General features: G+C 47.7%; 1 protein-coding gene across 1 annotated transcript; it reads right to left on the bottom strand.

Moving 5' to 3' along the window:
• Positions 1-22,096: 22,096 nt before the first annotated feature.
• LOC147122382 (uncharacterized) lies at positions 22,097-60,912 on the bottom strand. The gene is made up of 4 exons (XM_085978298.1): positions 60,832-60,912; positions 59,410-59,572; positions 58,570-59,250; positions 22,097-22,182 (listed from the first exon to the last, which is right to left on the bottom strand). Exons 1-4 carry the CDS (start codon positions 60,910-60,912, stop codon positions 22,097-22,099), a joined length of 1,011 nt encoding a protein of 336 aa, XP_085834424.1.
• Between the last annotated feature and the right edge of the window lie 11,177 nt (positions 60,913-72,089).

The following is a 72,089-nucleotide window of genomic DNA, read 5'->3' as shown; positions in this document are numbered from 1 at the left end:
AGGGATTCTCTCCGTGGTCAGTTCCATCTACGACCCTCTTGGATTCCTGGCACCACTCATTCTGCCGGTGAAGCTGATGCTACGAGAGCTGTGTAGAGACAAGAGAGGATGGGATGAAGATATCCCAGAAGGTCAAGCTCAGAGATGGCACAGATGGTTGACAGATTTGCAACAACTTTCTAGCTTCAACGTCAGTAGATGCATCAAGCCCGCGAGTTTTGGAGTTACAAAGACGGCTCAACTACATCATTTCTCGGACGCCAGTGAGGACGGCTATGGCACGGCTACTTACCTCTTGCTGACAAATCAACAGGGCCAGAAACATTGTGCCTTCCTCATGGGGAAATCCAGGGTGGCTCCGCTGAAGCAGGTCACCATCCCGAGACTGGAATTGACGGCAGCGGTTGTTGCAGTTAAAGTGGACCAGGTGATGCGGAAAGAGTTACAGCTCCCATTAGAAGAATCTGTCTTCTGGACGGATAGCACGACGGTGCTGAAGTATATAGAGAATGAGAAGATACGCTTCAAGACCTTCGTAGCAAACAGAATCTCATCCATTAGAGAAGCTACACAACCATCTCAATGGAGGTACGTAAATATCTCATTAAACCCAGCAGATCAAGCCTCACGAGGATTGAAGGCTGAAAACCTCATGAGGAGTGAAACTTGGATACAAGGCCCAAGTTATCTGCTGGAAACAGAGAGATCATGGCCAGAAAGACCAGATATGCCAAGTCAGGTTGCTGAAGACGACGTCGAAGTCAAGAGATCAGTCACAGTAAATCTCATAAATACGAAAGAGAACTTTGACACAGTGAACAAGCTTGTTAACCATTTCTCAGGATGGCACCAGTTGAGGAAAGCAGTTGCATGGTTTCTAAGGTTGAAAGAGTTGCTGCTACACCTGAGCGGTAAGAGAAAAGAGTACCGAGCCACTATCAGTCAGTCTGAAAGTAACCCTGATAAGCAGAGAATGCTTCTACAGCAGTATACGCATCATCACAAGACCACATTGGGCAAGAATTCATTGACCGTGGAGGATTTGGCCAAGGCTGAGAAGGAGATAGTTCACTTCAGTCAAAGACAAAGATACCCAGAAGAAATCGAAGCTCTACAGCGAAATACTCCAATCAAGAAAGGTAGTCATATCTACAAGCTGGACCCTACACTGCAAGATGGAGTACTGAGGGTGGGAGGGAGACTAAACAAATCTGCTATGCCAGAGGAGGCCAAGCATCCTGCTATCCTTTCTAAGGACCTCCGGGTTGCTACCCTCATTCTTCAGCATATACACCAGAGTATTGGACACAGTGGGAGGAATCATGTGCTTGCGAAGCTAAGACAAAGATACTGGATTCCAGGAGCTAATTCCGTAATAAGAAAAATACTCTCTGAATGCATTGTTTGCAGACGGTTACACGCTAGAGCTGGGGAGCAGAAAATGGCAGACCTGCCTGAAGACCGTTTGTTACCAGACAAGCCCCCATTTACAAACGTAGGGGTGGACTATTTCGGGCCTTTCGAGGTAAAGCGAGGACGGAGCCTTGTCAAGAGATATGGTGTGCTTTTCACTTGTTTGACCATCAGAGCTGTTCATATTGAGGTGGCACACACGCTTGACACTGATTCCTGTATTAACGCCTTGCGGCGCTTTGTCTGTAGAAGAGGACAGGTGTCCATTATGCGTTCTGATAATGGCACTAATTTCGTCGGAGCGGAGAGAGAACTACGGGAAGCTATTGAAGGTTGGAATCAGCTTAAAATACAGGAAGCCATGATGCAAACAGGAATTAAGTGGATCTTCAATCCTCCGGCTGCATCCCACCACGGAGGTGTCTGGGAAAGACAGATACGCACCGTAAGAAAACTACTCAGTTCTGTACTGAAGCAGCAGGCGCTTGACGACGAGGGACTCCAAACCGTTCTGTGCGAGGTCGAAGCCATCATTAATGACCGACCGATAACTAAGACATCAGATGATCCCAATGACCTCGAAGCCCTGACTCCGAACCACCTGTTGTTGTTGAAAACACAGCCAGCCATGCCCCCGGGAGTCTTCAAAAAGGAAGATCTGTATGCCCGTCGGAAGTGGAGGCAAGTTCAGTATATGTCAGACCTTTTCTGGACCAGATGGACAAGAGAATACTTACCTCTGCTACAGGAGCGTCAAAAATGGTCCAAAATAAAGAGGAACTTCATTGTCGGAGACATTGTCTTAATTGTGGATGATTCAGCCCCTAGAAATTCTTGGTTGATGGGAAAAATAATTAAGACCATGCCAGACTCCAGAGGCGTCATTCGTCGCGTTTGTTTGCAAACCAAGACCAGTACCCTGGAAAGACCGATCACAAAGCTCTGCCTGCTACAAGAAGCAGCGTGAAAGGTTCCCGAACGAAAAAAGTGGACACTTATATTGTAAATATGTTGAACTCATTAGTTTATGACTCTTAATGTTTGAGTAATTGATATGCTTCATGTGCCTAGTCAATTAGGGGCCGGAATGTAAGAGCCATAAAAGCTTAAGAAAATACTTTAAAATAGTGGTTAAATGGCATAATACAGTTAATTTACCTGACCGACTCATTGTATTAAGAAACCCCCTATGTTCTTGCTCCAGTAGTATAGTCCGAGACACCCCCTTCATTCTTGCCACAATGGAACAGTCCCTAAGCCACACATGGGTGCAGCCATTTTACAGTTTAAACTGCACGTGGTTGAAGGAGGCAGAAGCTGTGAGGTTTGGAGCAGTACAGCTTTTGACCGTGTTCGTTTATACGTGTTTGCTTTGTAATTCCGTTTGTTAAGTGTTATAGTAAACAGTTTAAAAGACAAAGCTACGTTTGGGAACGTTTTATTTCGACACGCGTCTACTCGTTGTTAAAAACCCCACAGCTCAGTAGCTGCCTGTTTGGAAACTAAGAAGCGCCACTACACACAGGGTGCACTGCAGCAACTCACCAAGTCTTCTTCGACAGCACCTCCCAAACCCGTGACCTCCACCACCTGGAAGGACATGGGCATAGGAATACCCAATTGCTCTCCAAGTCACACACCATCCTGACCAGCATATATCGCCTTTCCTTCATGGTCGCTAGGTCAAAACTCCCTACCGATCAGCACTGTGGGAGCACCATCATCACACGGACTGCAGCGGTTCAAGAAGGCGGCTCACCGCCACCTTCTCAAGGGCAACTAGAGATGGGCAATAAATGATGACCTCACCAGCAATGCCCACATGCTGAGAATGAATAAGAAAAAATAATTGAATACAATATTCTAAATGTGGCGTAATCAATGATTTGCATGGGAAATAACATTACCTGGCTCCTCGTTTTTATTTGTCTGCATCTTAATATTATACCCCCCATACCCAAGTCTAGATCATTTATATATATTGAGAAGAGCAATAGTCCTAACACTGACTGCTGGGGAACACTATTAATCATATTCCTGAAATCGAGAAAACATCCATTAGCTCTGTTTTATCTTCTTAAGCCTTCTGAAATCAGGGGGGTGATTTTGCCAATGGGGAGCTTTTGGAGGCGGGACTCCCACTTGTCGGGTTTCAGTCCCGCCTCCATCAACTTCTGGCCAACCCACGCTATTTTCGCTTGATTGACCTTGGCAAGGTGGCATGGAGGCGGGTTGGGCACCCGCCCCCAAATTGATGCCATTTTCCCGGCAGTCCTGCCTCCAAACCCGCCTCTCTAGGACTGGCAAAATCCAGCCCCAGGAAACCACTTCTTCACACAAAGGTTATATATCTGGAACTCTCTCCCCCAAAAAGCTGCAGATGCTGGAATAATTGGAGCTTTCAAAACAGAGATCGATAGATCTTTTGTTGGATAAAGTTATCAAGGGATATGGAGCAAAGGTGGGTAAATAGGGTTGAGATACAGATCAGCCGTGATCTAATTAAATGGCAGAACAGCCTGGAGGGGCTGTATGGCCCACTCCTATTGCTATGTCCCTATAAACCAACTGCCTATTCATGCTGCCACACTCTCTTTAATATCACACGCTTGAATTTTATCAACACGTCTCCTATGTGGAACCTTATTATAACGCCTATTGGAAATCCGGTTAGAGTGGAGAATAATAAAAGATAATTCTCGTGTGGGGACGATTGTTTTTCTCAATGTATGTAACAGGACTGGACTCAGGTATGGGGCAAAATTTACAGAGGATACAAAACAAGAGTGCGTCATAATAGGTGAATCGGACTGGATAGCAACGTCGCGAGGATATAGACAGGTTAGCAGATTTGGCAGACAGATGTTGAATTAAATTTAATACGGAGATATATGAGGTGATTTTGGGAGGAAGAACAAGGACGGCAAACGTACACTAAATGGCACAACTTTAAAAAGGTGTGAAAGAACAGAGAGAATCTTGAAAAGTGAGAGGACAAGTTGATTAAAAAAAAGACATTTGAATCCTAGGTTGTATAACCAGGCATAGAGTGCAAAAGCAATGAGGTAATGTTAAACTTAAAACTAATCATTGGTTAGGCTGCGGGTACAACATTGGGGCTGACAATGATGGTGACTGCCCAGTGCACTGGATCACATTGGGAATAATCAGGCACACTCCCGGGGAACCCCTGTAAATATTGACACGCTTCTGGGGATCCCCTACCAATATTGGCACACTCCCAGTGAACCCCTGTAAATATTGGCACACTCCCGGTGAATCCCTGTAAATATTGGCACACTCCCAGTGAACCCCTGTAAATATTGGCACACTCCCGGTGAATCCCTGTAAATATTGGCACACTCCCGGTGAATCCCTGTAAATATTGGCACACTCCCAGTGAACCCCTGTAAATATTGGCACACTCCCGGTGAATCCCTGTAAATATTGGCACACTCCCAGTGAACCCCTGTAAATATTGGCACACTCCCGGTGAATCCCTGTAAATATTGGCACACTCCCGGTGAACCTCTGTAAATATTGGCAAGCTCCTGGGGAACCCATACAAAGATTGACACGCTCCTGGGGATCCCCTACCTGGGGGTTAAGGTACAGAGATCATTAAAATCTCCTGAACAGGTACAGAAAATAATCAAAAAGTCTAATGGGATGCTGGCCTTTATATCTAGAGGACTAGAGTACAGGGGGGTAGAAGTTATGCTACAGCTATACAAAACCCTGGTTAGACTAAACCTGGAGCACTGGGAGCGGTTCTGGGCACCACACCTTAGGAAGGATATATTGGCCTTGGAGGGAGTGCAGCGTAGATTTACCAGAATGATACCCAGACATCAAGAGTTAAGATACAAGGAGAGATTACACAAACTAGGGATGCATTCCCTTGAATTTAGAAAGTTAAGGGGTGATCTGATCGAAGTTTTCAAGATATTAAGGGGAACAGATAGGGTAGACAGAGAGAAACTATTTCCACTGGTTGTGGATTCTAGGACTAGGGAGCAGTCTAAAAATTAGAGCCAGATCTTCCAGGAATGAAATTAGGAAACACTTCTACACACAAAGGGTGGTAGAAGTTTGGAACTCTCTTCCGCAAACGCCAGCTGATGCTGGGTCAATTGTTAATTTTAAATCAGAGATTGATAGCTTTTTGCTCACCAAAGCTATGAAGGCATATGGGTCAAAGGCAGGTATAGAGGTGGCCTACAACAAGAGAAGCTGGGCTGGTTCTCCTTAGAGTACAGAAGGTTGATAGAGTGGAGATTTGATAGAGGTGTTCAAAATCATGAGGCGTCTACACAGAGTAGATAGAGAGAAACTGCTCCCATTGGCGGAAGGGTTGAGAACCAGAGGACACAGATTAAAGGTGATTGGCAGAAGAACCAAAGGTGACATGAGGGAAAACTGTTTTCACACAGCGAGTGGTTAGGATCTGGAATGCACTGCCTGGGAGGCAGACTCAGTCGTGGCTTTCAAAAGGGAATTAGATAAGTACATGAAGGAAAGAATTTGCAGGGCTACGGGTATGGACGGGGGAGTGGGACTAGCTGAAGTGCTCTTGCAGAGAGCCGGCACGGGCTTGATGGGCCGAATGGCCTCCTCATGTGCTATAACCAACCTATGATTCTACAATACACCAGAGGCATTCGGTTCATCCCACGGCAGGTGGTCAGCCATGTTCTAGGCTTGTTAGGCCCCTGACATTCTTTTATATTATCCCCAGCAGCGTCCCACCCGCACAGCACTCAGTTCGAGCGGGCACTAAAGGGAATTAAATTCAAAACAACATTCAAGGATCTCGGCCCTTGCCCATCCCCCTCATTCCCTCAGTACACCTGGCATTGGTGCCATGTAGGGCTGCCAACCCTAATTGGACGTAAACCTGGGGGTTTCATCACGCGACCTCCCGGCCACCAACAGCTCCGCCAAGTAAAACAACTTTCTTTCCCTCCAACCTCACCAACTCCACTATTTTTATAACTAATCAACAGAAGTGTGCAATGAAAACGTACACGTAATTCTTCCTCTCCAATTGCTCAGCGAAGATTCACCAGGCTGATACAGGAATGATGTATGAGGAGAGATTGGGTCAATTGGGCTTGTACTCGCTGGAGTTTGGAAGAATGAGAGGGGATCTCATTGAAACTTATAAAATTCTGACAGGACTGGACAGACTGGATGCAGGAAGGATGTTCCCGATGGTCGGGGAGTCCAGAACCAGGGGTCACAGTCTCAGGATAAGGGGTAAGCCATTTAGGACAGAGATGAGGAGGAATTTCTTCACCCAGAAAGTGGTGAACCTGTGGAATTCTCTGCCACAGAAGGCAGTAGAGGCCAATTCATTAAATAATTTAAGAAGGAGTTGGATATATTTCTTAAGACTAAAGGGATTAAGGGATACGGAGAGAAGGCAGGGACAGGGTACTGAGTTTGGATGATCAGCCATGATCTCATTGAATGGCGGAGCAGGCTCGAGGGGCCGAATGGCCTACTCCTGCTCCTATCTTCTATGTTTCTATATGTTACTTGAAAGGTGCACCTGGGCAACGGGTAGTTATGCAAATGAGCTGACCTTGTGTTGAGGAGCAAGTTCATCTCGTTCTCACGCGCAGAGGCGAAGCAGATTATTCAGCAATGCTCAGCCGCTTCCTAAACTCCGACACAACAAACAATCAGCAACAACTTAAAAACAGATCAGGCAATTTTTTGCAAAACAACAGGCAGAATTACGCTTCTGTCTGCAATGATCCGGAGAGATTCACCGAGCCTGTATTAACGTTTTACTCACAGGCCCAATCTCAGCCGCACTCGCAGTTAGAACTGGTCTCGGCGCCCTTCAGTGGCTGCGGTGGTTATCGAGCTTATCATTGAGGGATGCTGTTGAAAATATTGGCACACTCCCGGGGAACCCCTGTAAATATTGGCACACTCTCGGGGAACCCCTGTAAATATTGGCACACTCCCGGGGAACCCCTGTAAATATTGGCAGACTCCCGGGGAACCCCTGTAAATATTGGCACACTCCCGGGGAACCCCTGTAAATATTGGCACACTCCCGGGGAACCCCTGTAAATATTGGCACACTCCCGGGGAACCCCTGGAAATATTGGCACATTCCCGGGGAACCCCTGGAAATATTGGCACATTCCCGGGGAACCCCTGTAAATATTGGCACACTCCCGGGGAACCCCTGGAAATATTGGCCCGCTCCTGGGGAACCCCTGTAAATATTGGCACACTCCCGGGCAACCCCTGTAAATATTGGCACACTCCCGGGGAACCCCTGTAAATATTGGCACACTCCCGGGGAACCCCTGTAAATATTACCACACTCCCGGGGAACCCCTGGAAATATTGGCACACTCCCGGGGAACCCCTGGAAATATTGGCACACTCCCGGGGAACCCCTGTAAATATTGTCACACTCCCGGGGAACCCCTGTAAATATTAGCAGACTCCCGGGGAACCCTTGTAAATATTGGCACACTCCCGGGGAACCCCTGTAAATATTGGCACACTCCTGGGGATCCCTGCAAAGATTGACATGCTCCTGGGGATCCTCCATCTGGGGGTTCAGGTACAGAGATCATTAAAATGTCCTGAACAGGTACAGAAAATAATCAAAAAGTCTAATGCAATGCTAACCTTTATATCTAGAGGACTAGAATACAAGGGGGTAGAAGTTATGCTGCAGCTATACAAAACCCTGGTTAGACCACACCTGGAGCACTGTGAGCAGTTCTGGGCACCACACCTTCAGACGGGTATGTCTTGGAGGGAGTGCAGAGTAGGTTTACCAGAATGATACCCGGACTTCAAGAGTCAAGTTACGAGGAGAGATTACACAAACTAGGGTTGTATTCCCTTGAATTTAGAAGGTTAAGGGGTGATCTGATCAAAGTTTTCAAGATATTAAGGGGAACAGATAGGGTAGATAGAGAGAAACTATTTCTGCTGGTTGGGGAGTCTAGGACTAGGGGGCCTAGTCTAAAAATTAGAGCCAGGCTATTCAGGAGTGAAATTAGGAAATACTTCTACACACAAAGGGTGGTAGAAGTTTGGAACTCTCTTCCGCAAACGGCAATTGATGCTGGATCAATTGTTAATTTTAAATCGGAGACTGATAGCTTTTTGTTCACCAAAGGTATTAAGGCATATGGGGCAAAGGCAGGTATATGGAATTAAGTCACAGAACGACCATAATCTCATTGAATGGCAGAACAGGCTCGAGGGGCTAAATGGGCTACTCCTGTTCGTATGTTTCTATGTTCCTTAATATTGAGGAACACTCCTGGGGAACCCCTACAAATATTGGCCCAGAAATTCGGGTCGGGGGCTTCCCGCAGGTGTAAGCCCCCGACCTGCACTTACTAGCGCGCCGGCCGCTGAGCTGTGGGCCCCCGTGGGATTCTGATCCTGGGCCTCCTCCAACTGCCGGCGCACAGTGCTTGCGTATCCCAGGGGCGCAGTTAATTCGATGCGTCCCCTGGGATCACGTGGGCCATGGGGAGCCAATCGGACCAGGGAATGCCCATTCATAAGTTTGACAGGAAGGGCTGTCAAACGTATAAATACTACAAGCCCCAAAACATCACTAAATCTTCAAATAAATTTTAAAAAATCACATTTTAAAAATAAACTATAAATTACATGAAATAACTATTTTAAACAATAATTTAAATTTTTGAGAAAAACAATTTTATTTTCTAACGGGGCTAAAAATAAACTTACCTTGCTTTAAAGTATTTAAAAATAATAAACCTGTGGAAAAAATGTTTTAATTTTAATTAATTCACCACTTACCTTGTAAAAAGCGGGCCTTGTGGCTGCTTTTTACATGTCTAACTTCTGGAGACTTACCCTCCCGGGAAAACCTGAAAAAAAAACCTAAGTTCGATGCGCACGCGCTGCCTCTCCCGCGCACACGTTCGAACTCTGAACCCCTTCTTTCAGGGGAACGGAAGTGCCGGTTTCCCGCGCATGCGCAGTGCATGCAGGAAACCGGCACTTCCATTGGGCTTACAAGTGAGTACCCCGTGCGTACTCACCCGTGGAGACCCGAAGTTCTGGGCCTCTGACACAATCCTGAGCAATGTTCCCTTTAATTTTTTTTTGGGTGCGCGGCCCCTTTAACGGTTTGCGTGGCCCATTCAAATGTCCACGCATGCGCAGTTTTTCCTATTGTTAAACTGGCAAGTGGCCTGTGTGGGACCTCCAAACAGCTGCATAGCCGCACACCCATATAGTTTAACGGGAACATTACTCCTGGGGCTCCCCTGCAAATATTGGCACACACCCAGGGAACCCCTACAAATATTGGCTCGTTCCCGGCAAACCCCTGCAAATAGTGAGACACACTCCCAGGGAAGCCCTGCAAGTATTGACACACTCTCGGGACCCCCTGTAAGTATTGAGATATACTCCCGGGAACCCCTGCAAATATGGGACACACTCCCGGGACCCCCTGTAAGTATTGAGATATACTCCCGGGAACCCCTGCAAATATGGGACACACTCCTGGGACTCCCTGTAAATATTGGCACACTCCCGGGAACCCCTGTAAATATTGACACACTCCCAGGAACTCCTGCAAATATTGACACACTCCTGGAACCCCCTGTAAATATTGGCACATTCCCGGGAACCCCTGCAAATATTGACACACTCCCAGGGACCCCTGCAAATATTGACAGACTCCCGGGACCCCCTGTAAATATTTACACACTCCTGGGGATCCCCTGTAAATATTGACACACTCCTGGGGACCCCCTGTAAATATTTACACACTCCTGGGGACCCCCTGTAAATATTGACACACTCCTGGGGACCCCCTGTAAATATTGACACACTCCCAGGACCTCTTGTAAATATTGGCACACTCCCTGGAAATTCCTGCAAATATTGAGGCACGCTCCTGGGAAACCCCTTCAAATATTGACACACAATTCCGGAGACCCCCCTGTAAACATTGGCGTAGCCCTGAAGACTCCTGAAAATATTGTTGTACTCCCAGGGATCCCCTTAAAAATAATGTCACACTACCAGGGAGCCCCTCAAATATTAACACTTTCCCCGAAGACTCACTGCAAATACTAACATAGTCCAGGGGACCTCCTCCCAATACGGACACACTCCTGGTGACCCCTTGTGCTAACTTCTGAAAAACAGTGCCACTGGAAATCAACTACAGTAGTAATACATTAAAAGTCTTGCATATAGTGTGCACTTCCAGTAACAGTTTACTTACAGAATCCTCTGTTGTAATAAACCAGCATGGCCCGTATTTTGTGGTCCCTATGGGTGCGTACGTGGTGCGTACGTGCCCATAGGGACCGCGCAAGTTCCGGGTATTCGCGTGCAAAGCACATGCGTGAAAACCCGGAACTTGCGATCTGTCATTGACAGATTATCCGCATCCCCGGGAAAAGGGTCTCCGCGGGCGGAGAGTTGGGCTATTTGCCCAACTGCTGCCCAGCGAGTGCCCATGAAACTCTTACGCCTGGTAACAGAAGGCGTGAGGCCTGCTTTTATCAGCGTAAGAGTTTAAATGAATACAAAAATAAAAAAATTTCAATTATTTAAACATTAAAACACCTGTAAAATAAGATAAGGTTATTTTTAGCCCCTTTAAAACATTTAAATTTATTTTTCAAAAGATTTAATTTTTGTTTTAAATGTTTAATTGTATTTTAATTAATTTTAAACATGTAATTTTTTTAAATGTATTATGTAAATATGTTTTTAATATGGTCCCCATTCATGCTTATGGGGGCTCTTTCATTGGTTGGGCTGGCCCATGTGATCCCAGGGGCGCTCGTGAACTGCCTGCGCTCCCGGGGTACGTGGGCCTCTACGCATGTCTATGCAGAGAGGCCCAGGAGCCCGAGTCTCCGTGGATCCAGGACCGTCAGGCAGGTGCGTAGATTTTTTGCAGTTTGCCCGTCGGAAGCACCTGACCGCAAATTCAGGCCCATTATCGTCTAACTTACTGTGAGCCACGCCACATGGGAGGCACTGTTTGATAACAATAAGGGTTTTTTTTATCAAGGCCAAATTACTTGAACTTGTCACCTCTTAAATCCATGACCACCCTTCCTGCAACTCCATGTTTGAACCTTTGCAATCAGATTCCCACCTCTGCCACAACACTGAAACAGCCCTTATCAAAGTCACAAATTACATCCTATGTGACTGTGACCACGGTGAACTATCCCTCCACACCATCTTCCTTCAACGCCTCTCCTCTGTTGTCCAGCTGGGTGGGGCTGCCCTTGCCTATTTCCATTCTTATCTATCCAGTCGTAACCAGAGAATCTCCTGTGATGGCTTTTCTTCCCACTCCCGCCCCAATAACTCTGGAGTCCCCCCCAAAGATGTAGCTTTGACCCCCCCTTCCTATTTCTCATCTACCTGCTGTCTCTCAGCAACATCATCCAAAAACACAACGCCAGGTTCCACATGTACGCTGACAATACCCAGCTCTACCTCATAGCCGCCTCTCTCAACTCCTCCACTGCATTTGTGTTGTCCGACATCAAGTCCTGGATGTGCTACAATTTCCTCCAATTAAGCATTGGGAAGACCAAAGCCATTGTCTTTGGTGCCCCCCGCCCCCACAAACACTGTTCCCTCACCACCAATACCATCCTTATCTCTGGGCATTTTCTCAGGCTGAACCAGACTGTTTGCAGCCTTGGTGCCATATTTAACCCTGATTTGAGCTTCTGACCCCATATCCTCTCTCTCACAAAGACCACATACTTCCACCTCCATAATATCGCCTGTCTCTGCCACTACCTCTACCCATCAGCTGCTGAAATCCTCATCCATGTTTTTGGTTACCTCCAGACTCAACTATTCCAATGCTCTCTTGGCCGGTCTCCCACCTCCGTTTATTTGAGCTCATCCAAAATATCCGAACCCGCGACAAGTCCCGTTCACCCATCACCACTGACTTACATTGGCTCCCAGTCCAGCAAGGCCTCAAATTTCAAATTCTCATCCTTGTGTTCTCATCCAAATGTAGGAAATATGGCAGCCAAAAAGCAATGTGATAATGACCAGATAATCTGTTTTAGTGATGTTGGTTAAGGGATAAATATTGGCCAGAACACCAGAGAGAACTCCCCAACTCTTCTTTGACATCGTGCCATGGGATCTTTTACGTCCACCTGAGAGAGCAGACAGGGCCTCTCATCCAGAAGACGGCTCCTCAGAAAGTGCAGCGCTCTCCCACTGCTGCACTGAAGTATCAACCAAGATTTATCGCTCGAGTCCCTGGAGTGGGACTTGAACTCTCAAAGTTTCTTAGTCAGGTGAGTTAGGCATGCATAATTGGCTATATTCAAAACAGAAGTCGATAGATTTCTGACTAGTAAGGGCATCAAGGGATATGGCAATAAGGCCGGTGAATGGAATTGAGGCAGAAGATCAGCCATGATCTCATTGAATGGTGGAGCAGGCTCGAAGGGCCGAATGGCCTACTCCTGCTCCAATTTCTTATGTTCTTATGTTCTTATAATACTAACTGAGCCACACTCCTCTCATTATACAACAGCACACTACCCGCCTACTTACCGCGAGCATTTGCCATGGAAAATCTCTGGGCCTGCAAAGGAATACTTAAAGAAATAAAGACTTGCATTATGGTGGCATTGTGGTTAGCACTGTTGCCTCACAGCGCCAGGGACCCGGGTTCAAATCCGGCCTCGGGTGACTGTCTGTGTGGAGTTTGCACATTCTCCCCGTGTTTGCGTGGGTTTTCTCCGGGTGCTTCGGTTTCCTCCCACAGTCCAAAGATGTGCGGGTTAGTTTGATTGGCCATGATAAAAATTGGCCCTTAGTGTTAGGGGGGATTAAATACATGGGGTTACGGGGATAGGGCTTGGGTGGGATGGCTGTCGGTGTAGGGACCAGGTGCTAGGGTTTGGATGATCAGCCATGATCTCGTTGAATGGCGGAGCAGGCTCGAAGGGCCGAATGGCCTACTCCTGCTCCTATCTTCTATGTTTCTATGTTTCTATATAGGAAGTTCCATCCCACCATCAAACTCACCATGGACTACTCCTCAGAATCGGTTTCATTCTTGGACACACGAATCTCCATCAAAGACGGACACCTCAGCACTTCACTCTACCGCAAGCCCACGGTTAACCTCACGATGCTCCACTTCTCCAGCTTCCACCCTAACCACGTTAAAGAAGCTATCCCCTTTGGACAAGCCCTGCGAATACACAGGATCTGCTCAGACGAGGAGTAATGCGATAGACACCTACAGACGCTGAAAGACGCCCTCGTAAGAACGGGATATGAAGCTCGACTCGTCGATCGACAGTTCCGACGGGCCACAGCGAAAAATCGCATAGACCTCCACAGAATACAAACACGGGACACAACCAACAGAGTACCCTTCGTCGTCCAGTACTTCCCCGGAGCGGAGAAACTACGCCATGTTCTTCACAGCCTTCAACATGTCATCGATGACGACAAACACCTCGCTAAGGCCATCCCCACGCCTCCACTACTCGCCTTCAAACAGCTGCCTAACCTCAAACAGACCATCATTTGCAGCAAATTACCCAGCTTTCAGGAGAACAGCGACCACGACACCACACAACCCTGCCACGGCAACCTCGGCAAGACATGCCAGATCATCAACACAGATATCATCATCACATGTGAGGAAACCACCCACCAGGTACTTGGTACATACTCATGTGACTCGGCCAATGTTGTCTACCTCATACGTTGCAGGAAAGGATGCCCCGGAGCATGGTACATTGGCAAAACCATGTAGACACTGCGACAACGGATGAACGGACACCGCACAGCAATCGCCAGGCAGGAGTGTTCCCTCCCAGTCGGGGAACACTTCAGCAGTCAAGGACATTCAGCCTCCGATCTTCAGATAAGCATTCTCCAAGGCGGCCTTCGAGACACACGACAACGCAAAATCGTCGAGCAGAAACTGATATCCAAGTTCCGCACTCATGAGAATGGCCTCAACCGGGATCTTGGGTTCATGTCACGCTACATGTAACCCCACCTGATGTAGAGTCATCCAGACTCGAGTCGTCGTTGGCTTGTTCTCTCTACACAGATGCGGCCGGACCTGCTGTGATTTCCCGCAAAAAAATAGTTTTTTGTTTGTTTTTTGTTTTTCATACAGACTCCAGCATCTGCAACATTTGACCCCTTGTGACCCCACCTCATTGTTCTTTGATGTAATGTTTTCCTGACTGACCTGTTTGGACACCATTCACACCTTTGATTGCTGTGATTATCTCTCTGCCGAGGTGTGATAAAGGGCAGTTAGAAAGTATAGTAATCTGGGATGTAATGTTTCAGTTATCCACCAGATGGAGCCAAATATTAAGGGTTCACATTCACCAGTATTTAAGGTAATGGGTCATGTATTCAATGTCCTTGTACACCAGTTTATACGGTAATGTGGCATTGCATTATGGGTATGACTCAGAGGTTCATCCTCCATCTTGGCTCCTGCAGTAAGAATTGTGTGCCTGGCCTCCAGCTTGTAAGAGATATGTTCCTCTGCTACACCGTGTAAATAAACAGTTGGGTTTGTTCCCAATATCTCGCTTCTCTCAGTTTCTGACGTTACCACTCGGATATCACATATTGGCGATGAGGATAAACAGATCACAATTTGACAAAGAAAAAAAAGGGAACACTGAATAACGGATCATGGCTGCTATGGTAGGAAAGATCTCTGCTTTTGATGTTCAGACGCAGACCTGGGATGAATACTGCAAGGTGTTGATGCATTTCTTTGAAGCAAATTATGTAATTGATGTCTGAAAAAGGAGAGCTATTTTGCTCACTTCCGTGGGAAGTCAGACGTATAGTTTAATGAGAAACTTATGCAGTCCTGCAAAGCCTGGAGACAGATCATTTGCTGACTTAGTGGCCTTGCTAAAGGACCATTTCAATCCCAGACCGAGTGAGATTGTACAGCGTTTCAAAGTTAATTCATGGAACAGAAAACCGGGAGAGACTGTATTGGATTATGTAGCGGTGTTGAGGAAATTGGCACACGATTGCAATTACGGCAACAACCTGAAAGACGTGCTGAGAGATAGGCTAGTTTGCAGGATAATGGATGATCGAATGCAGCGGAGATTATTGTCCGAGACTGGTCTTACGTATGAAAAAGCATTGAAACTTGCTCAAGCCATAGAGTCAGCGAGCCGAGATGTAAAAGAAATACAAGGTTCAGACTGGGCTACTACAAAGCACGTTGCAGGTCAGGTTATTGTGCACACGTTAAACATGCATCAGAAACCACAAACGGAGCAGGTAAAGGCATGTTATAGATGCAATGGTGATCACCTGGTGAGGGAATGCAGGTTTCTGGAGGAAAAGTGCCACAAGTGTGGGAAGAAAGGGCACATAAAACGTGCATGCAGAGCAAAAGCAATCGTGGAGGAATACAAACCAAAAGGGGAGGAAAGCAAAACCTAGGGAGAGCAGTGAAAAAACAGGGAGCACATCACATCAGCGGAGAAGCTGAGAAAGAAGACGATATGTTCATAATGCATAGTATGGTAGAGAACATTCCAAAAGTGGATCCTATCACTTTGCAACTGACAGTAAATGACTCTAAGGTCAACTTTGAAGTGGATACAGGATGCGGTGTAACCATAATGAACAGGGAGGAGTACTCAAAGTTGTGGAACCGTGCAAAAGTTCCAGAGTTAAAGTCTTGCTCTATGCAGCTTAAAACACATACCGGTGAACGAGTGGCAACATTGGGTACAGCTACTGTAACTGTGCAACACAGGGACACAGTGGAACAGCTACCTGTAGTTGTAGTATTGGGTTCCGGACCAAACCTGTTAGGTCGGGGCTGGATACAAGAACTTAAATTAGATTGGGGAGCAATAAATCAAATAGAGGGAGGCAAACAGTTGTCTTTGCAAGAAGTGTTGATGGAACATGAGAACGTGTTCAAGGAAGAACTTGGCACATTTAATGGCCCCCCAGCTAAGATTTATGTAGACAAGGAGGCACTGCCAAGGTTTTTTTAAACAACGACCTGTGCCGTATGCCATGAAACCGAAGGTAGAGGTTGAGCTTGATTGTCTTTTGAGAGAGAACATACTGGCACCCGTGAAATGTTCAAAATGGGCAGCTCCTATTGTACCTGTTTTAAAACCGGACAATTTGGTAAGACTCCGTGGAGATTATAAATTGACAGTAAATAGGGTGTCTAAATTAGAACAGTATCCTATTCCCAAAACAAAGGATCTCTTTGCAAACCTGGCTGGAGGGAAGAAATTCACAAAGCTGGATATGAGTCATGCATACTTGCAGATTACACTAGATGAGGAATCCAAGAAGTATGTAACCATAAATACACACAAGGGTTTGTTTACCTATAACCGCTTACCATTCGGTGTCTCATCTAGTCCAGCTATTTTCCAGAGAACTATCGAGGGTGTACTGCAAGGGATCCCAGATGTTTCAATCTATCTGGATGACATTCTGGTGATGGGAAGAACTGACCAAGAGCATCTGAGCACTCTGAGGGAGGTACTACAAAGATTGGATAAGGCTGGGTTACGGCTCAAGAGGAGTAAGTGCACTTTCCTGGGGAATGAGGCCGTGTTCCTGGGACACAGAGTGGATGCCACCGGGCTCCATCCAATCAAGGAGAAGGTACAAGCACTGCAGGAGGCCCCAGCTCCTACCAATGTGACTGAGTTAAAAGCTTACCTGGGACTGCTAAACTATTATAACAGATTTTTACCAAACTTGGCAACAGTGTTAGCACCTCTTCACAAACTTCTGCGCAAGGAGACACAGTGGCAGTGGAAAGAGGAACAGAGGGTTTCATTTGAACAGTCCAAGAAACTGATGCTGTCCTCGGATGTGCTGGTTCACTACAATGCAGAGAAAGACATCATTCTCTCTTGTGATGCTTCATCTTATGGGGTGGGGGCGGTTCTTTCACACAGCTTGGAAGATGGAACAGAAAGACCAATAGGGTTTATGTCTCGAACTCTGACACCAGCGGAAAAAAACTATTCCCAGTTAGATAAAGAGGGGTTAGCAGTAATGTTTGGGTTACAGAGGTTTCACAAGTACATATATGGCAGGAAATTCACCATATGCACCGATCATAACGCTCTTCTATCTCTTTTTAATGAAATAAAAGCAATACCACAGATGGTGTCACCCCGGATCCAGAGGTGGGCAGTGACGTTGAGGGCATATGAGTATGTCATCATTTACAAGGCGGGCAAATACCATGGAAACGCAGATGCCTTGAGCCATCTTCCACTGCCAGGTACACCTATCCGTGCAGCTCCAGAGGACAGAGTTTTGATGTTGGAGGACACGGACATGGCAATTGTGACCGCTGAACAAGTAAGGACTTGGACCGGTAAAGATCCAGTACTGTCTAGAGTCCGAGAATATGTGATGAGGGGTTGGCCACAGCATCAGGAAGGGACTGATTTCATACCTTACAGTGTCAGGAAGACAGAGCTGGGTGTGCAGGATGGTTGCGTGTTGTGGGGAGCACGAGTGATTATTCCACAGCCAGCATGACAGTCTATCCTAGGGCAACTACATCAGTGTCATCCTGGAGTTTCACATATGAAAGCCTTGGCAAGGAGTTACTTATGGTGGCCAAAGCTAGATGAGGAGATAGAAAATCTAGTCAAGACATGCAGCACTTGTCAAGTACACAGGAAGGCACCAGCAGTGGCTCCTCTCCACCCCTGGGAGTGGCCGGATAAACCATGGAGAAAATTACATGTAGATTATGCGGGTCCATTCATGGGAAAGATGTTCCGCATAATCATTGATGCCCATTCCAAATGGATGGATGTTTATCCTGTAAATTCTGCTTCATCTACTGTTACTATAGACTGCCTACGTAGGAGTTTTAGTAATCAAGGGCTACCGGAGATCGTAGTAAGTGACAATGCCACGTGTTTTGTGAGTACTGAAACAGGAGAGTTCATGAGAAACAATGGCATAGTGCACGTGACCTCAGCTCCATATCATCCATCTTCAAATGGACTTGCGGAGAGAGCCGTACAAACATTTAAGGAGATGATGAAAAAAAGTGTGGAAGGGAGTTTGGCAGCCAAGGTGTCACGAGTTCTGTTCAGCTGCAGAATAACACCTCAACCTACCACAGGACTCTCTCCTGCTGAGCTGTTGTTAGGACATCGACTACGCTCCACTCTTGACCTGGTTCACCCAGATCTAAAAAGGAAGGTGGAAAACCGACAAATCAAACAAAAGGAGAACCATGACAGAAGGACAAAGAGCCGCAGTTTTGGAGAAGGAGATGCGGTCCTTACCAGGAATTTCAGTTATGGTCCAAAATGGATTCCTGGCATCATAGACTCAATGACCGGTCCAGTATCATATACGGTCATGGTGGGAACTGGTCAGGTAGTACGCAGACATGTAGATCAGATACTGACCAGACAAGGGAAAATCAAACTGGAGGTTCCAGAGCAGATGTTGGAGGACAAGTTGGCCCCCAGTTATCCAAATGCATCGGTGGTACCACCACCATGAACAGAGCCAGTTCCACCTGGACCCCTTCGTCAAGAGGAAACCATCGTAGCAGAGTCAGATACTCTGAGTACTGCTCAGTAGCAGCAGGTGGCTCTACCACAACCAAGCAGGGACTTGACTGCAAGAAGTTCACCAAGGGCTCTCACAAGCCGCCAGAGAGATTGATAATGACCTGCTAGATTCGTTCAGTATGGACTATCGTTAAAGGAGTTTCCTTATGGGACTTTTTAAGAATGTTCCTTATGGGACTTTTTAAGAATGTTAAGAAATTAATGTTCAACTTAAGAGGGGAGGGATATAGTAATCTGGGATGTAATGTTTAAGTTATCCACCAGATGGAGCCAAATACTAAGGGTTCACATTCACCAGTATTTAAGGTAATGGGTCATGTATTCAATGTCCTGGTACACCAGTTTATATGGTAATGTGGCTTTGCATTATGGGTATGACTCAGAGGTTCATCCTCCATCTTGGCTCGTGCAGTAAGAATTGTGTGCCTGGCCTCCAGCTTGTAAGAGATATGTTTATCTGCTACACCGTGTAAATAAACAGTTGGGTTTGTTCCCAATATCTCGCTTCTCTCAGTTTCTGACCTTACCACTCGGGTATCACAGAAAGATTACCTGTAATCATCTGGCAGTATTCTCTGACTATATATGCTGTGCTTATATGCAACTCTTCACTTCACCTGACGAAGGAGCAGCACTCCGAAAGCTTGTGATTTCAAATAAAGCTGTTGGACTATAACCTGGTGTTGTTTGACTTCTTACATTTGTCCACCCCAGTCCAACACCGGCATCTCCACATCATGCATTATATAGCACCTCAAGATGTCCCAAAGCACTTTACAATGAATTAAGTAGTTTTGAAGTGTAGTCACTGTTGTAATGTAGGAAATGCAGCAGCCAATTTGCGCACAGCAAGGTCCAACAAACAGCAATGTGATAATGACCAGATAATCTGATTTAGTGGTGTGGGTCGAGAGATAAATATTGGCCAGGAGCGCTGAAAGGAAGCCGAGATCCTTCACAGTACACCCTTGGTTGTAACCAAGGCATCTGCGAATCGTTCAAAGCAACAGAGTAAATCGATCCCATCGTTATCACCATCGAGGGAGCTGAAAATTTTATCAGTTTAAAAATAGGACCTTTGGAGTTGATATGCAGGGACAGAGAGAGGGAAAAATAACCTGGCAGCAATGCGGCTGATAAAGCAGTACCCCACTGCTTGCATCCAGTCTCAGATAACAAGGCAGGAAACACATAAACACTGTCACTGTAACCGCGAGCACATTCCGACAACATTCTCAAGTATTCCAATTGTTCATGCTATACAGGTGCTGGTATGCCAAAAAAAAGAATCTACTGACTTGCAGGTCGTAAAAGGGCAGAATGACCTTCAATGATTTCTTAAAGTTCCTCAAGCTCTTAATCTTTGAATGGATTCCTTCACGTAGAAGAAATGAACAAGAGAAACGGATGGAATGTAACATTTAAACCAGGTTAGAGAAGAAAAGAAAGAGCTTGCACCACTTGAACGGTCCAATAGCCGAAAATAGTTTGCAAGCGTGAAATGATCAGCACCCAATCAAAATTGCTGATAGATTTTCCTCATGTGCTTTAAGCCTTGAAATGAAACACCGTGGTACACACTGGTCACGGTATCCTGAGCAGCCATTGTGTCCAACACAGAAGGAAGATTGTCCGAGAGCCTGTTTTCAGGGATGAAAGGAAGACTTCCATTTATATACTTAGTCGCCTCTCCCAGGAGGGTACATGGCCTTCGGGTGGGGTGAGGAGTGTATATATTGTGTATATAAATCTGCTGCCCTTATCCTAACTTATCCTGTTCATCCGTCACCCCAGTTCTCGCTGACCTACATTGGCTACCAGTCCACCAACGCCTTGATTTTAAAGTTCTCATCCTGGTATTCAAATCCCTCCACGGCCTCGCCCCCCTCCCTCTCTCTCTAACCTCCTCCAACCCCACAACCCTCTGTGATCTCTATGCTCATCCAATTCTGGCCTCTTGCATATCCCCGATTTGAATCGCTCCACCATTGGCGGCTGTGCTTTCAGCTGCCTAGGCCCTAAGCTCTGGAATTCCCTCCCTAAACCTCTCCGCCTCTCCAGCTCTTTCTCCTCCTTTAAGACTCTCTTTAAAACCTACCTCTTTGACCAAGCTTTTGATCACCTCTACTAATATCTTATGTGGCTTGGTGTCAAATTTTTCTTTGATAACGCTCCTGTGAAGCGCCTTAGGATGTTTTATTATGTTAAAGGCGCTATATAAATGCAAGTTGTTGTTGTTTGCACAGAGCATCACAGTCGTGTGGGATAGGCTGGATAGGCCAGAGCGTTTTTTCCGGTCTGTCATTGTTTATATAGCACTTTACCACATCTCAGTCTTTCACGCACAATAAGTTACTTTGAAATGCACTGACTATTATGTAGGCAAATGCAGCAAGACCCCACAAACAGCAAATTAATGAATGATCGATCTGTTTTCGATGGTGACGACTGAAGGAAGAAAGCTGTTCAGGACATCATGAGGAGCCTTTGTAAACGGGTATACTTAATAGCGGCCTGAACTGGCAGAAAGGGCCTTGTTTTAACATCTCACTTGAATGAGCAGAATCTCTGACCTGTTATCGAGGGAACAAGAGGGAGAGTTTCAGCCTTATGGTGGACACATCTCCTTGCCGGCTGGACAACTGAATTAAGCAGTTGGTGATCAGCAAGCCTGAAACGTGGCACTAGTTTTGGATCTCCAGAACTTCAAGGTAGCTGGTATGTCACAAGTTGAACTATGTAGGTCCTTGCAGCAGGCTGAAGGTAGGTGCCAGTTATGAGACTTGGGGGCAATAGCTGCTGGAAGGACTAACCTTGAGGCTGGGTATGAGAATATGCACTTATGGGTTTGGTGCCCATTAAGACTGGTTTGCTGAGAATCAAGCAGCTCTTACTGAAGCTCAGCAATTGTGCAATCACCATTCAGCCGTCCAGGCCCTAAACTCTGGGATTCCCTGCTGAAACCTCTCCGTGTCCTTACAGGATTGAGCGTGTGCTCTCAATGGGGCAGAAATTGCAGTCTGCGTGACGGCGCATTCTCAGAATACACTGTCGTAATCCATTTCAAAGGCCCCGCAACCTCCGGAGTTCTGCATTCCCATGCGTGGAATCCGGAACTTGCCATCTGTCATGGCACGTGTTGACAGATTATCCGAAACATAGAAACATAGAAGATAGGAGCAGGAGTAGGCCATTCAGCCCTTCGAGCCTGCTCCGCCATTCAATGCGATCATGGCTGATCAACCAAATTCAGTACCCTGTCCCTGCTTTATCCCCATATCCCTTGATCCCTTTAGCCTTAAAAAATATATCTAACTCCTTCTTGAATATATTTAATGAATTGGCCTCTACTGCCTTCTATGGTAGAGAATTCCACAGGTTCACCACTCCCTGAGTGAAGAAATTCCTCTTCATCGCTGTCCTAAATGGCTTACCCCTTATCCTTAGAGTGACCCCTGGTTCTGCACTCCCCTGCCATCGGGAACATCCTTCCTGCATCTAGTCCTGTTAGAATTTTATAAGTTTCAGTGAGATCCCCTCTCATTCCTCTAAACTCCAGCAAGTATAAGCCCAATCGACCCAATCTCTCTTCATAAGTCATTCCTGCCATCCCAGGTATCAGCCTGGTGAATCTTTGCTGCACTCCCTCCATGGTGTGGTAAACCACTGTTATAACCTGTCTGTGTCTGTATGTGTATTCCACTAGGTACAGGTCTGGACATGCCTCGGCTGACTCCTCCCACTATTCCAGGTATATAAGTGACTACCTCCCAGTCCCTTAGTATTCTGGACGGGTCGACCACTCGAGACAAGACCTTCATTCTTTAGTTAATAAAAGCCTGATTGTTACTCGCTCAACCTCAGTCTTTTGAGTAATTGATGGCGCATCACATGGCAAGAACATCCTTCCTCAGATAAGGTCCGAACCGCATGGAGACTCAGTATTGCCGGCGCAGAGTTGGGCTGGTAAAAGCAGCTTTCAGCAGCATAAGGGGATATATAAGCCTTAAATTAAACAGTTAAAAATCCAAAATGACGCACATACTGCAAGTGAGTTTACGCAAATATTGGCCAGGATTAAGATGTTTAAAATTATTTATCAAAAAATCAAATTGTTATTGAGGTTGGCGCAATGAAGGGGCTTATGAACAAAATTGCAAATCGGTACATTTATAATCATTAGAATTCTGTAAATTGTGTAATTATTTGGGGATTTACTCCGGAGGTACGCCTCCGACTGCCAATATTGGACAAACGGAACCCCTGCAGATGGGAGCAGATTTCTCAGTAGCTGGAACTGGAAACTCAAACAAGGTGATAGGCTTCCATGTGCCAGACACCCAACTGACGACGAAAAGCCCAACTCTGCGGCACTTGTGTGTCACCATCTCTGCTTAAACTCTGCAATGGGGCTTGTAACTCCAGCTTCTGACTTAGAGATGAAAGTGTTGCCAATTGAGCCAATCGAACACCTGGAAGGGGACCCCGTCCAATGGAAGTGCAATTTCCTGCCCAGTCATGTTAAAGGGTTGAAGGATTTGGGACTTTTAATATTTGTTTTGAAGAAGACTAAAATAATGGACATGGAAGGAAACCCTCGCTTTCTTGGTAAAGAACACAGCTGTCAGATTGACTAAAGTCAGGATGAATATTATCCGGGATGCAGAGAGAGAGAAACATATGTGTTAGCCAAAAGAAATGGAGCCTTCGTAAGATTCTACCTGAGGTAAGTGATGAGAATAAACCATGCATGCGAACAGTTGCAGAGAAACGGAAGCAAGGGCTGCGAACTGATAAGAGATTCTTTGATAATTAAAACAGCAGATTTTGGGAAAGGAAACCATATAAAATAACTCATTCTACAAGGGTTTTGAGGAGAACCACAGACCACATCACGCGTAGGAAAGGAACCTTCATTTTCTCCCCAGTCCAAAGAATCTGATCAATTCTTTGTCTTGAGTTGTACTCGCTAGAAAGAAGTTACTGCTTTCTTTCTGGTACAAACTGTCGCATAATACGTCAAATTAAATTCTTCAAATTTAGAAGATAACTACAGTGCCTTGCTTGATTTCTTAGCATTTTCTCTTCTGAACGAGAAAAGTAATCTTACAGGACAGAAACATTTGCAGAGCTATGGGGAAAGAGCAGGAGAGTGGGACTAATTGGATGGCTTTTTCAAAGAGCCAGTTCAAGCACGATGGGCCGAATGGCCTCCTTCTGTGCTGTGTGGTTCCATCATTCTATGAATTGCGGGAAGCTGGCCCATGCTTTTGTGATATAAAGAAAAGAAAGAACCTGCATTTATATAGCGCCTTTCACGACCTCAGGATGTCCCAAAGCGCTTTACAGTCAATTAAGTATTTGTGAAGTAGTTTTGAAGTAATGTAAGAAATTGGTTTGTGCACAGCAAGGTCCTACAAATAGCAATGTGAGAATGACCAGACAATCTGTTTTTAGTTGTTGGTTGATGGATAAATCTTGGCCAGGACACCGGGGAGAACTCCCCTGCTCTTCGTCAAATAGTGCCAGGTCCACCTGAGAGAACAGACTGCGGCCTCGGTTTAATATCTCATCTGAAAGACGGCACCTCCAACCATGCAGCACTTGTTCAGTGCTGCATTGGAGCATTAGCCTAGATTTTGTGCTCAAGTCTCTGGAGTAAGAGTTGAATCCACAACCTAATGACTCAGAGGCAAGAGTGTTACCAACTGAGCCAAGGCTGCACCTCCTGTCCAATTCTTTTCCTTGTATGTGCCTCTGTCCTCCACATTCTCTTCCCCGCCCCCACCCCCCCTCTGCTTATTCTTATATGCACACATATAATCATACACATATAGATCCCTGTATATATTTGTGGCTCCAAGTTTCAGCTTGGTTCAGTTGGTAGTACTCTCAGCTCAAAGATAGAAGGTTGCACGTTCAAGTCCAACTCTAGAACTTGAGCACGTAATGTGGGTTGACACTCCAGTGCGGTACTGAAGGAGTGCTGCACCGTCAAAAATGCTGCCTTTCGGATGAGACATTAAACCAAGGCTCCATGGCACTATTTAAAAAGTACAATGGGATCTTTTATTTCCATCTTTTAAAGAAATTCTCCCTCAACCACAAACAGCTTAACTGGCCAATCATCTCATTTGCTGATTGTGAAATCTCGCTCTGTACAAATTGGCTGCTGTGTTTGCCTGCGTATCAACAGTGACTGCTTTTCATTGGCAATGAACTACCTTGAGATGCTCTGAGAAAAAGATACTATCTAAATGCAACTTTGTCCTTCTTTGTTTAAGGATGATAGTTCCTGGTGCAAGGACCTTTTGTTTTTGTATCTGAAAAGTCCTCATATCTTGCCTGCAGTCACTGGCTCAAAGTCAACATAGGTGTGCCCAGACCAAAGCCAAGAATGCATTACCTCAGGAAATGTTTGTGTGACTTGGAAGAATTGGTTTTAATTGGCACATTGCAGCCCCAGACATATTTATTGTTTTTTCTCTCTCTCCAAGTCAGTACTTAAGCAACAAGAAAATAAATAGCAGTCCCTCCTCCGTTAATAAATCATGCTCGGCAGTTTCGTTAAACAAAATTCCATACCGTTGCTGTAATTCTTAAGCAGTTCATTTCTCAATAATTGGACAAGGGTTGAAAAGAAAGACTTGTATCTCCATTACCACCTTATCTTGTGTCTCAGACATGACTCAAAACCCTTCATGTGCAATCAATCACCTTGAAGCGCAGCAGCTCGTCACGGACACAACTGAGGCAGCCATTTTGTGCACAGCAAGATCCCAGAAGACAACAATGATGTGAATGATCTGTTAGTCTGTTTTTGATGTTGCTAATTTGGGAGTGGGGGCATTGCACGTGGAAGGAGAGCAAGAGAAATGTTGACCAAGACACAAAGAGAACTTCCTACACATCTTCAAATAGCCATGTGAGATATTTATCATCACCAGATCCAGGAGACGCAATCTCGGTAAAATGTCTCATTGAGAGTGCTCTCAACAATGCAGCACTCCCTCACTCCACCATAGAACTGCCAACCTACAGTGTAGGCTCAGGTTCTAGGTTTAATGGTTAAAAAGTCCGTGGACTGTACAGACTAGATGAATATAGACGGGGAAAGAAAGTAAAATAAAGACTTGCATTTATATAGTGCCTTTCATGACCTCAGGACATTCCAAAGCACTTCACAACCAACCTTTTGAAATACAGTCACTGTTGCAATGTGGGAAATGAGGCAGCCAATTTGCATACAGCAAGGACCTACAAATGGCAATGTGATAAAGGCCAGATGATCTGTTTTAGTAATATTGGTTGAGGGATAAATATTAGCCAGGACACTGGAGAAAACTGCCCGGCACTTCTTCCAAATAGTGCCACGGGATCTTTTACATCCACCTGAGAGGATAGACGGGGCCTCAGTTTAACATCTCATCCAAAAGATACCATCTCCAACAGTGCAGCACTCCATCAGTGTAATGTCAGCCTGGATTTTGTGCTCAGGTCTCTGAAGTGGCACTTGAACCCACAACCTTCTGACTAAGAGGCGAAAGTGTTACCAACTGAGCCATGGCGGACAACTCTAGAATAGAGTAAGTGCAGAAATATTCATGTTTCAAAACTTATGATAAGAGCCCCTTGATGCTCATTACAAATTCTGGGCTGCCATAGATCACTTCTCGAGCTCAGTGGTCATGATTCTAGTCTAAAAACTCAAGCTCATTGACATTACACGGAAAAGCTGGACCAATATTGGGAGGGCAGTCTAATTGCAAGTCATGGTTGCCACAGGCATTTTCCGCTACTTAAAGGGGAGGTTCATTGAAGCAGCAGCATCTCATTGTCAGGCTTGTTGGGTCTGCAGCTGCCCCACAGCAAAGCAAGCAACAGTCAGAAGACATCCGTGGCAACCATGGCAGACCGGAGACGGAGGGCGAGAGCCCATAGGTTCTCCGATTAAGCTCTTCAGGCATCAATGTTCACGGTGGAGAGGAGGCCCTATACCCGCCAACTGGCAGGAGGCTAATTCCCACTGCTCAATATCTCCTTACATAACAGAGTAACCTGGGGGATGTAACAAGAGCATCCCTTTGTGATCTGGACTGGATATTTGTGTTTTTCACACTTCAAGCTCCCCAAAGGTGGACTGAACAAACACTTCAGTGAAATGAGACCTGACACAAATTAATAGGCTGTTTATTTACGACAAGGTGAACCCACAGAATAGCCGTTACGATCAGAATCAGACTTACTTAATTCAATCAATAGAACTTATCTTCCCCCAATGATACAAAATAAAGAGTACACCATGCTACCCCACATCAGTGGGTCAACTTACCTGTCATTTCCTGACCTTTGAAGCTGAGTTAAAGCCCCCAACTATCTCTTTAAAAACCTAAGTCCCTGCACAGAATTTGGTTTGAAAAATCTGTCTCCCAGCCTATTTCGCAGTCTCTCTCTTTTATGTTATATAATAAAATATATATATTCTATTTTCTCTAGTCACAGCCAAAACGACCAAAGACTTTCCAATGTAATCACAGAAATCACAGAATCACAGAAACCCCACAGTGCAGATAGAGGTCATTTCGGCCCATCGAGCCTGCACCGACACATATCCCACCCGATCCCCGTAACCCCTACACCAACACATATCCCACCCTATCCCCGTAACCCCATGTATTTAATCCCCCTAACACTAAGGGTCAATTTATCATAGCCAATCAACCTAACCCGCACATCTTTGGACTGTGGGAGGAAACTGGAGCAAACCCACGCAAACACGGGGAGAATGTGCAAACTCCACACAGACAGTCACCCGAGGCTGGATTCAGAACCCGGGTCCCTGGCGCTGTGAGGCAACAGTGCTAACCATTATGCCACAGTGCACAGTTTGTAGATACAGACCAACAAATTGATCTATGGGTCTATAATAATGTAATGCGGCAACCAAAGTATACCTTCAATAGCTGCAGCACATGAATTGATTTCTGATAGACATTGCTATGGCTGTGATGGGCCTTCAGGATTCAGTACTGTTACATCAATGCTGGATATTTGTAGATCAACAATACAGTATCAGCAGTAGTTCTCTTACTTTACAAGTGTCAAATCTTCACTTTACCACCTTCCGGACTCAACAATATCTGATCATAACCACCGCTCCCATTTTTACAGACAGTAGCTGTATGTAAACATTCTGCCATTCCCATTTACACCTCCTCTAGACCCATCTTTTCTTCTTTACTTGGCGATTTACCACCCCCTTTGCCTCGCACCATCATTCCATTTGTCATTTAATCTCTCCTGCCTTCCGCCCTATCACAGACCTTCCCTTTTGTTCTTTCCTCCCCTCCCCCCTTCCCCTGCCTCTGCACTTACATAGAAACATAGAAGGAGTAGGCCATTCGGCCCCTCGAGCCTGTTCTGCCATTTAATGAGATCATGGCTGATAATCCAAATTAAGTACCCTGTTCCTGCTTTCTCCCCATATCCCTTGATCCCTTTAGCCTTAAGAAATATATCTAACTCCTTCTTGAATATATTTAATAAGTTGGCCTCAACTGCCTTATGTGGTAGAGAATTCCACAGGTTCACCACTCTCTGGGTGAAGAAATTCCTCCTCATCTCTGTCCTAAATGGCTTACCCCTTATCCTTAGACTGTGACCCCTGGTTCTGGATTCCCCGCCATCAGGAACATCCTTCCTGCATCTAGTCTGTCTAGTCCTGTTAGAATTTTATAAGTTTCAATGAGATCCCCTCTCATTCTTCGAAACTCCAGCGAGCATAAGCCCAATCAACCCAATCTCTCCTCATACGTCATTCCTGCCATCCCAGGTATCAGTCTGGTGAATCTTCGCTGCACTCCCTCCATGGCAAGAACATACTCCCTCAGATAAGGCGACCAAAACTGCACACAATACTCAAGGTGTGGTCTCACCAAGGCCCTGTACAACTGCAGCAAGACATCCTTGTTCCTGTACTCGAACCCTCTCGCTACGAAGACCAACATACCATTTGCCTTCTTAACCGCCTGAATGCTTACCTTCAGCGACTGGTGCACAAGGACACCCAGGCCTCGTTGCACTTCCCCTTTTCCCAATCTTTTGCTGTTCATATAATAATCTGTCTTCTTTTTTTTGCCACCAAAGTGGATAGCCTCGCATTTATCCACATTATACTGCATCTGCCATGCATCTGCCCAATCACCCAACCTGTCCAAATCATCCTGTAGTTTCTCGACATCCTCCTCACAGCACACACACCCACCCAGCTTTGTGTCGTCTGCAAACTTGCAGATATTACATCTAGTTCCCTCGTCTGGATCATTAATATATATTGTGAATAGCTGGGACCCTAGCACCGATCCCTGCGGTACCCACTAGTCACTGCCTGCCACTCGGAAAAAGACCTGTTTATTCCAACTCTTTGCTTCCGGTCTGCCAACCAGTTCTCTATCCAAGTCAATACCTTACCCCCAATCCCATGTGCTTTAACTTTGCACGCCAATCTCTTATGCGGGACCTTATCGAAAGCCTTCTGAAAGTCCAAATACACCACATCCACTGGTTCTCCCATATCTATTCTACCAGTTACATCCTCAAAAAATTCCAGCAAATTTGTCAAGCATGATTTACCTTTTGTAAATCGTGTTGACCTTGTCCGATCCTGTCGCTGCTTTCCAAGTGCTCTGCTATTACATCTTTTATAATGGACTCTAGCATTTTCCCCACTACCGATGTCAGGCTTACCGGTCTATAATTCCCCGTTTTCTCTCTACCACCTTTTTTGAATAGTGGGGTAACATTAGCTACCCTCCAATCCATGGGAACTATTCCAGAGTCTATAAAATTTTGGAAGATGACCAGCAATGCATCTAATATTTCTAGGGCCACTTCCTTAAGTACCCTGCTTAAAAACCTGTTACATCTCTAACTTGTTCCAGTTCTGACGAAAGGCCATCGACCTGAAACGTTAACTCTGTTTCGCTCTCCACAGATGCTGCCTGACCTGCTGAGTACTCCCAGCATTTTCTGTTTTTATTTCAGTTTTCCAGCATCTGCAGTATTTTGTTTTTGTATTTGTGTCAAACCTTCATATCTGTACACTTTTGGAACAATCATATTTCGCTATTTCTGATAATTGTTTGCCTCACAAAAATGATTTGAGAATGAGCTATGTTCAAGTTGTGTATTTTTAAACAAAGCATATTTGCACAGCTAAAAAAAAACAGGCTGCAGGCATTGAATATATGTATTAAAACCAGATGAGCCAGTTTGCGGAATGCTGGCACCCTGGTTCACTAAAACAGGGTGCCACTTATTAATTTTTTGAGAATAGCAGGCAATGTTCTTTTTAAACCCACACCCTGAGGAGGGTGAAGAAGTCACAGCTTTATTAACAGGCCTACCGGTGAATCACTGATTGGCGAAGGATTCAGAGGGACAGCCCTCCCACATGCTAGATACACGGTGCGGTGGAGGGGGGTGGAGAGGAGGACAAAGAAACACATGGACAATCAGTTAGTCAGCAAGGTCTGGAGAGGAACCTTGGCCATAGTGAGGGAAACTCATCCATCTCAGCCCAGACCCAGTCAGGATCAGGTTAAGAGGAGATTTGATAGAGGTGTTCAAAATCATGAATAGTTTTGATAGAGTAAATAAAGAGAAACTCTTTCCAGTGGCAGAAGGGCTGGTAGCCAGAGGACAGGGATTTAAGGGTACCCTTGTGCAACAGTCGCTGAAGGTAAGCATGCAGGTGCAGCAGGCGGTTAAGAAGGCAAATGGTATGTTGGCCTTCATAGCGAGAGGATTTGAGTACAAGAACAAGGATGTCTTGCTGCAGTTGTACAGGGCCTTGGTGAGACCACACCTTGAGTATTATGTGCAGTTTTGGTCACCTTATCTGAGGAAGGATGTTCTTGCCATGGAGGGAGTACAGCGAAGATTCACCAGACTGATACCTGGGATGGCAGGAATGACGTATGAGGAGAGATTGGGTCGATTGGGCTTATACTCGCTGGAGTTTAGAAGAATGAGAGGGGATCTCATTGAAACTTATAAAATTCTAACAGGACTAGACAGACTAGATGCAGGAAGGATGTTCCCGATGGCCGGGGAGTCCAGAACCAGGGGTCACAGTCTAAAGATAAGGGGTAAGCCATTTAGGACAGAGATGAGGAGGAATTTCTTCACCCAGAGAGTGGTGAACCTGTGGAATTCTCTACCACAGAAGGCAGTAGAGGCCAATTCATTAAATATATTCAAGAAGGAGTTGGATATATTTCTTAAGACTAAAGGGATCAAGGGATATGGGGAGAAAGCAGGGACAGGGTACTGAATTTGGATGATCAGCCATGAGCTCATTAAATGGCGGAACAGGCTCGAGGGGCCAAATGGCCTACTCCTGCTCCTATCTTCTATGTTTCTATGTTTCTAAGGTGATTGGCAAAAGAACCAGAGGCAACACGAGGAAACATTTTTTTTTACCCAGCGAGTTATGATGATCTGGAAGGCACTGCCTGAAAGGGCGGAGGAAACAGATTCAATAGTAGCATTCAAAAGAGAATTGGATAAAAACTTGAAGGGGAAAAAATTTACAAGGCTTTGGGGAAACAGCCGGGGGGTGGGACTAATCGGATAGCTCTACCAAAGAGCCAGCACAGGCGCGATGGGTCTCTTTCCAATGTTTCTGTTAAGCTGCGTGTCTGCGCAGTGATCGAGGTCCCATGCAGGCTGCTTGCCGGCTTCATAGTGGAAAAACCGTGCGTATGCGCAGAAATTTGAATGGGCCGCGCAGCCCGTTAAAGGGACCGCGCACCCAAAAAAAATTAGAGGGGACCATTGCCTCTTTCGGTGCTGTATCATTCTATAATTCTATAAGGTAGTTAGTTGAATAAGGGCAGGATATGGTTATATCTGCCACTTCTCTGTTAAATAAAGCAGCTGAACCATTCCTTTCCGGCCTTGTCTCATTATAAGTGTTTCAATCTACCCTTCAAAAGATTGGAGAAGTGTAAATGAGGGCACATGCAAAAGACACAATATCCAGTTCAGATCCCGAGGGGCTCCTATTGTTACCCTATCGTGTACCAGGCAGCAGGGGAAGATCTTTGAATGTAAAACGCTCAAACCACTTGCAGAAGTGACCAGCATTGCTGTACCTGAGAGAATATCGAAAGGAGATCAGACACTTGTAACAGGGACATTCTTTTAACAATCAGTTCACCAATTACGGAACCAGTTTGAGGTAAACTGCTCCAGTCAGAGGACGACAAGGTGGAGTTGTGCAAACAGAGACTGAATTGCTCAATGCTACTGTATATAAATGTCGTTTAAACCTCCGTAAAATTCTTTCCTTTTTTACTCAAACATCATCTTCTGTTGCGCTACAAGATATTTTCCCCAATATTTGCCCCTTCTCTTCTGAAAGCGCTCACACTTGGTGGGGTACAGCTCCAGAAGTCGCCCTCTCCCGCCCCCCTTACCCAAGAGGACATTCATCATGTGTGAGACTAGAGAAAGTCAGCAGGCTATTCAACTACAGAGGGCACCACAGATGATCTTGTCCTCACCCAATTTCCCACACAAGATTATTTCCTCATGGTCTGTCACTTTTTTTATCCCCTCCCTAGCTCAGAGACACTGAGACCAGTTTTAGCGTCCCAATTGCTGCCCCAGCTAAGAGCAGCTAAGGCAACACACATATTTCTCTGTGCAGAGTAGTTTGTATATTCAGCTGTGTGAACCCATTGTCATGCAAGAACATACAAACATACCTCTGCCTTAAAAATACTCAAGGACTCTGCTTCCACTGTCCTCTGAGGAAGAGAGTTCCAAAGACTCACGACCCTCTGTGAGAAAAAATTTCTCCTCATCTCTGTCTTAAATGGGCGACTGCTTATTTTTAAACAGTGACCCCTAGTTCTAGATTCTCCCACAAGAGGAAACATCCTCTCCACATCCACCCTGTCCAGACTCCTCAGGATCTTATATGTTTCAATCAAGTCACCTCTTACTCTTCTAAACTCCAGCGGATACAAGCCTAGCCTGTCCAACCTTTCCTCATAAGACAACCCGCCCATTCCAGGTATTAGTCTAGTAAACCTTCTCTGAACTGCTTCCAATGCATTTACATCCTTCCTTAAATAAGGAGACCAATACTGTACACAGTACTCCAGACGTGGTCTCACCAATGCCCTGTATAACTCAAGCACAACCTCCCTACTTTTGTATTCAATTCCCCTCGCAATAAACGTTAACATTCTATTAGATTTCCTAATTACTTGCTGTACTTGTATAGTAACCTTTTGCGATTCATGCACTAGGACACCCAGATCCCTCTGAATCTCAGAGCTCTGCAATCTCTCACCATTTAGATAATATGCTGCTTTTTTTATTCTTCCTGCCAAAATGGACAACTTCACATTTCCCCACATTATACTCCATTTGCCAGATCTTTGCCCACTCACCTAATCTATCTACACCCCTTTGTAGCCTCCTTATGTCCTCTTCACAATTTACTTCACAAATAGAACATTCCCGGTCCTGATCACTATCCAGCTGGAAAGACACAAGTGGGGGTGTGGGATAAGGATAAGATCTGGCTACTCACAGTCGTTACATTTTTCCTAAGGGAGGACGTGGTGGGGCTGAAATTGAACATGTGTGGGGACGCAAAAAAAGCGACATTGCATCGGGCACCTGTTACTTGCCCCGGCCCATATTGAAGTCAATGGAACTGAATATTGGGCGTGTGGTATATTTGCATCCCCGGCCAAATCCAATTTCACCCCCCAGTATTACTTTAAGTAGGGACCAACTTGTGGTGGGGGGGAGGTGGGGGGTAGGGGGGCCCATGAAAGAGTAATCGTACCACGGACTCTGGATTGAGCAGGTTTGATGGGCTGAACAGCCGACCTCACTCCAAACCTTTGTATAAACAGCCTGCCGACATTCACTATATCGAAATAAACAACATGCATTTATACAACGCCTTTCATGACCTTTTTACAGCTCTTTACAGCCAATTAATTACTTTTGAAGTGTAGTCACACTTGTAATGTAGGAAACGTGGCAGCCAATTTGCAATCAGCAAGCTCCCACAAACAGCAATAAGTTAGATAATCTGTTTTAGTGATGTTGATTGAGGGATAAATATTGGCCAGGATACTGGAGAGAACACCCCTGCTCTACTTCGGAACAGTGCCATGGTTTTTTTTTCAATGTCCACCTGACGGGGACCTCAGTTTAATGTCTCATCCAAAAGACGGCACCTCCGACCGTGCCGCACTCCCTCAGCACTGCACTGGAGTGTCAGCCTAAATTTTGTGCTCAAGCCTCTGGAGCGGGTCTGCGAGCCCACAACCTTCTGACTCAGGAGGTGAGAGTGCTACCCACTGAGCCACAGCCTCTTGGCACACACATGGAGAATGGCCAATGTAAAGCAATGGACGGCTGCTGCAACTCGTGGAGCTTTATCCCAGCAAATGTGAGTCTCTTTAGGTCAGCGGAGGGGCGGGGGGGGGGCGGCCAGTATTTCCCAGGCATGGGGCAGAAACCATTATGCCAGGCTCCGGCTGGCCTGTGCTGCCCTGCCCCAGGATTTTCTGGGGTTTTCCCACCAACCTAAACTGTGCCTGGGCTCGTAGTAGGTGCAAGCCCAGCATAGTTAATTTAATGAGGACGGAGCATGTCTGACTTCTCACCACATTTTCGGGTGGCACCCCAATGCAACAACGCCTGGCATTAAATCCTGCCCCCCTAACCCCTGCCAAGCGGAAGATCAGCAGCGAGCCTGAGGAAACAAAGGCAACTGACGTAAGAAAACTACTAGGCACTTGGTCTAAGCGTTAAACAAAGCTTTAATCAACTTTTCTACAACATGGAGGTTGAGTTGTGTCCTTCACTAGTTCCTGTTAAGAATGTCCTACGCAAGCTGGGCCCGTGCCCGAGTATTTATACTCTCCCTGGACAGCGCCACCCGCAGGCCGCTCAGTTGATTCATGTCAGCAAGTCTTAAATTTTGTTCTTTAACCTCCAGCACTTCCCCAGGGAGATTTGAAAATAGCAACCAGTAGGCCGCAATCTTTGAGGCCTAGCCAAGACGGGGCAAGCCTGTGCGTGGAGCCTGCCCAGGTCATAGAGGAAAGTTTACCCTTATATACATGGCTCGCAGTGCGATCAAGCTGTAAGCTTTAGACTTGAAAGAAATACTTGCATTTATACCACATCTTATCACGTCGAAACATGGCAGACCGCGTCACACTGCGAGTTATTGTTACAATGCAATTCGTTTCAGAAGCATTCAGCTTCAGAGGAATTGGTGGTGAGCGAGGGAGCCAATGCAGGCTAATCCCACCAATCCTCACAGGGTTATCCTCTGTGAGCTCCCCTGACTGCCGGCGTCATGCAGGAATAGTTGAAAGGGGGAAAAAAAATCTGGATGTAAAGTAAATATTCAAAATCGACTGCACAAGTGAGCATTTAACTCGGTGCCTGTTGTTGGGAGATGGAACATAGACGCGGGGTGTGATTGGCTTAGCAGGCTCCCACTGTGCTTTTGTAGACACTGGGACTGTTCAGGATTAACCTTATTTTGTTCAATATTGCTCCCAAAGCAAAGTGTCAGTGGATAGCACAAGAGCAGTGCGTGATCCGCAAGAGCAGCTTCCGAGCACCAGTCTGCATAGAATATCCATCCCGTTTACTGGGTCGTACATGGAGAGCTGAAAGCAGCTAATTACTTCTTGACGCCATGCGTTTCGTATGAGGGTTAACATGGGAGGTTGAGTCTTCGCTGTTATAATCTGGTGGCGGATGAAGAGAGAGAGAGAGAGAGAAAGTACAGCGAGGTTTGCAACTGCGACCAGATCTGCCGTGTACTTCCAGCGTTTGCTGCGTTTGTTTTTAAATACAAAGTTATTTGTTTTGAGAACTGATGTTCAGAAAGGAACACCAAGTAGTGACACACCGCATGGAATGTGCTGCAAGTAACATGTTACAGGGGATTACAACACTGAAATATTGGGGGGCAAAAACCCCAGAAAGTGAGAGAGACACAGAATAAAGTGAGACACACACATACAGAGGGACAAACCATAAGAGGACGAGAGGGATAGAGACAGACAGGGACAGAAAGGCACGCACGTACAGTCACACGACATACACAGCCAAAGAGAAACACACACACAAAGATGAAAGAAAAGGAAGAGAATAAAAGAGAAAGAAAGACTCGGATTTATATAGCCTCTTTCACGACCTCAGGACATCCTAAAGCGCTTTACAGCCAATGAAGTGCTTTTGAAGTGTAGCCACTGTTGTAATGTAGGAAACGTTGTAATGTATGAAGAGAGGCACAGACAGAAACATCGCCGTGAGATGCACAGAGACATACAGACACCTGATACCTACACAGCCTGGGGGATGTGGGTGGGGTTAGTGGAGAATCTTGGGAGCGATTCATTACGGTTAGGCAAAGATGGCCAAAGACTGGGGAGGTGGGGGGGGGGGGGGCTGCTGGAGGGAAAGTTAAAGTATTCATAGGGGTCACTTTCTCTGCCACTGGGAGTCGGATGTTCGATACGGTTGTGGGCCCCACCGCCCACCGAGATCTGATTCTGGCATGTAAGGGTTTGGGACAATGACAGAGCAACTGGTGCGATTTGTGACAGATGCTCTCTTCCAGCTAGGGTCGCCAACCCTCCTGGATTGCCTTGGAGTCTCCAGGAATTAAAGATGAATCTCCTGCTGCCAGCAAAAACCCGGGGGGGAGAAAAATCATCGGGGCATTGAAATAAATTGTGGTTCTCCCCCCACCCCACTCCATTTTCTTTGAACACTTCCATTTATTAGTTAGAAAAATATTGGAGCTGGGAAAAACAAGGCTATTTGACCGGGCGGGGAGGCAGGAGGTCACCTGATGAAACCTCAAGGAATAGATCTGGCTAAAGTTGGCAACCCTCCATTGGATGGCAGCGCCCAGCAATATCGGCACGGGTTGTGGGCAATCCCGTTTCTTTACAGTTCTAACATTTCGGGGGTGATTTTCATTCAGGAGTCGGGTAGGAGGCGGGACTACAACTTTCGGGGTTGTAGTCCTGCCTCCATCGAGATGCGGCCAATCCACGCGATTTTAACTTGATTGACCTTGTTGAGCCTGCCCAGCGGGCTCAGCAGGCCAATTAAGGGCCACCCGGCAACAGGTGACGTCACCGACTGAAATTTCATCTGTCAAGACGTTTTGACAGATGAAATATCAGTGTTTCACAGCTGTTTGAAGCTGTCAAACACTGACAGTCTTACTTCTAACCCGAGTCCTTCTCCACAGACTCAGTTAGAAATCTCGACCCCTCCAAGTCCTTCAACCCGACAGCCCGACTCCTCTAACTTGGCGTGGTTTGGAGCCGTCGGGAATCCCACAGTTCAAGATTAAAAATAGGGATTAGACTAAAAACTGCCTGTTAACTACCTGTTAACAGGCAGTTAATTGGCACTAATCCCTTCCCGCCTCGGGTAGGCGGGTCCCAGTGCGGGGCGGGTACCCGCCTCCTTTGAAATTTACATGGAGGCGGGTTGGGGGGCGGGGCGGTGTCGGGACCCCCGAACTCGGGACTTTAACCCCCCGCACACCTCCAATCCCGCCTCCACGGGTCAATGAAAATCGACCCCACCGTGTCAGTTTGAGTGTGTGATTTTCAGACAGACATTCATTGCCCCCGCACCGCCCCCTCCATCAGTGCCTCGAGACTGAAGATGGAATCTGGTCGCAGAGGCTCAACTGCTGAATGCTGCTGCCCATATCAACAACAGCCTGCTTTCATACAACACTAATAAAGTAGCAAAAACATCCCAAGGCGCTTCACAGGAGCGCAATCAGACACAAACTGGCACCGAGCAAAGAAGGAGATGTTAGGACTCTAGTGTTTTTAACTGAATTAAAGATCTGTGGATCACCAAGAGCCCCTCGGCAAAATAAGCTAAACTATTCCAAGTTTTAGTTTACAGCATTTTTCAAATTGCCCTTTCAGAGCAACCTGGTAATTATTTACTTGCTGTAAACCATATTGGACGCTGCCGTCTTTCAATTTTTGTTGATATTAATTCAAGTGGTAAGTTTACGTCCGAACAGATAGTTTTTCCAATTTCAACTTCACTGGGGATTTGATAAGTCTGCTGCCGCTCTGTCTTCGTTTCTTCAGTTTGAGACGGGACATGCTTCCTTGCCCATGCTTTCTTGAATTTAAGAGTGTTGCTGCTCCCTCTATGGCTCCCTGGTCTGTGATTTGAGATAGGCATCATCGATACCATGTCAAAAAGTGAAAGAGTCTTTGATTTGAGCACCGATACTGTGCAACATTGCTCGTTTTTGTACGGTTCTTCAATCCAGATGCAGATTTTTCAATGCCCGAGGATCTTTTTTTTTAAAAAAAGGGATGGTTTGTGGAGGAGACTTAGAAACATAGAATGACACTGCACAGTGCCGGTGCTGACTCTTTGAAAGGGCGATCCAATTAATCCCACTTCCCCTGCTTTTTCCCCATAGCCCTGCAAATTTTTTTCCTTTTCTAAGTATTTATCCAAATCCCATTTGAAAGTTAAATCAACACTCGCAACAATTGAGCACAAAATCTCGGCTGACACTCCCAGTGCAGTGCTGAGGGAGTGCTGCACGGTCGGAGGTGCCGTCTTTCAGATGAGATGTTAAACCGAGGCCCCGTCTGCCCTCTCAGGTCGACGCAAAAGATCCCACAGCACTATTTCGAAGAGGAGCAGGGGAGTTATCCCTCGTGCCCTGGCCAATAATTATCCCTCAACCAACATAACAAAAACAGATTATCTAGTGATTATCACATTACTGTTTGTGGGAGCTTACTTTACTGTGCGCAAATTGGCTGCCGTGATTCCTACATTACAGCAGTGCTTACACTTCAGAAGCACTTCATTGGCTGTAAGGTGCTTTGGGATGTCCTGAGGTCATGAAAGGCGGTATATAAATGCAAGTGCTTTCCTTCTTTTCAATGCCTTTGCAGCTCCAAGCATTGTCAATTCACGACTCATCTGATCGCACAGGCCAATTAGAAGTGAGTGTGGATCGCCGGATTTACTCAGCAGACCACAACAAAAAAAGCCGCATGCTCGACAACAAATTTGTCGGTCCGGTTGTTCCCTTCTGGTTAAAACCGGCTCGCTGCAGACAACCACCACGGCAACACCCGAGCCCAGGGGTTGCCAACCTTCCAGGATCATCCTGGAACTAAACGATTGATCTCCTGGGCACTGCATAAAAATATTGATGATGCGGGGGAGGGGGGCGGGGGGGAAAGGCCGTTTGACCTGGCGGGGTGTTTGGAGGCAGGAGGTCATGTGCTGAACCCTCCAGGAATACGTCCACCCAGAGTTGGCAACACTACCAAGCCCCACGAAGCAAAAGTGCTGAGCTAGAGTGAGAGACGCAAGGCGCGGGTGTGCCTCCTGCAAGCGCAGTGCTGCAGATCCTCCCTGGGAGCAGGATTGGACAGAAAGCTCACGTCAGAAACAAAAGTACTGTTTAACCTCAGGAGCGACATAAGTTTCGCATTGTGACCACCCACTTCGAACAGTCCGCTTCATACTTTGCTTGGGCTTCAACACTTTGAGTTTTCAGTTGGATTTAAGTGAGACATTGTTCTGAAGTAGGAAGATACTGCACCCTGTTGATGGTCTTAGTCTCTTCAAAAGAACATAATTTCACCTGCTGTCAGGAATGCTTCATAACCAGTGTCTTCCTTTCGCTTTACCTGACTAGACAAGTGGGCTTCACTCGATGGCAATGTACACATCCTTTCTGTACTTGGACTTTATTTTCACAGTGTAATTCTGCAACCAGAACAGCTTTAGAAACATAGAAACATAGACGATAGGAGCAGGAGTAGGCCATTCGGCCCCTGGAGCCTGCTCCGCCATTCAATGCGAGCATGGCTGATCATTCAAATTCAGTACCCTGTCCCTGCTTTCTCCCCATACCCCTTGATCCTTTTAGCCTTAAGAAATATATCCAACTTTTTCTTGAATATATTTAATGTATTGGCCTCTACTGCCTTCTGTGGTAGAGAATTCCACAGGTTCACCACACTCTGGGTGAAGAAATTCCTCCTCATTTCAGTCCTAAATGGCCTACCGTTTATCCTTAGACTGTGACCCCTGGTTCTGGACTCCCTGACCATTGGGAACATCCTTCCTGCATCTAGTCTGTCCAGTCCTGTCAGAATTTTTAAAGTTTCGATGAGATGGGGCAGCACGGTGGCATAGTGGTTAGCACTGTTGCCTCACAGCGCCAGGGACCCGGGTTCGAATCCGGCCTCGGGCGACTGTCTGTGTGGAGTTTGCACATTCTCCCCGTGTTTGCGTGGGTTTCCTCCGGGTGCTCCGGTTTCCTCCCACAGTCCAAAGATGTGCGGGTTAGGTTGATTGGCTATGATAAAATTGACCCATAGTGTTAGGGGGATTAAATACGTGGGGTTACGGGGATAGGGGTGGGATATGTGTTGGTGTAGGGGTTACGGGGATCGGGTGGGATATGTGTCGGTGCAGGCTCGATGGGCCGAAATGGCCTCTATCTGCACTGTGGGGTTTCTGTGATTCTGTGATTCTGTGAGATCCCCTCTCATTCTTCTAAACTCCAGCGAGTACAAGCCCAATCGACCCAAGCTCTCCTCATACGTCATTCCTGCCATCCCAGGTATCAGCCTGGTGAATCTTCGCTGAACTCCTTCCATAGCAAGAACATCCTTCCTCAGATAAGGTGGCCAAAACTGCACACAATACTCAAGATGTGGTCTCACCAAGGCCCTATACAACTGCAGTAACCTTTCAAATGCAGTTCGAAGAGGTTTAACAATCCTCTCAGTTTCAATCATAACTCGCCTTCTATACACAAATAGTGCCAAACACTCCCACACAAGAATTAGGAGCAGGAGTCGGCCATACGGCCCCTCGAGCCTGCTCCGCCATTCAATAAGATCATGGCTGATCGTCGACCTCAACTCCACTTTCCCGCCCAATCCCCATATCCCTCAATTCCCCTAGAGTCCAACATACATCTCCAACCTAGCATACACACATATATACATATCTCCAATCACTCCCACACATTCAGCTCTACTCAGACACAGCTCCAACCTAGCACACACAAAGACACTCACACTTATCTCCAACCACTCCCACACATTCAGCTCCAACTTAACACACACACACATATACATTATATATATATACACACATATACATATACATATGTAACTCCTTCACGGTTCTCTAGATATATGTGAGATGTGGTCTCTGTTGTAGACAGTATTCTATAGTCCAGTAAGGAGATCACTACTACAATGGCTTAATTCTAATTATCTTACTTTATAGTTTTAACGTCAGACAGTATAAGAAGATTACGGGTCAATGACCTAAATTAGACATTTGCATACATTAGAATGAATCTAGACATAATAAACATACATTCTCCATTTATATGGATTCAAAGGAGAATCTGTCCCTGTGTCCAAATTCGAGTGCACTCTTTCGTTGGCGCGCTTAAGTTGGAGCTCATGGTATGGATAATGTCTGCAAGACTTACGACTCCGAACCCCTTCGTTGAATTCTCTTCACGATCACTGAATCCCACTTTGAGTTCTGGATGCAGAGCTACTAATACGAAGGGGGGCGGCGGCCGAGTTTGGAAGCCCGGGACGGGATGCGGCAGCCATTTGCCTCCTGAGCCCTCTTTTCAGAGCTCCTGCCCTCTTTTCTTCCAGTCGCTCGCGTCTCCCGCTCGAAAAAACCCGACTCCACCCCTTCCTCCTGGGGTTTCTGCCTGGAGACTGCGCAGCCTCACTGTCTGCAACAGTTGATACTGGTGCAGAATTATGGAAAGTCTGCTCTTAGTCACATTGTGTCCTTGAAAGTTCTTGCCGTACCTTCACATGGGCAACTTTAACCCAGGGATTTATAACAATGACAATACAGTGTCTAAGTTAAAGATTGATAACCATACTTAGCGTACATAACATTTCCAGTGGGTATTACACATATATATATATATATATAATCTCCAACAACACATTTTTTAAAAATTCATTCACGGATTGCCCATCGATACAACTGAGTGACTTGCTCGGCAATTTCAGAGGGCAGTTAAGAGTCAACCACATTGCTGTGGGTCTGGAGTCATATATAGGCCAGATTGCCTTCCCTAAAGGATATTAGTGAACCAGTTGGGTTTTTACAACAATGGTCAACCCCAGCCTAGCATGAGGTTGAAAAGGCCATCCGACAACTGAAGAACAACAAGGCCTCAGAAGCAGATGGAATCCCCGCCGAGCCACTAAAACATGGCGGAGAGCACTATTGGCGCGAATACATGAACTAATTTCTCTTATTTGAAAGGAGGAGAGCGTGCCAGGGGATCTCAGAGACACCGTAATTGTGACCATCTTCAAGAAAGGTGACAAGTCCAATTGTGGTAATTACAGAGGAGACTCCCTGCTGTCTTCCACAGGGAAAGTCATTGCAAGAATCCTCCTCAATCGCCATCTCCCAGTGGCTGAAGAGCTCCTCCCAGAGTCGCAATACGGTTTCCGCCCACTAAGGGGCACAATGGACATGATCTTCACCGCACGTCAATTACAATAGAAATGCAGGGAACAGCACCAACTGCTGTACCTGGCCTTCTTTGATCTCACAAAGGCCTTTGACACCATCAACCATGAGGGATTATGGAGTGTCCTCCTCAAATCCAGCTGCCCTCAAAAGTTTGTCACATCCTCCACCTGCTTCACGAAGACATGCAAGCTGTGATCCTGACCAATGGATCCACCACAGACCCAATTCACGTACGGACCAGGGTCAAGCAAGGCTGTGTCATCGCACCAATGCTCTTCTCGATCTTCCTGGCTGCAATGCTCCATCTCACTCTCAGTAAGCTCCCCACTGGAGTGGAGCTAATCTACAGAACAAACGGGAAACTGTTCAACCTCCGTCGCCTCCAGTCCAGGTCCAAGGTCGTCCCATCCTCTGTCATCGAATTACAGTATGCAGACGATGCTTGCATCTGCGCACACTCGGAGGTCGAACTCCAAACAATCGTCAACACCTTCAGCGAAGCATATGAGAGCATGGGCCTTACACTAAACATCCACAAGACAAAAGGTCCTCTACCAACCTGCCCCCGCCACACAGTACTGCTCCCCGATTATCAAAATCCATGGAAAACGTGGACCACTTTCCATACCTCGGGAGCCTACTGTCAACAAGGGCAAATGTCAATGACAAAGTCCAACACCACCTTCAGTGGGCCAGTGCGGCCTTCGGTCACCTGAGGAAGAGAGTGTTTGAAGACCAGGACCTCAAACCCGGCACTAAGCTCATGGTCTACAGAGCAGTAGTGATATCCGCCCTCCTGTATGCTTCAGAGACATGGACCATGTACAGCAGGCACCTCAAAGCACTGGGGAGGTACCACCAATGCTGCCTCCGGAAGATCCTGCCAATCCATTGGCAGGATAGGCGCATCATCGCCAGTGTTCTCGCTCAGGCCAACATCCCCAGCATAGAAGCTTTGACCATGCTCGATCAGCTCCGATGGATGGGCCACATCGTCTGCATGGCCAATACAAGACTCCCAAAACAAGCGCTCTACTTGGAGCTCCGGCACGGCAAGAGAGCCCCAGGTGGGCAGAGGAAATGCTTCAAGGACACCCTCAAAGCCTCCTTGAAAAAGTGCAACATCCCCACCGACACCTGGGAATCCCTGGCCCACGGCCACATAAAGTGGAGGAGAAGCATCCGGGAAGGCGCCGAACAGCTCAAGTCTCTTCGCCGGGAGCAAGCGGAAGCCAAGCGCAAACAGCGGAAGGAATGCACATCAACCCAAGCACCCCACCCACCCACCCCTTCAACCACCGTCTGCCCCACCTGTGACAGAGACTGTAGGTCCCGCATTGGACTCATCAGTCACCTGAGAACTCATTTTTAGTGTGGAAGCAAGTCATCCTCGGTTCCGAGGGACTGCCTAAGAAGAAGAGGTCACCATTACTGATACAGATTTATTTAATTAACTGAATTTAAATTGCCCAGCTGCCTTGATGGGATTTAAACTCATGTCTCCAGATCATTAGTCCAGGCCTCTAGATTACTAGTCCAGTAACACAACCAATATGTTACTATACACATACATATATTATATATATATATGTATATGTGAATTAGTACTTAATAGTTTGACCACCTTTTCTATCAAATCTGTCACTAGTGTGCGTTTAAAAATAATTCATTCCTGGGATGTGGGCATCGCTAGTGAGGTCAGCATTTATTGCCCATCCCTAATTGCCCTTGACAAGGTGGTGGTGCTGCAGTCAGTGTGGTGAAGGTACTCCCCACAGTGCTGTTAGGAAGGCAGTTTCAGGATTTTGACCCAGCGACGATGAAGGAACAGCGATATATTTCCAAGTCAGGATGGTGTGTAACTTGGCGGGAAACTTGTAGGTGGTGGTGTTTCCATGTGCCTGCTGCCCTTATCCTTCTAGGTGGTAGAGGTCGCGGGTTTGGGAGGTGCTGCCGAAGAAGCCTTGGCGAGTTGCTGTACTGCATCTTGTAGATGGTACACACTGCAGCCACGGTACGCCGGTGGTGGAGGGAATGAATGTTTAAGGTGGTGGATGGGGTGCCAATCAAATGGGCTGGTCTTACTGCATTCGGGCAAGGACTGCTTCATTACATTTTGAGATTGGTGTAGATTGTCAGCTTGCTTAGCTTCACAGCTGTCACCATACTTGATACTCAGCCTGTGGAGTTAATCCCAGTACCAAGGGCCTCTGCTGCTTTCTTCAGAGGCTCTTTCAGACAAGCAGGAATTTTGTGCAAAGGATGATTGCTGCTTTCATACTTGGGCCTATTCCAGTGTGATATCTTCCTTATAGGACACCAAAGGCTTCATAGGCATCATCATGCACATTCATAATTTTATAAGTCAGTGGGTCATTACTTGTCTTGTTAACAGTATTTACATCATGACAGCTTATCAGCTAAGAGAAACATCAGCAAACTAAGTTTCGGACATGATGTTCCACTTAGCAATGGTGCAATATCTTTATCTACAACTTGGAAGTCAAGATCGTATGCAGCTCCTTCTCCAGGGGCAGTTCAGTCTGGGTTTGCACATGATATATCACAGGTCCATTATACCATTTTACCTTTGTTTCATACCTTTAGAGAGAGATAATCACCTGATTTTTCATATTGCATGGGTAATCTTTGAGAGGGGGTAGATAGTGCGTAGCTCCCCAATCGTTAATATATATGCTACAAATAGCTTTGGTGGAATATTTTTCCCCCGTCCTCCATTTGCCCGGTGCGAAGGTGTACTCATTGGCCCAGAAATCCGGGTCTCCACGGGTGAGTACGTGCTGTGTACTCACGCGTAGGCCCAACGAAAGTGCCGGTTTCATGCATGCACTGCGCATGCGCGGGAAACCGGCACTTCCGTTCCCCTGAAAGAAGGGGTTCAGAGGTGGAACGCGTGCGCGGGAGAGGCTGCGCGTGCGCATCGAACTTATGTTTTTTTTCCAGGTTTCTCCGGGAAGGTAAGTCTCCAGAAGTTAAACATGTAAAAAGCAGGCGCAAGGCCGGCTTTTAACAAGGTAAGTGGTGAATTAATTAAAATTAAAACATTTTTTCCTCAGGTTTGTTATTTTTAAATACTTTAAAGAAAGTTAAGTTTATTTTTAGCCCCGTTAGAAAATGTAATTCATTTTTTCAAAAATTTAATTATTGTTTAAAATAGTTATTTCATGTAATTTATAGTTTGCTTTAAAAATGTGATTTAAAAAAAAAATTATGAGGATTTAGTGGTGTTTTGGGGCTTACAGTATTTATAGTTTTGACAGCTCTTCCTGTCAAACTTATGACTAAAGCATTCCCTGCTACCATTGGCTCTCCATGGCCCATGTGATCCCAGGGGACGCATCGAACGAACTGCGCCCCTGGGATACGCAAGCACTGTGTGCCGGCAGTTGGAGGTGGCCCAGGATCGCAATTCCACGGGGGCCCACAACACAACGGCTGGCGCGCAAGGCAAGTGCAGGTCGGGGGCTTGCACCCGCGGGAAGCCCCCGACCCGAATTTCTGGGCCATTATCTTGTTCATCTGCCTGTCTGGTGTACCAATTGTTTCTTTGCCTCTTTGTTTCAACACATAATGTCCTGAATACTGGACACTGGTACAAGATTGTTCGGTGTACAAAAGGAGTCAATCAATTCCCCCTCTAATTAGCTTGGGCTGCTGTTCAACGGCTTCATTGTCAGCTCTTCCTTCTCGCAAACTGTATTGGCAGTTTCATCAATACTGAGCTGTTTCATCAGATACTGTTCCACCAGATCTACAGCCTTTTTATTTCACTTGAAGGTCTGTCTATCTCAGCAGTTTGCTGCTGCCTCACACATGGATGTTTCGGGCTTCAAAAGCAACTCTATTGTGAATCAGTGACTCCTTCAATTTACCAGACTCATAGGCCTGAATTTTCCAGTGTGTCAGCGGGTGGGAAAGTGTCAGGACCCCGCTGTCAACCCGCCGCAACGCGCCTTTCCCAATGTCGGGTCTGTCAGCGCTGAGCAGACCTGACAGGCAGCGGCAGGCGACCCAATTAAACTCATTATAATGGACTTAACAGACCCTTAACAGGCTTTTTAAAACTTACTTTTTATCTTTAACTTCATGGCCACGGGAACCATGCTGTTCAGGGACCACGTCTGTCAACCTGAGGTAGGAGTTCAGTGGCCATTGCTCCAGCTGATTACTTGACAGCTTCAAATGTACAGTAAAAGCTCCCACCTGACAGATCTTCACTTTCCTCAGTCACAAGCTGTTTCTCAGTCCATTTCCAGCACAGATTCTCCACTCTCCATCCACTCTCACCTCATTGGAAGAACACTCTCAGAATGCTTCCGTCATCTCTACCTCACCTGCCATCTATTCCATCAACATGGGTACCATTTATACTGTCTCACTTTGGTCCTAAGAATCCCACCATGATCAGCCCCAACACCAGCAGCACCAGGCACACCAGCAGCAACAACAACAACACCACCAACCATCTCCACAATCACCTGATGTTGCACAGGACAGAGGGCATCAGCACCTGAGCACATTGCTGCCCGGGACGCCAGGGATGGCCTCACCATGGCCAGATTTACTTCACAGGATGCTGTACACCCTGGCTGCCACATCATGTGCCAGGTTGGTACCACCCCACACCAACACCATAAAGCATACCTACAATGCCCAAGCCATTCCTTTCACACTCGCCACCATTGCGGGGGGTAACGTTATGTCTCACCATTCACTGCAACTCACTAAGCCACTTCCAAAGGAGCACACAAATCTCACTAAGAATGCAAAGTTTTGAAAATAAAGGTTTAAATGTCTGACAGCACATTAACAGAAACTTTACATAAACATTGGATAAAACACTCAAGTGGCTACCCTTGTGTGTTGGTTAGTTGGTATGATTGCACTAGGATGAGGGGGAGTGTGAGGGGTGGCTCTTGAAATGGGAAAGTGATAATGTAAATTGAGAGAAAGGGATGGGTGGAGGTGAAAGTAAGTTGGTGTGAATAAGGATGTGCAGGAGTAGGGTAGGGAAGGCAGAGTGATGGGGATGTGATGAGGGGCACAGCAGGATGAGGTTGAGTGTGGCTTTGTACTAATGATTCGTGATCTACTGAGATCATTGAAAGATTTGCACCACTGCACCCAGGTCCTCCTGACGACATCCATGTGCAACCAGGCTGTCTTGGTCTCCTGGGGAGTTCTCTTCCGCCCATGGGAAGGAAAGAGGACCTCCCTGTGTGCTCATGGGAGAGGCTGGATGCAGCCCTGCACTTCTGTGCAGTGCTCATCAGTGGTTGCAGCACTTCAGCGCTGTAGAACACCGACAGCACAAACATCAAAAGTAAGGTGGTCGTGGTCCCTTTAAGGAAACCGGCTGCTGACCCGTCATGAATGATGTCACCAGCCCTACTTCCTCTAATTGGCTGGGAAACGCGCTGGGTGGGCTTAACAAGCCCTTTCAACGTAAATTCATTTTGGACAGCGGGATGGAGCCAGCAGCAAGGCCCCGACCCGCCACCGACATCGCCCGCACCGGACCCACTGAGGAGAGCAAACTCCCGGCCACAGTGTGTGTCCGCATGTGACTTCAATGTGGCAAACTGTCAATCACCTTCCACTCTTTCCTCAACTGAGCAAATAAGTACCTCTTATAAAATTAATAACTTGCATTTATAAAGCTCCTTTCATGACCTCAGGTCATTACAGCCAATGAGGTACTTTTGAAGTGTAGTCACTGTTGTAATGAAGGGAAACGCGGCAGCCAATGTGCACACAGCAAGCTCCCACAAAAAGGAATGAGAAAACTTACCAGATTACCTGTTTCAGTGATGTTTGTTGAGGGAAAAATATTGGTCAGAACACTTCTCTTCTTCGAAATAGTGCCCTGGGATCTTTTAAGTCCATCTGAGGGGGCAGACGGGGCCTCAGTTGAATGTCTCACCCTAAAGATGGCACCTCTGACAGTGCAGCACTCCCTCAGTGCTCCATTGGAGCGCCAGCCTCGATCAAGCCTCTGTAGTGTGATTGGAATCCACAATCTTGGTAACTCAGAGGCACGAGTGCTACCCACTGAGCCACAGCTGACATGTAATTATCAAAGCATTTTTTCTGATCTTATAACAGCTGCCAACTCCAAATAGGCGACGTTCACTCAATGGCGGTTGGTTTCTAATTATACCAATCTAATTGGTTGTTGCATGAATCTGGATGAGCATGACCGTACATTGAACACATACAGAAGTTTCCAGAGCATTGCTGTGCACTGAATGATGTCAGGCGGCATGGGAATGTCAGGAACAAGCCCAGCCCGATCGAAGCCCGTCAGCCTTGAGAAAATGACAGGGCAGGAGGATCGAGACAGATCACAGACCCATTTGAAAATGAGGCACCATGTTTATTTTATTTTTTTAAATAACGCAATAGATCAAAAACTGATTGCCAAGTCTAATTTGTTCAGAACTCAGGAGGCCGAAGCACTACCCTAACTCCAGTGTTACGCCAGTGAGCCAATCACCAACTGAAAACAACGTGCATTTATATAGCGTCTGTAATGTAGTAAAACGTCCCAAGGCGCTTCACAGGATCGATTATCAAACAAAATTTGACACCGAGCCACATAAGGAGATATTAGGACAGGTGACCAAAAGCTTGGTCAAAGAGGCAGGTTTTAATGAGCGTCTTAAAATGTTGGTACAACAGAAGATTGTAGAACAGTTGTGGGCCATCTTTTTCACTATGTTGAACATAAGAAAATAAGAAATAGGAGCAGGAGTAGGCCATTCGGCCTTTTAAGCCTGCTCCGCCATTCAATGAGATCATGGCTGATCTTCTGCCTCAACTCCATTCACCAGCCCTATCGCCATATCCCTTGATGCCCTCACTAGTCAGAAATCTATCAACTTCTGTTTTGAATATACCCGATGACTGAGCCTCCACAGCCCTCTGGGGTAGAGAATTCCAAAGATTCGCTACCCTCTGTGTGAAGAAATTTCTTCGCACCTCAGTCCTGAATGGCCTACCCTTTATCCTGAGGCTGTGGCCCCGGTTCTAGATTCCCCAGCCAAAGGAAACATTCTCCGAGCATCCACCCTATCAAGCCCTGTAATAATTTTGTATGCTTCAATGAGATCCCTTCTCATTCTTCTGAATTCAAGAGAATACAGGCCTACTTTACTCAATCTCTTCTCATACAACAGTCCCGCCATCCCAGGAATCAATCTCGTGCACCTTTGATGCACTCCCTCTATGGCAAGTATATCCTTCCTTAGGTAAGGAGACCAACATTGTACACAGTACTCCAGGTGTGGTCTCACCAAGGCCCTAGATAATTGGAGTAAGACTTCTTTACTCCTGTACTCAAATCCTCTTGTAATGAAGGCCAGCATACCATTTGCCTCCCTAATGGCTTGCTGCACCTGCACATTCAGTGACTCATGTACAAGGACACCCAGGTCCCTTTGAGCATCTGCATTCCTCAATCTTTCACCATTTAGGAAATACTCTGCCTTTCTGTTTTTCTACCAAAGTGGATAACTTCACATTTATCCACATTATATTCCATCTGCCATGTTTTCGCCCACTCACTGAGCCTGTCGAGATCCCCTTGAAGCCTCTTCACATCCTCTTCACAACTGACACTGCCACCTAGCTTTGTATCATCAGCAAATTTGGAAATGTTACATTTAGTCCCCTCATCCAAATCATTGATATAGATTGTGAATAGCTGGGGCCCAAGCACCGATCCTTGCGGTACCCCACTAGTCACAGCCTGCCATCCTGAAAAAGACCCGTTTATCCTTACTCTTTGTTTTCTGTCTGTTAACCAATTCTCGATCCACGCTAGTATGTTACCCCCGAGTCCATGTGCCCTAATTTTGTTCACCAACCTCTTGTGTGGGACCTTATCGAAGGCCTTCTGAAAATCCAGATACACCACATCTACCGGTTCCCCTTTGTCTACTCCGGTAATTACATCCTCAAAGAACTCCAATAGGTTTGTCAAACAGGATTTCCCTAACTGTTGTGAATCAATGAAACAATGGCAATAACATCCACATATTGTTGAAAATCTTGCATACGTGTGCACTTCCTGTTCACAAAGATTATTTCCTGTTATTGGGATGTGGGCGTTGCTGGCAAGGCCAGCATTTATTGCCTATCCCTGGCTGCCCCAAGAAAGCTTGATGCAACTGAATGGCTTGCTAGGCCACTTCAGAGGAAAGTTAAGAGTCAACCATGTTGATGTGGAACTGGAGTTACATTTAGGTCAGACCAGGTAAGGACAGCAGATTTCCTTCCCTAAAATGGACATTAGTGAACCAATTGGGTTTTTACGACAATCCAACAGCAACATCGTCTGTTTTACCAATACCAGCTTTATCATGTTTTGTTATGCTTTTCTGTCAACATTAGCATTGGAAGTCTATGGGCTAGAAATTCATTATAGCCAAGGAATGGGCGGTGTCAGTAGAAAAGTTGGAGCATTAGCGCCAGGCGCAAATGCTTTAGACTGCACGCAAAATTCGTCCTCACTGCTCAATAAAATGATTGGAGTCCTAAATCAAATCTTAAAACCCAAGTTCATTGGTGTTACATGATGCGCTATCAATTACTCATAAAAGACGGAGAGTTAGGAGAGTAACTAAAAAGCTTTTATTAACAAAGAACAGAGCATGCCTCTCGTGGTTGACTGGTTTCCAAGAAGGCAGGGGGCTGCAGAGCAGTCACCTTTATACCTGGGCATGTGGGTGGAGCCAGGGGCGGAGCCAGCTGAGGCATGCATAGATACAACAGTGTGCAACAACAACAACAACGGTGAACAACAATAACAGTGGTTTACCACATTCACCCCTTGTTTAAAATTGAGTCCGGCGGGGTGAAGTGTACTAAAGGTTCGTGTAAGTAAGTCTATCAGGTGGCCTTGTATGCCGTCCTGATCATCGTGGTGGCGGCGGTGATGGTGCAGCATCCAACGTTGAATCTGGCGTCTCATTGAGTGGTTGGGTGGTCAATGGCGGGTCCTGGGGCTGCGGCATGCCGTCTACAGGGGTTGGGTTGTGGGTAGTGGTGGATGGCAATGGTAGTGTTTCAGGGGCACCCGAAGGTGCGAGGTTTCGTATGGAGACTGTGTCCTCCCGCCCGTCCGGGTACGCCACGTAAGCATACTGGGGGTTGGCGTGGAGGAGGCTCACCATCTCGACCAGGGGGTCCGTTTTATGGGACCTCACGTGCTTCCGCAGTAGGACGGGTCCTGGAGACGTCAGCCATGTCGGTAGCGAGGTCCCCGATGTGGACTTCCTGGGGAAAGTGAACATTTTTTCATGGGGGGTGGCATTGGTGGCCGTACAAAGCAGTGACCGAATGGAGTGGAGCGCCGCAGGGAGGACCTCCTGCCAGCGAGAGGTCGGAAGGCCCTTAGATTTTAAGTTTAAGAGGACGGCCTTCCAAACCGTCGCGTTCTCTCTTTCCACCTGGCCGTTCCCCCAGGGGTTGTAGCTGGTGGTTCTGCTTGTAGCAAAACCTCTCGTGAGCAGGTACTGACGGAGTTCGTCGCTCATAAAGGATGAGCCCCGGTCGCTATGGATATAGCTAGGGAAGCCGAACAAGGCGAAAAGGTCATTCAGACCTTTAATGACCGTGGTACTGGTCATGTCTGGGCAAGGGATGGCAAACGGGAAACGGGAGTACTCATCAATTATGTTGAGGAAGTACACGTTGCGGTCAGAGGAGGGGAGGGGCCCTTTAAAATCGACGCTCAGGCGCTCGAAGGGGCGAGTGGCCTTAATCAGGCTTGCTCTGTCTGGCCTATAAAAATGCGGTTTGCACTCGGCACAGATTTGGCAGTTCCTGGTCATGGTCCTGACCTCCTCGATGGAGTAGGGCAGGTTACGGGATTTGATGAAATGGAAGAACCTGGTGACCCCCGGGTGGCAGAGGTCATTGTGGAGGGTCTGCAGTCTGTCAACCTGCGCGTTGGCGCATGTACCACGTGATAGGGCATCTGGGGGCTCATTGAGTTTCCCGGGCCGGTACAAGATATCGTAACTGTAGGTGGAGAGTTCAATTCTCCACCTCAAGATCTTGTCCTTCTTGATTTTGCCCCTCTGCTTATTGTTAAACATAAAAGCTACTGAACGCTGGTCAGTGAGCAGGGTAAATCGTTTTCCGGCCAGGTAATGCCTCCAATGTCGCACCGCTTCCACAATGGCCTGGGCCTCCTTTTCGACAGAGGAGTGTCGAATCTCGGGGCCCTGGAGGGTCCTTGAGAAAAAGGCCACGGGTCTCCCCGCCTGGTTAAGGGTTGCAGCTAGGGCAAAGTCGGATGCGTCGCTCTCCACTTGGAAAGGGATGGACTCATCCATTGCGTGCATTGTGGCCTTCGCAATATCTCTTTTTATGAAAGTCAAGGCCTCACATGCCTCTGCTGTCAGGGGGAAGGAGGCGGACTTGATGAGGGGTCTGGCTTTGTCCGCATAGTTGGGCACCCACTGAGCATAGTACGAGAAAAACCCTAGGCATCTCTTCAGTGCTTTTTGGCAGTGGGGGAGGGGGAGCTCCATAAGGGGGCGCATTCTGTCGGGGTCGGGGCCGATGACTCCGTTCTCCACTACGCAGCCAAGAATGGCGAGGCACGTGGTGCGAAACATACATTTGTCCTTGTTGTATGTTAGATTCAGCCGCTGGGCCGTATGGAGGGACTTCTCTAGGTTAACGTCATGGTCCTGCTGGTCGTGGCCGCAGATGGTGATAATTGTTAATTTGTTAATAAAAGCCTTTTAGTTACTCTCCTAACTCTCCGTCTTTTATGAGTAATTGATAGCGCATCAATTTTATTAACAAAGAACAGAGCATGCCTCTCATGGTTGACTGGTTTCCAAGAAGGCAGGGGGCTGCAGAGCAGTCACCTTTATACCTGGGCATGTGGGTGGAGCCAGGGGCGGAGCCAGCTGAGGCATGCATAGATACAACAGTGTGCAACAACAACAACAACGGTGAACAACAATAACAGTGGTTTACCACATTACACTCAAAGGATGGACCAATATCAAGTGCAGTCTAATCACAAATCATTATTGCCACAGGCTTTTTTCACTACTTATAGGGGAGGTTCATTGATGCTGCAGCACTTCATTCTCAGCATTGCTTGCTGTGCAGCTGCCTCAGCAAGCAGAAGCAGGACAAGGTGAAAGAGCCGGAGGACAGAACCAGGTGTGCTCATGGCAGATCCACGCCCCAGGGAGAGAGCCCGCAGATTGTGCGATGAAGCACTGGAGGCGTTGTTTTTCGCTGTGGAGAGACGGAGGGCAGTGCGCTACCCGGCAAGTGGCAGAAAGGCCTCGACACAAGTCTTCCGCACCATGTGGAGGGAGGTAGCATAGCACGTTTCAGGCAGCACTCTGGTCCCCAGGACCCCCACACAGTGCAGGAAGAAATTTAATGACCTCACTCGGGTGGACAGGGTGAGTCAATGCTTCAACAAATGCTACATACCACCATCTGAGCCACAATCTTCACACACTGCACAAAGCACCCTTAGCACTGACCCACCAGCAATCTCTACCTACCAACACTCACACCCACATTTCACACATTGCACGCAATGACAGCTATTCAACTATGGCAGGCACTTCACCCAAACACATTGCTCCACACTCACTCAATCACTTTCCTTTCTCTTGCAGGCCTAGGTGGCTCACAAGAGGGAGCAGGAGTGCACAGGCGGGGGACAAGCAGACACCCAATCACTGTCTGCGCTGGAGAATCAAGTGCTGCAGATTATTGGGCACCAGGTGGTGGGCGCCATGGCCACCGGCAACGTTGACCCCCTTTGGGGACAACAACGGTATGTTCATCCCTACTCCTTCTTTTCACATCCCACTTCCCCCTCACCCCACAAGCGTTTCACACTTTCCAGCTAATCATGCTGTATGCATGCCTTTCTCCCTTCCTGCCCCCCTCCCCTCACCTTAAACCGACTCTTATGCCTTTATGCTTTCAGATAATCAGCAAGCATGTGAGCAGCCTGTCCCTGAGGATACAGTAAAGAGCAAGGCAGGAGAAGAGGAGGAGGAAGAACACACCACGTCACTGCATGTCTCGCCCGCAGGCACCAGCTCAGATACTGGCACTACGCATTCTTTAGAGGCTAGTATAGTAGCGGGATCTGCACAGGGTGAGGCACCGGGGATGAGTGGGCTACAGCAAGGCCGGGGAAAAGGGTAGCTTGGGGGCCAGCTCCCCGGAGGGCGCGTTTGTGCCCGAGTTCTGCTGCATAGGACTCAGATGAGGACCTCAAAGGGGAGGCATTTAGAAGAAGTGTGATGGGCATGCACATGGAGATGATTGGTGCAATGGCAAGGGTGCTGGCGCTAATGGGAGGCACTAAGGAACAAATTTTTCTCTCATTATGTCAACAGAAGCCTGTTCAATTTTGCTATGTGAACTGTCACAGTGTAGTTGCAGGCTCTGGCCACTACGTAACTCTGCAGCAAATTTCTGAAGTCTTTCTCCCAACTCCGTTTCCATCTCAAGTACACATACACATTTTACATCTAGATATATATTCTTTAACTGGCCATAGGCAATGTTACAAGCAATTGAGCAGTAAGTACTTGATCCCCACTTCCCGAATGAAGATTCAAAGTGGCGTAGCTCCATGCTGTGCGATCCTCGAATTATTTGGGGAAGTAAACAGGTCATTTTCAAATTCTTTCGGGCTTGACAGGGTAGATGCTGGGAGAATGTTTCTGCTGGTTGGTTATTTAGGACAGAGATGAGGAGAAATTTCTTCACTCAAAGGCTTATGAATCTTTGGAATTCTCTACCCCAGATGGTTGTGGCAGAAGGCAGAGAGCGATAGATTTTTGGATATTGAGGGAATCAAGGGATATGGCGATAGTGTGGGAAGGTGGAGTTGAGGTAGAAGATCAGCCATGATCTTATTGAATGGTGGAGTTGGCTCGAGGGGCCGAATGGCCTACTCCTGCTCCTATTTCTTATGTTCTTATTATGAAAGTGAACTTGTTCACCATTCAGCACAAATTTTGTGCTCCAACGCGGAAAGCATAAAGCAAGACACATGGAGTGAAATCACATTGATAGGGCATTCTTATCTGGAGGCACTGACCAATTTACTTCACATGGGTTAGCACCTTTAATCAGCGATGAAAGAATACGTAGGCTAGATTGTACAATTTCATCCCTGCAGTCCCTCAATATTGTTATTAACTATTAAATTCACATGAATAAAGACATTTGATTCAGCTTACTCCTCTTCACTATAAACCTTCCGGCTTTCACTGCACAGCCACTGAGGCATACCGTTCGACACGGTGCATTCACTTGCTAAAGTTCGGTTCCCATGATGTGGCTGCATGGATAACGCCAAGGTTGGCCACACTTAACTCGAACACACACACACACACACACACACACACACACACACACACACACGGGTACCAGCTCAACCTAGAAAATCAGGGCCTAGAAATTCAGTTGGCTGCGCCAGGCGCTAACGCCAAAAAAGGGCTATATTTCCGTCGATAAAGCCTTAGCGCCGGAATGCAGACCGATCTGCGCCGACGCCCAAATTCATTTGAGATTTAGCGCCGGCGCAAAGTGTTAGCGCCCGCTCGGGTGCGCGCGCAGCTTATGACGTCATATCCTCGCGCAACGCTGTTTTAGCGCCCCAACCCGGAAATTGAGTGGCGCCCGCCCAATGTGGGCGTGGCGCTATTAGGAATTGTAAAATGGAACGTTGCAGAGGCCCTGTGGGCCTCAGGGAGCGCAAATTAAAGGGCACCTCCACTGACCTATAAAGCCCAGCCATTTTGCTGCAATGACTTCACTGCTTTGGATTTCTACACAGAGACCAAGGGACAGAGATTCCAGATTTGGGACAAGATAGGAGAGGTCTTTCTGGCTTCTGGCCAGTGCTTTGACATTTGACTCTTGCTGATTTCACTGTTGCGACCTTGATTATGGGGGCTGCATGGGGGGCCAACATTGAGTTGCAGCATTATGTGCGGAGGGCTCGCAGACGCTGTGAGAGACGGGCAGCCATGCGTAGACACAGAAGGGCCATCAGGCGTCGCCAACGTAGGCCTTACGCATCCAGGCAATACCGGCAGCAGGTGTCCTATGTCACCATGTCTGCGGCACTTTGTGTAAAGAGGCTGCGCTTCAGAAGGGAGGTGGTTGGAGAGATCTGCCAGCTGCTTCACGCAGATTTGCAGCCACAGTTCATGTCCAGGACGTCTCTCTCGGTGGAAGTGAAGGTCACAGTGGCTCTCAGCTTTTATGCAAGCGGCTCGTTCCAAGCCGCTGCTGGGGACATCGCGAACATCTCCCAGTTCGCCGTACATCGCTGCATCCGGCAGGTCACCGATGCACTGTTCGCGAGGAGACACCAGTTCATCTCCTTCCCCATGACCCAACAGAGGCAGCAGCAGCATGCAGTGGGATTTGGCAGGATCGCGGGCTTCCCCATGGTGCAGGGCGCCATTGACTGCACGCATGTGGCTATGCGGGCACCTATAGACAATCCCGAGGTTTACCGCAACCGCAAGGGCTACCATTCCCTCAATGTGCAGCTGGTGTGTGACCACAGGCAGCGCATCCTAGCTGTAAATGCCCGCTTCCCAGGAAGCAGCCACGATGCTTTTATCCTGCGCCAGACTACTGTGGCTGACATGTTCCAGGCACAGCCTCCACCAAGGGGATGGCTTATTGGGGACAAGGGCTACCCTTTGTGCACATGGCTCATGACCCCGCTCCGCGCGCCCAGGACCCCAGCGGAGGACTCATACAACGAAAGCCATCAAGCAACAAGGAACGTCATAGAGCAAACCATAGGCGTCCTCAAGCAACGCTTCCGCTGCCTGGATCGCTCCGGCGGCTCTCTACAGTATTCACCGGATAGAGTGTCCCAGTTCGTCGTCGTGTGCTGCATGCTGCACAACCTGGCTATCCGCCGGACGCAGGCACTGCCACCTGACATTGCACCACCACCTGAGGAGGACGAGCAGGAGGACCATCAGGAGGGGGAGGGGGAGGAGGAGGAGGAGCAGGCCAGGAGGGGGCCAGAAGGCCCAAGGGCCGTACGCCGGGGGCTTATTGCTCGACACTTCTAGGCCCGCTGTGAGGGAATGGCCTGTGGGAATGAGCGCACCTGAAGGTAGCCGCTCCGGAAGCCGTCAGCCGGTTAACACAGCAAACACTTGAAACATGACACCTGGACAAGCTGAATAAATAAAAACCTTTATTTAACAAACTGAGGCCCCTTCCCACATGAAACTCAAAAACACAGAACACACCCAAAAAACAGTCACAAACATATGTCACTCCCCCAACCTGGGGAGGACTAACAAAAGTTGGCCATCCACATGGCCTTCAACATTGGCCGTAACAAAAAAAGGGCCCCCCTCGCCAACAGAAAGACCCCCATAAAAACACAAAATGCCTTCAATTTCGGCCATCCACAAAAATCAGGCCCCAAAACACAATCCCCCCCATATATACAATGCCGCAGAGACCACACTCTAGCGGCTGTGCCGAGAGGGCGAGTCCTTAGAGAGCCTTCCCCGGCCCCTGCCCGGCCTACTGCTCCGCCTCAACGTGGGCCCTGTGGCGGCCTCAAGGCTGGGGGAAGGCTCATGAGGGCCCCCATGCGTCGCGACAGATGGCCTTGGGGGTCGGCCAACACGACGCACGTCCCGGGAGGGGCCGGCTGCTGACTGGTTCGGCTGTGGCTGGCCAGCATCAGTGGCAGCAGCAGCTCCTCGCACCCTGGCTGGGGGAGTGGCAGTGTCGGATGCTCCAAGGGGGGCAAGCTGGCTGCTGCCAGGCGCGCGAGGCTCAGCAGACACAGTGGCAGTCGTCCGGCCTGGCAGTTCAGCTGGCATAGCTATGTGCTGGAGGCCAGGCCGCTGTGTTGCAGCAGGGCGGCGGGTGCGGGTGCGGGTGCGACGCCTCTGCGTCAAAGCGAGTGTGGCAGAAGTCAGTGACCGCACTGCCCGGGTATGTGCCTCCAGCTGCTGTGACAGTGTTTCGAGGGAACCACCTCTCTGGCGACTCTCCTCCTGCAGTGCCGCGAGTAGTTCGACCCCCCTGGCGTGCGCTGCGGCCAGTTGCTCCACCCCCCTGGCCTGTGATTGGCCGAATGCTGCCACACTCTGAGCCAGGGACTCGATGGCGTGCGGCATCTGCTGCACAACCCCCATGAACTCATGGTGGCGCCGGTCAGACGCCACCGAGATCTCTTGCAGGAGGCGCACCTCCTGGCCGAGGCCACTCTCCGGACTGGAGAGAGGACTCTGCAGCTGGGGAGAAGCCGGCCGAGCTGGCCGACCCCTGCCGCCTGCCTGGACCCCACTGCAAGCAGGATCTGCCCTCCCCTGCAACACCTCCCCCTGGCTCTCCTGCATGCCAGACGTCCCCCCTTCATTGCCATCCCCTGGCACGGCTGAGGGCTCGCCCGATGGCCCGGCTTCCTCCTCGTCCTGGACGTCCTCCTCCTCCAAGGGCCTGGCACCCGGCGCCTCAGGGACCACCTCCTCCTCAGCAGCTGAAAGCAGGAAGGCACAAGAATAGCTTTAAAGTGAGGACAGGGCGTCAGCGAGGGACGCCTGAGCGGTGGCATTATGCGCATTTGTCCGTCAGTGGGAAAGGATTTAGATCGGAAGCACTAGGGCAACGAGAGAGCTGCAAGCGGTCATCTCCTTACCAGTGGCTTCCAGCACAGGGTCGGCATCCCCGATGGCTACAGGGCCAGTCACCCGGGGACGCAGGAGTCCAGCGACGCTCTCCTCCAGAGCACTTAGAGCCTGGTAGTGGGGCCATCCACCACCGGTCTCCAGCCGGCTGCGCGCATTTCTTGCCAGCTTGGCCTGCAAGAGAAAGGACGGACTCTAAGTACAGTGTGGTGCCCTGTTGCTGTGTGTACTGCCTCCCATGGTGGAATAGCCTGGCCAGTGTGGTCAGTGCAGAAAGTGCTGCTGATGATCATGCCAGTGGCATTGCTGCGTGAGGAGGGCTGCCCATTATGCCTTTGAGGTCCCTTTGCCCATAGTGTGAGGCTCACATGCAAGGATGAGGAGGACAGTGGAAAGGGTACTCACCTTCACCAGCCGACAGAGGTCATTGAACTTTTTGCGGCACTGGTCCGCAGTCCTGGGCACATCTGAGTTTGAGGAGACCCTGCGTCCGATGCTCCTCCAGGCTTTCCTGAACTCTCTCCTGGGAGCCTTTCTGCCATTGTCCGGGCACAAGATGGGTCTTCTCTCCTGGACAGCATCAATCAGCATCCTCAGTGCATGGTCTGAGAAGCGCTGGGCTCTTTCACGGGCCATCTCCATCTGTCCTGGCGCTATTTTGTCCCACCAGCACTGTTGAGGCCTAGCAGCAGGGCTCCAGTGTGCAGGGCGTGGCAGCAGTCAAAGTTGACCCTTCCCCCTTTAAGAGCAGGCCGGCGTCAGGGTGTCTGCTGTCAAGCAACACATGACCGCACCTGCGCTGCGCCCGGCATCGGCGTTATCAGGCTGCAGCGCCGGTTTAGCGCCGGAACCGAGCATTGCAACGCCGGTTTCAGCGCTCGCCAAAACTCTTGGCCAAAACCACTGAATTTCGGCGCGGTTGCCTGCAGTTTCCGACGGGCGCTAAATTTACCGAACGCCCGACTTTAGCGCCCCAAAACTGTGCAAACTGAATTTCTAGGCCCAGGTCTATCTGTCGCATTGGGAGAAAGTGGATCAGTAAATGCTTGCCTCGAGGTTAATTTATCAACAGAATCCTGCCTCTCTCTCTCTGATCTATGGCGTTCCGTGCGTGAGTTGTATTGTAGCTCACTGCGGTTGGCAAAAACTGACTTAATGACTGAAATTGACCAGAAATAACCACGGCTACTGCTGGATGATGTGGTCTGTGCATTGTTTCCAAGCTGTGGGAGAAACACGGGCTTCAATTTTGTTTGGCTACGAATCATATCATTTTACAGAACAGGAGGAGGCTATTTGTTCCATTTCACCTGTACCGCTACCCGAAAGAGCCTTCAGCTTAGTCCCATTCGCCTACTCTCTACAAATGCCCTTCTAAATATTTAGTTTTCATCCAATTTCCTTTTAAAAGCGAGGGTGGATTCTGCTCCAACCACGGGCCGTGATTTTGCTGACCTCAGCGGGTCCATGGCGGGCGACTCCGGTGGTGGGCCGTGGCCCCGCTGCAGCTCCATCCCGCTCTGTGAAATGAATTTCCTTTGCTGGGGCTTGTTAAGCCTGCCCAGCGTGGTTTCCCCGGGCCAATTAGAGGAAGCAGGTCTGGTGACATCATTCAGGACGTGTCATCAGCCGGTTTCCTTAACGTAGAAACATAGCAGATAGGAGCAGGAGCAGGAGTAGGCCATTCGGCCCCTCGAGCCTGCTCTGCCATTCAATGCGATCATGGCTGATCATCCAAATTCAGTACCCTGTCCCTGCTTTCTCCCCATATCCCTTGATCCCTTTAACATTAAGAAATATATCCAACTCCTTCTTGAATATATTTAATGAATTGGCCTCCACTTCCTTCTGTGGTAGAGAATTCACAGGTTCACCACTCTCTGGGTGAAGAAATTCCTCCTCATCTCTGTCCTAAATGGCTTACCCCTTATCCTTAGACTGTGACCCCTGGTTCTGGACTCCCCGACCATCGGGAACATCCTTCCTGCATCCAGTCTGTCCAGTCCTGTTAGAATTTTGTAAGTTTCAATGAGATCCCCTCTCATTCTTCTAAACTCCAGCAAGTATAAGTCCAATCGACCCAATCTCTCCTCATACGTCATTCCTGCCATCCCAAGTATCAGTCTGGTGAATCTTCGCTGCACTCCTTCCATGGCAAGATCATCCTTCCTCAGATAAGGTGACCAAAACTGCACACAATACTCAAGGTGTGGTCTCACCAAGGCCCTGTACAACTGCAGCAAGACACCCTTGTTCTTGTACTCGAACCCTCTCGCTATGAAGGCCAACATACCATTTGCCTTCTTAACCGCCTGCTGCAGCTGCATGCTTACCTTCAGCAACTGGTGCACAAGGACACCCAGGTCGCATTGCACTTCCCCTTCTCCCAATCTATTGCCGTTCAGAAAGGGACCATGGCCAACTTTATTTTGATGTTTGTGCTGTCAGTGTTCTACAGCATTAAGGTGCTGCAAACAGTGACAACCACTGCACAAAGGCACAGGGCTGCACCCAGGCTCTCCCATGATTCTCTCCATATGCTTATGGAGGGAGTCACAGCACACAGGGAGGTCCTCCTTCCCTTCCCATGGACGGAAGACATCTCCCCAGGAGATCAACGCAGACTGGTTGCACATTGCAGAGGACAAAACAAGCAGGGATGTGGTCAGGAGGACCTGGGCGCAGTGCCGCAAATGTTTCGATGATCTCAGCAGATCACAAAACATTAGTACAAAGCCACACTCAACCTCATCCTGCTGTGCCTCTCATCACATCCCCATCACTCTGTCTTCCCTACCCTACTCCTGCACATCCTTACTCACACTAACTTACCTCGCACCTCCACCCATCCCTCTCTATCCATATTATCACTTCCCCATCTCACTAGCCACCCGTTGCACTCACCCTCATCCTAGTGCAATCATACCAACGGACAACACACAAGGGCAGGCACTTGGGTGTTTTATGCAATGTTCATGTAAAGTTTCTGTTAATGTGCTGTCAAACATTGAAATCATTATTTTCAACACTTTCCGTTCTTGGACAGATTTGTGTGCACCTTTGGAAGTGACTTAGTGAGTTGCAGTGAATGGTGAGACATAATGGTAGCCCCCGCAATGGTGATGAGTGTGAAAGTAATGGCTTGGGCATTGTAGGGATGCTTTATGGTGTTGGTGTGGGGTGGTGCCAACCTGGCGCATCACATGGCAGTCAGGGTGTACAGCATCAAGCTAGCCATGGTGAGGCCATCCCTGGCCTCCCGGACAGCAATGTGGTCAGCTGCTGATGCCCTCTGTCCTGTGCAGCATCAGTTGATTGCAGAGAAGGTTGTTGTTGTTGTTGGTGCTGCTGGTGTGCCTGGTGCTGCTGATCGTGGTGGGATTATGAGGACCAAGGTGAGAGTGTATAAAGGGCACACATGGTGATACAATAGATGGCAGGTGAAGTGGAGATGACAGAAGTGATCTGTCAATGGTGAGAGAGGTAATGAGGTCAGACTGGATGGAAACCTATGTAAAGACTTGCAGCAAGGTGAATCTGTTGTGGAAATGGTGAGGAAGAGCTTGTGGTTGAGGGGAGATAACTCTAAGGTGGGAGCTTTTACTGTACATTTGAAGCTGTCAACTCATCAGCTGATTCAATGGCCACTGAACTCCTGCCTCAGCTTGGCAGATGTGGTCCACGACCAGTGTGGACCCCATGGGCGAGCTGTCAAATGCAAAAGGTGAGCTGACAATCATTCTTAAGTGGCTCTAAACAAGCCACTAATCACCTGAATTGGGTCGCACGCTGCTGCCTGTCGGGTTTGCTCATCGCTGACAGACCCGACATCGGGAAAGGCGCGTGGCAGCGGGTTGACAGCGCGTTCCCGACCCGCTGTCAAAAATATCAAATTTCCCACCCGACCCACCAGCAATCCCTCCCGCTGAGCCCCTGGAAAATTCTGGCCACAGTTTCTGGTAGGGCATGCCAGGTCATGGAATGGATCTGGACGCTCTCATGGCAGATCTCTGTGGCACAGGAATTCAGCAACATCAGTAAAGAACCTTCCAGACAAGACAGTGTTGTGAAAAAATCTCTCAAGGAGGAGGTGCCTGGTAAGATGCACAGCAAAGAAGTCAAACCTGCTCAGAAACAATCTGTCACTCGAACATCCTCCAAGCAGGGCAGCTTAAAGGGCTCTTCTTCAGTAAGAAGCCCAAAATCTTTGCACACCAACTTTTCACTGGATGATATCACTGCCCAACTGGAACAAGTCTCCCTCAGTATGGACGAAGCAGCACGCCAGACCAGTGCCATGACACAAGATATTAAACCTTCTGTGTCCCGTCAGCATAGGAGAACAGGATCAGCTGGAATGGTCAGCTCAACCAGTACCTCATCTCGATCCAGTATTACTTCTGCCACATCAAGCCAGGATTCTTTGGATATTGACAAGGTCGCTCGACCGCAGGATCTCGATTTGAACCAGCAAGGTCAACCCACGACAGAGCATGTTCCCTCGGGTCGCCACAGTAAACAGGTCAGATGCCACCTTGACTTGCGGAGGAAGACTTGGAGCTGAGGACTATTGTCGGGCAGGAGTGCGGGAAAGGCGGAGCGAGGCAAGAGCGGACCCTATTGTGATGGCGCCGATGAAGATTGTTGTGTATGTACCTTTGAGAGAGAACTGCTTTTATACTGTAGTACCGGCAGTGACCACACCTGTCTATAAAGCCGTAGTAGGCTTCTGTACTTTCAGTTCCAGCATACCCTCTGTTCAGTAAACACCTCTTATTACCGTTCTCCTGCAGTCCGTGTGTTATTGATACGCGGACACTACAGTGGCGACGAGCAGGTTCGAACTCACCTGCAGTACTGCATCACCTCACGGGGATCCATCCCTGAAAAGAAGCTTCTGGAGGTCGAAGCCAGAGCAATGGGCGTCGACCGTGGACAACTGCCCAGTGATCCATCGGAGTTTAGAGAATCGCAGGGTAAGCTGTGGAGAGCTGGGCCTGGTTCTCCAGTCAAGGTGTCCCAGCAAATTGGGCTGGTAGCAGGTAGTGCGCTGACCCTTCCCGGACTGCGGCAGGCTAGAGCTCGATCGAGCGGCTCTGTAAGGGGGCCGAGCAGCGTCGTCGGGAAGAAAAAGAGAGAGGGTGGAGCGCACAGGGCGCGGCCGGTGCTCAAGAGTCGGGCAGCGTTGGAAAAAAAAGGGGAAGGAAAAGAGACGCGCAGAAAGCCACAGGGCGCCGCCATTACCTGTTAGAACACTAGGAGCAGCATTGGCAGCAGGGGGAAGAAGGAAAAGCGTGGGAGGCGCCATTTTAATCCATTGGGGAAGAAGGAAAAGCGCGGGAGGCGCCATTTTAAACCACCCAAGATGCTGAAGAGTGGCAGCATCACTGCTTTCGATAATGAAATAGAAGATTGGACCACGTATGTGGAAAGAATTGAAGTGTACTGCAAGGCAAATGGGGTGGCCGCTGAAAAGTCGGCGTCGGTATTATTAAATTTGATGGGTGCGAGAACGTACGGCCTATTGCGAAATTTAATTACCCCAGCTAAACCAATGGAGAAAAGTTTTGAAGAGATTGTCAATATCTTACAGGAACATCTAAACCCTACACCGCTGCTGATAGCAGAAAGATTCAAGTTCCATAAACGAAACCAGCACAAAGACGAGAGTAATGCTGACTATCTTACGGAACTACGCAAGTTATCGAAACACTGCCAGTTCGGAGCAGGACTGGCAGATACCTTAAGGGATAAGTTTGTCTGTGGGCTCCAGAGTGAAGGAACCCAGAAACGGCTACTTTCGGAAAAGGACCTTACGCTAGAAAAGGCTTTCAGCATTGCAGTATCCTATGAAGCAGCAGCACAGGGAGCTGCGGAAATACAACAGAAACCGCAAGAATATAGCACCAATGAAATGGCATATGGAGCAGAAAAGTGCTATCGCTGCGGCAGAACAACCCATGACCAGAAGGATTGCTGGGCTAAGGACAAAGTATGCAGGCAATGTGGAAAAGTGGGACACATAGCACGAGTCTGCAGGTCGGGAAAGAAAACCAATACTAAAAGAGCTACTAAGGAAAAGTACAAGAAAGTACAAAAGATGACGGACAGTAGTTCAGAAGACCAGAAGAGTGATAATGACTCCGGGAGCAGGAGACTAAGTTGTCTAAAGTTACACAACGTGATCGCAAAGGAGGATCACCAAACCATTTGAGTCACCCTCATGATAGCAGGGTCCCAAGTAAAGATGGAATTGGACACAGGATCAGCCCTAACAGTCATGAATCGACAAGACTACGAGCGGCTATTCCCACACATTCCCTTGAAGGATACGTCCATTGTCTTGAAGACATATACGGGGCAAAAAGTCTACCCCAGAGGAAAAATAAGGGTGCCCGTTAAATACAACGGCAAGGAAACACAGGAACTGTATATATATATATACACTACAAGATGGAGGACCACCATTATTGGGACGTGAATGGATCCAAAAAATACAATTGGATTGGCATTCCATTCAGGCGCCATTGTGGCTGACAAAAAGGATGACGACGCCACACCTGGACGACTGTCAAAATTTCTAACTGACGTGAAAGAGGTGTTCCAGCAAGGACTTGGGACTCTAAAAAGCGTAACGGCAATGATAAAAATTGAAGATAACGCAAACCCAAAATTTTTTACGGCCAGACCGGTACCGTATGCGATCCGCCCAGCCGTCGAAGCAGAGCTGGAGAGTCTGGAGCGTTCAGGTGTGCTGTCCAAGGTGGACTGGAGCGAGTGGGCCACACCCATCATTCCTGTAATGAAGAAACCATTGAGCAGCACGCCTGGGGAACCGAAGAAGGTTCGCATCCGTGGTGACTTCAAGGTAACTGTGAACCCAGTCCTTCACACAGTACAATATCCACTTCCGCGGATAGAAGATATTTTTGCCTCACTATCTGGAGGGAAACGCTTTACGAAGATTGATCTGGCCCAAGCGTATCTACAAATGGAGGTAGATGAACCATCTAGAAAATACCTCACGATAAACACTCACAAAGGTCTTTACCAGTACAACCGAATGGTATTCGGGGTAGCATCAGCTCCGGCTATTTGGCAGAGGGCGATGGAACAAGTCCTGCAAGGGATCTCGGGGACCCAGTGTTATTTGGACGACATCCTGGTTACGGGCGGAAATAACAGTGAACACCTTGCCAACCTGGAGCAGGTGCTCACTAGATTACAAGAATATGGGCTACGAGCCAACTGCCCCAAATGCGAGTTTTGCAGGAAACAAATCTCGTATTGTGGCCACGTGATTGATGAAGAGGGGTTACATAAGTCCCCAGACAAGATTGAGGCAGTAGTCAAGGCTCCAGCACCGGAAAATGTGTCACAACTGAGGTCGTTCCTCGGGTTGGTGAACTACTACCATAAGTTCTTGCCAAATTTGTCTACAATTCTGCACCCGCTGAACGCCCTGCTGCAAACTGGAGTAGCATGGAAATGGAGTGATGAGTGTAAGCGTGCCTTTCAGAAATGTAAATGCCTAATCACTTCAAAAGAAGTATTGGCCCACTACAATCCATCATTACCGATTCAGTTGGCATGTGATGTGTCTCCCTACGGCATTGGAGCGGTGCTGTCGCACAAATTCCTTGACGGTTCAGAGAGGCCAATAGCCTTTGCGTCACGCTCGTTAACTTCAGCCAAGCGTAACTACGCCCAGATTGACAGGGAGGCCCTCAGCCTGGTGTGGGGGGTGAAGAAGTTCAATCACTATCTGCACGGGCAGAAATTCACCTTACTGACTGATCACCAGCCTCTTGTCTCCATTTTTAACCCAAAGAAGGGCGTTCTGGTGATGACGGCGCAACGGCTGCAAAAATGGTCCCTTTTTCTAGGGGCACATCAATACGACATAGAGTATAAGGGCACGAAACAGCATGGAAACGCTGATGGGCTGTCGCGCCTGCCGCTGCCTACGGTGGAGGAAGCACCTGCAGTGGACCCTGTTGAGATATTCCATTCAACCATAGTCGAATGTCTACCTGTTACAAACTCAAGTATAGAGAAGGAAACCCGAAATGACCCGACAGTCTCTCGGGTCTATGATTTGACGGTGAAGGGATGGCCAGCACATGGCGACTCACTGTTGCCAGCATTCTCGCCAAGGAGAGAACAGCTGTCAGTGTGCCGGGGGACCTTGATGTGTGGATCCCGAGTGGTAATTCCACCCAAGTTGAGAGAAAGAGTGCTCAATGAGCTTCATGAGGGTCATCTGGGAGGGGTAAAAATGAAGAGCCTAGCCAGGGCGTTTGTGTGGTGGCCGGGAATCGATAAAGAAATCGAGGAAATTACCAAGAGATGCACAAGATGCCAGAAAGTCCAAAACGCTCCACCACAGGCCCCGCTACACCCATGGGAGTGGCCCTCATCTCCATGGCAACAGGTACACATTGATTTTGCTGGTCCATTTATGGACTCAATGTTTTTAATCGCCGTGGATGCACATTCGAAATGGCCAGAGGTCATCAAAATGTCCTCCACCACCACGGAGGAAACTATTGCAGTCCTACGGACCATCTTCGCCAGGAATGGCTTGCCAGAACAGATTTGCTCCGACAATGGACCACAGTTTGTGTCCGAGGATTCCCGGAGGTTTTTGAGGAATAATGGAGTAAAGCATTACACATCCGCCCCATATCATCCAGCCACAAATGGATTGGCTGAGAGGTTTGTTCAAACCTTTAAAAAAGCAATAAAGGCGATGTATAACGACAACATACCACTGCAACACAAGGTGGATAATTTCTTGTCTGCTTACCGAAATGTGACACATGCAGTCACCAACCAAGCTCCAGCCATGATGTTCTTTAACTGCGGGTTAAGATGTCGCCTGGACTTGCTCAAACCAAACATAGGGCGAGATGTTGAAAATAAGCAATTCCAGCACATCAATGAAAAGCCAACTAGGAGCTTCAAGATAGGGCAACCAGTCTTGGCCCACCACTACCGAACAGAAAAATGGCAGCCAGGAACGATCTGCACACGGCAGGGACCACTAATATACACAGTGGACGTTGGAGAGAGCATCGTGAGACGCCATGCTGACCAGATTCTAGAGTCACAGGAACAAGTCAAACCCATACCACGAGCATGTGCACCTGGTGATGAACCCGAAGTACAGATTGCGTCTACCTAAGAATCAGTGGTATTGGAAGCTGATGAACCAACCAATGACAATGAGCCAGAATCGACTCCGCCGCAAGAACAGGATACTCGAGAAAGGCGCTATCCAGACAGGATCAGGAAGCCTCCTCAAAGACTGAATTTATAAATGATTACTTTCAGCTGATGTATATAGTACAAAGAAAATTGTAATTGTAATTAGTTATTATTCAATTGTTAAATGAATGTTATGTACTGTTTATCTAAAAGGGGAGACATTGTTGTGTATGTACCTTTAAGAGAGAACTGCTTTTATACTGTAGTACCGGCAGTGACCACACCTGTGTATAAAGCCGTAGCAGGCTTCTGTACTTTCAGTTCCAGCATACCCTCTGTTCAGTAAACACCTCTTATTACCGTTCTCCTGCAGTCCGTGTGTTATTGATACGCGGACAGTACAAAGATGGCTGCCGTCCTTGCGGGCTCCGTGCGTACCAGGCAGCTAAGTGTCCTTTGCTGCTTGGTGCGCTTGGCTCATTAAGAAAAAAGCATTTCACTGACTGGATTTCACTTGTTGTATTTGGTTGTGTGACAAATAAAATGGAAATTGAAATTGAAACACTGCATAAAATAAAAATTCTCATAACCCCTTCATTCATTCCTTTGATGAGGATCTTAAATTCATACTCTCTAGTTGCCACCTCATAAGCAATGGAAGTAGTTTTTCCTGATTTACTTTATCAAACTTTCAAATTGGATCGCGTCTTTACCTTCTATGCTCTAATTAAATGAGGCCCATTTTCTCACCACTAACAAAAGACTTGCATTTATATGGAGGGGTTTAAGTGTTTAAGTTAATTAAGGAGGGCCAACACGGATTTGTAAAAGACAGGTTGTGTTTGACTAATCTAATTGAATTTTTTGATGAAGTAACAGAGAGGATTGATGAAGTGAATGCAATGGATGCTGTCTCCATGGATTTTAGGAAGGCGTTTGGCAAAGTACCACATCGAAGGCTGGTTAACAAAATTGAGTCTCATGGAATAGGTGGGTCAGTGGCAGCTTGGATAAGGAATTGGCATAAGGACAGAAAACAGCAAGTTGTGGTAAATGGCTGTTTTTCAGACTGGAGGATGGTAGACAGTGGTGTTCCCCAAGGGTCAGTACTGGGGCCATTGCTTTTTTTGATATATCTATGATATTGGAAGACAGAGCAGAATTTCTAAATTTACCGATGACACCAAACTGGGGGTGTGGCATACAGTGAGGATGATACCAGTCGACTGCAACAGGACATAGAAAGGCTAGCAGAATGGGCAGACAAGTAGCAGATGGAGTTTAATACAAATAAGTGTGAGGTGAGGCATTTTGGCAGAAGGAACACGGAGAGGCAATATACACTTAATGGCACAGTTTTAAAGAGTGTGTAGGGACAGAGGGACCTGGGAGTTAATGTGCATAGGTCCCTGAAGGTGACGAGAAGTATTGAGAGAGTGGTTAGCAAAGCATATGGGATCTTGGGCTTCATAAATAGAGGTATTGAATACAAAAGTAGAGAAGTTATGCTGAACCGTTATAAAATGCTGGTTAGACCACAACTGGAGTATTGCGTCCAGTTCTAGTCACACAAGGGAGGATGTGAAGGCACTTGAGAGGGTGCAGAGGAGATTTACTAGAATGGTTCCGGGGATGGGGGCTCTTAGCTACAAGGACAGGTTAGAGAAGCTGGATTTGTTTTCATTACAGCAAAGGAGGTTGAGGGGTGATTTGATAGAGGTGTACAAGATTATGACGGGTTTGGATAGGCTAGACGGGGAAAGGCTGTTCCCACTAGTTGATGGTACAAGGACTAGGGGGCACAGATTTAAGGTTTTGGGCAAGAGATACAGGGGGACATGAAGAAAAACTTTTTTACGCAGCGAGTGGTGAGGACCTGGAACTCGCTGCCGACGGAAGTGGTGGAAGCAGAGACACTCAATGTTTTCAAGGGGAGACAGGATAGGCACTTGAGGGAAATAAATTTGCAGGGTTACGGGGATAGAGCGGGGGAGTGGGACTGACTGGATTGCTCTACAGAGAGGGGGCACGGACTCGATGGGCCGAATGGCCTCCTTCTATGCCGTTATGACTCTACTGGCTGGATTTTGTCAATGGGGGCGTGTCTGCTGGTTTTTGGGTTTTAGTCCCGCCCCCAACGACGTCCGGCCAATCCACACTATTTTCCCTTGATTGTCCTTGTTGAGCCCGCCCTGCTGACTTAGCCGGCCGATTAAGGGAAAGCCGGTGACAGAGGACATCAGCGTATGACGTTTCATCTGACAAAAAGATGAATTGCTAGCGTGTGACAGCTTTGAGAAGCTGTCAAACACTGACAATCTCTGTTCTAAGGTGAGTCCTTGTACTGAAGACTCACCAAACCTCTTTCCTCTGCACCTGAGAATGCAGCAGCCATTCTGACATCTCTGCTGTTGAGATGAGGCACCTCCGGATCCCCAAGGGTTGAAGCCTGCAGGAAGAAACAAAGGTAAGTAAACCTTTTCTAACACTTTACACTCACCTCTCATACTTACCTCTCCACACTTGCACCCATCACTCACCTCCACAGCGCACTTTTCGATCCCTCTCACCTCCGCAGACCCACTGCTCACCTCGCTGACCCTGGCGAGGTTCACAGCCATCGGGGAGCCCGCACTTGCAGGGGATAATCCTCTTAACTGCCTGTTCCCCTTCCCGCCTCGAGGAGACGGGTCCCTGCGCGAATCGGGGATCCACCTCCCGGGAAGCTGGCACGGAGGTGGGTTGGGAGCGGGTTCGGTACCCGCTCCCAGTTTTTGCCATTTTCCCGGCAGCCCCGCCTCCATACCCACCTCCCCAAGGTTGGCAAAACTGCCCCCTATGAATCTATGATTCTGTATCACACTTTTTACGACCTCATTATGTCCCAAAGTGCTTTTCAGTCAATAAAGTGCTTTTTTTTAAAGTGTAGTCACTGTTGTAATGTAGGAACGGTGGCACCCAATTTGCACATAGCAAGCTCCCACAAACAGCACTACTGTAGGAGTGCTTGAACCCCTAACGAAAGCACTGAGACTGAAACTAACAGTTAACCAAACGTGGTTTAATGCACTAGTAAAAGTTACAAACAAAAACGCAGGAGAAACTCTATACAGGTCTGTACGCCAACTGGTTCCACGAGGACTGAGGGGGAACGCCTCTCCCCTCTGATGTCATGACATCATCACGTTTCCCGCCGTTGGGAACGTCACGTGACCTGCGTGATGACGTCATCGTGCTGGATCGCCATTTTACCGAACCCGCGCTGTTTATACAGAGCAAACACTTAAAGGTAACAAGCCCCTGTTAAAGGCAATTATATACATTACTGCAAGAGTCTCTTGGTGGCTTTGCCACATACGCCCCCCCAGAATTGTCTTTAATAAGGAAAGTCAATCGCAGAGGAGGTCGGACAAGCCTGTTTGAACGACTCCTAAATTCCCGGAGAGGAAAACGCTGAGCAGCTGGTGAGCTGGAGGGGATA

This window comes from Somniosus microcephalus, chromosome 3 (assembly GCF_052327205.1).
Source record: "Somniosus microcephalus isolate GS21.2 chromosome 3, FLI_Smic_1.0, whole genome shotgun sequence".
In the NCBI taxonomy this organism is placed as follows: domain Eukaryota; kingdom Metazoa; phylum Chordata; class Chondrichthyes; order Squaliformes; family Somniosidae; genus Somniosus; species Somniosus microcephalus.
This window is presented reverse-complemented; position numbering and strand designations above follow the sequence as displayed.

Bases quoted from the DNA above. Each gene is read 5' to 3' on its own strand.
- LOC147122382 (XM_085978298.1), bottom strand. From the start codon at position 60,912: ATGGAGCTGCAGCGGGGCCACGGCCCACCACCGGAGTCGCCCGCCATG. The intron at 59,573-60,831 runs GTTGGAGCAGAA...TTTCTCTTGCAG, and splicing joins CAGCAAAATCACGGCCCGTG to GCCAAGCTGGCAAGAAATGC. The intron at 59,251-59,409 runs GTAAGGAGATGA...TCCTGCTTTCAG, and splicing joins CCCTGTGCTGGAAGCCACTG to CTGCTGAGGAGGAGGTGGTC.